Source organism: Nicotiana sylvestris, chromosome 12, assembly GCF_000393655.2.
Source record: "Nicotiana sylvestris chromosome 12, ASM39365v2, whole genome shotgun sequence".
Classification (NCBI taxonomy): domain Eukaryota; kingdom Viridiplantae; phylum Streptophyta; class Magnoliopsida; order Solanales; family Solanaceae; genus Nicotiana; species Nicotiana sylvestris.
The window spans coordinates 99,966,490-100,038,578 of record NC_091068.1 but is presented as its reverse complement, the minus strand read 5'-3'; the positions used below and the strand labels follow the sequence as shown (position 1 = coordinate 100,038,578).

At 39.7% G+C, this 72,089-nt stretch overlaps 1 protein-coding gene and 1 non-coding gene across 2 annotated transcripts; one reads left to right on the top strand and one right to left on the bottom strand.

The window, feature by feature from the left end:
• Positions 1-17,379: 17,379 nt before the first annotated feature.
• LOC138883446 (uncharacterized) lies at positions 17,380-21,843 on the bottom strand. Its single transcript, XM_070164134.1, has 10 exons — positions 21,819-21,843; positions 21,668-21,736; positions 21,516-21,574; positions 20,813-20,941; positions 20,620-20,739; positions 19,328-19,715; positions 18,520-18,686; positions 18,294-18,344; positions 17,945-18,066; positions 17,380-17,818 (listed from the first exon to the last, which is right to left on the bottom strand). The coding sequence occupies exons 1-10, from the start codon at positions 21,841-21,843 to the stop codon at positions 17,380-17,382; spliced, it is 1,569 nt and encodes a 522-aa protein (XP_070020235.1).
• A 16,941-nt stretch (positions 21,844-38,784) lies between these two features.
• On the top strand, positions 38,785-38,856 carry TRNAG-UCC (transfer RNA glycine (anticodon UCC)). Its single transcript has one exon. It is a non-coding gene; the product is annotated as a tRNA-Gly (tRNA).
• The last annotated feature ends 33,233 nt before the right edge of the window (positions 38,857-72,089 follow it).

Sequence of the window (72,089 nt, the reverse complement as noted above, 5' to 3'; positions counted from 1 at the left end):
GAATTATTGACATACTTTATTCTATGTGTCTCTTAAGATAAAACTCACTATCTCACTCGGTGCCTTATTGTTTTAAATGGTTATCTCCCATTTAATATAATTCGGTTCTCAAATTATATTCAACACCCTGTTGATTGGTTACCTTACTTAAAATTGTTATCATGTTTCTCTTTTAATAAATTTTATATTTAATTCGTTAATTTTACTGATGTTTTGCTTTGTTTAAATATGACATTATATTCATTTTTATTGATTTCTAAACTAAACACATATTATTGTCACGCCCCAAACTCGGGGAGGGGGAAGGAAGGGGGCGCAACCGCCGCTCAACCGAGTGAACCCGGTCAAGCAAGCCTGTTGAACACTTTTTACCCAACTCACCCTTGATTTAAAGTGAATGCATAGCTTGAAAATTGACAAACAAGGAGATCATGTAGACAATACCAAATACCTAATCGTTAGTTACTTCACTTAATAAGTATCCAAAATAGTGTGTGTTGTGGGCTATGTGTTGAGCTGTGGGCTATGTGTTGTGGTAACATTGTGTTGTTGAATTTTTGGCAAGTTGCGGCATATGAACACTTGTGGTGCGAGTTGTGATAGTGTTGTTAAATTGATACGCGTGCAGTGGTATAAGGTTGGGGGTTGATACGCATGCACTGATATAAGGTACACTAGATACACGTGCTGCTAGTAGGGAAACTACTTGAAGCCAAGTGGGTGAGATAAGGTGGCTAAAACACGTGTAGCTATTTTGAGAAAAATAATTTTCAAAACATAATGTGATGCTGACGTGGTGATAGAAGGAAAGATTATGATTATGACTTGTGAAATATGATTTTAAGATGATACCTCGGTTGTGATTCTTGTTGTACCCTTAATGTTGGGACAACTTGTTGATTTGAACAGTTATTGTTCTTCCTTTTGTCATTCATTCACATTTTGATTGTGTTTGGTTATTCATTGTTATCTTGGTGTTGGAATGATTGTGGCTTCTTGTGTGAGTCATGCATTCTACGTGATTTGATTGTCAATGTGAATTTTATTATGTAGAGTCATTATATCATATTCTATTGAGTTGTTGGTAATATAACAATTTAAATAATTGAATTATTGACATACTTTATTCTATGTGTCTTTTAAGATAAAACTCACTATCTCACTCGGTGCCTTATTATTTTAAATGGTTATCGCCCTTTTAATATAATTCGATTCTCAAATTATATTCAACACCCTGTTGATTGGTTATCTTACTTAAACTTGTTATCACGTTTCTCTTTTAATAAATTTTATATTTAATTCATTAATTTAACTGAAGTTTTGCTTTGTTTAAATATGACATTATATTCATTTTATTGATTTCTAAACTAAACACATATTATTGTCACGCCCCAGACTCGGGGAGGGGGGAAGGAAGGGGGCGCAAGCACCGCTCAACCAAGTGAACCCTGTCAAGCAAGCCAGTTGAACAACCTTTACCCAACTCACCCTTGATTTAAAGTGAATGCATAGCTTGAAAATTGACCAACAAAGAGATCATGTAGACAATACCAAATACCTAACCCTTAGTTACTTCACTTAATAAGTCTCCAAAATCGTGTGTGTTGTGGGCTACGTGTTGAGCCGTGGGCTATGTGTTGTGGTAACATTGTGTTTTTGAATTTTTGGCAAGTTGTGGCATATGAACACTTGTGGTACGAGTTGTGATAGTGTTGTTAAATTGATACGCGTGCAGTGGTATAAGGTTGGGGGTTGATACGCATGCACTGATACAAGGTACGCTAGATACACGTGCTGCTAGTAGGGGAACTACTTGAAGCCAAGAGGGTGAGATAAAACACGTGTAGCTATTTTGAGAAAAATGATTTTCAAAACTTTATGTGAGGCTCACGCGGTGATAAAAGGAAAGATTATGATTATGACTTATGAAATATGATTTTAAGATGATACCTCGGTTATGATTCTTGTTGATTTGAACAGTTATTATGACTTATGTGATACACCCTTAATGTTGGGACAACTTGTTGATTTGAACAGTTATTGTAATTCCTTCTGTCATTCATCCACATTTTGATTGTGTTTGGTTATTCATTGTTATCTTGGTGTTGGAATGATTGTGGCTCTTGTGTGAGTCATGCATTCTACGTGATTTGATTGTCAATGTGAATTTTCTTACGTAGAGTCATTATATCATATTCTATTGAGTTGTTGGTAATATAAAAATTTAAATAATTTAATTATTGACATACTTTATTCTATGTGTCTCTTAAGATAAAACTCACTATCTCACTCGGTGCCTTATTATTTTAAATGGTTATCGCCCTTTTAATATAATTCGGTTCTCAAATTATATTCAACACCCTGTTGATTAGTTACCTTACTTAAAATTGTTATCACGTTTCTCTTTTAATAAATTTTATATTTAATTCGTTAATTTAACTGATGTTTTGCTTTGTTTAAATATGACATTATATTCATTTTTATTTATTTCTAAACTAAACACCTATTATTGTCATGCCCCAAACTCGGGGAAGGGGAAGGAAGGGGGCGCAACCGCCGCTCAACTGAGTAAACCCGGTCAAGCAAGCCGGTTGAACACTTTTTACCCATCTCTCCCATGATTTAAAGTGAATGCATACCATGAAAATTGACGAACAAGGAGATCATGTAGACAATACCAAATACCTAACCCTTAGTTACTTCACTTAATAAGTCTCCAAAATAGTGTGTTGTGGGCTATGTGTTGAGCCGTGGGCTATGTGTTGTGGTAATATTGTGTTGTTGAATTTTAGGCAAGTTGTGGCATATGAACACTTGTGGTGCGAGTTGTGATAGTGTTGTTAAATTGATACGCGTGCAATGGTATAAGGTTGGAGGTTGATACGCATGCATTGAGATAAGGTACGCTAGATATACGTGCTGCTAGTAGGGGAACTACTTGAAGTCAAGAGGGTGAGATAAGGTGGGCTAAAACACGTGTAGCTATTTTGAGAAAAATGATTTTCAAAACTTAATGTGATGCTCACGCGGTGATAAAAGGAATGATTATGATTATGACTTGTGAAATATGATTTTAAGATGATACCTCGGTTATGATTCTTGTTGTACCCTTAATGTTGGGACAATTTGTTGATTTGAACAGTTATTGTTCTTCCTTCTATCATTCATCCATATTTTGATTGTGTTTGGTTATTCATTGTTATCTTGGTGTTGGAATGATTGTGGCTTTTTGTGTGAGTCATGCATTCTACGTGATTTGATTGTCAATGTGAATTTTCTTACGTAGAGTCATTATATCATATTCTTTTGAGTTGTTTGTAATATAACAATTTAAATAATTGAATTATTGACATACTTTATTCTATGTGTCTCTTAAGATAAAACTCACTATCTCACTCGGTGCCTTATTATTTTTAATGGTTATCGCCCTTTTAATATAATTCGGTTCTCAAATTATATTCAACACCCTGTTGATTGGTTACCTTACTTAAACTTGTTATCACGTTTCTCTTTTAATAATTTTTATATTTAATTCGTTAATTTAACTGAAGTTTTGCTTTATTTAAATATGACATTATATTCATTTTTATTTATTTCTAAACTAAACACATATTATTGTCACGCCCCAGACTCGGGGAGGGAGAAGGAAGGGGGCGCAACCGCCGCTCAACCGAGTGAACCCGGTCAAGCAAGCCTGTTGAACAATTTTTACCCAACTCACCATTGATTTAAAGTGAATGCATATCTTGAAAATTGACCAACAAGGAGATCATGTAGACAATACCAAATACCTAACCCTTAGTTACTTCACTTAATAAGTTTCCAAAATAGTGTGTGTTGTGGGCTATGTGTTGATTCGTGGGCTATGTGTTGTGGTAACATTGTGTTGTTGAATTTTTGGCAAGTTGTGGCATATGAACACTTGTGGTGCGAGTTCTGATAGTGTTGTTAAATTGATACGCGTGCAGTGGTATAAGGTTGGGGGTTGATACGCATGCACTGATATAAGGTACGCTAGATACACGTGTTGCTAGTAGGGGAACTACTTGAAGCCAAGTGGGTGAGATAAGGTAGGCTAAAACACGTGTAGCTATTTTGAGAAAAATGATTTTCAAAACTTAATGTGATGCTCACGCGGTGATAAAAGGAAAGATTATGATTATGACTTTTGAAATGTGATTTTAAGATGATACCTCGGTTGTGATTCTTGTTGTACCCTTAATGTTGGGACAACTTGTTGATTTGAACAGTTATTGTTCTTCCTTCCGTCATTCATCCACATTTTGATTGTGTTTGGTTATTCATTGTTATCTTGGTGTTGGAATAATTGTGTCTTCTTGTGTGAGTCATGCATTCTACGTGATTTGATTGTCAATGTGAATTTTATTACGTAGAGTCATAATATCATATTCTATTGAGTTGTTGGTAATATAAAAATTTAAATAATTGAATTATTGACATACTTTATTCTATGTGTCTCTTAAGATAAAACTCACTATCTCACTCGGTGCCTTATTATTTTAAATGGTTATCGCCCTTTTAATATAATTCGGTTCTCAAATTATATTCAACACCCTGTTGATTGGTTACATTACTTAAACTTGTTATCACATTTCTCTTTTAATAAATTTTATATTTAATTCGTTAATTTAACTGAAGTTTTGCTTTGTTTAAATATGACATTATATTCATTTTTATTGATTTTTAAACTAAACACATATTATTGTCACGCCCCAGACTCGGGGAGGGGGAAGGAAGGGGGCGCAACCGCCGCTCAACCGAGTGAACCCGGTCAAGCAAGCCTGTTGAACAATTTTTACCCAACTCGCCCTTGATTTAAAGTGAATGCATAGATTGAAAATTGACCAACAAGGAGATCATGTAGACAATACCAAATACCTAACCCTTAGTTACTTCACTTAATAAGTTTCCAAAATAGTGTGTGTTGTGCGCTATGTGTTGATTCGTGGGCTATGTGTTGTGGTAACATTGTGTTGTTGAATTTTTGGCAAGTTGTGGCATATGAACACTTGTGGTGCGAGTTGTGATAGTGTTGTTAAATTGATACGCGTGCAGTGGTATAAGGTTGGGGGTTGATACGCATGCACTGATATAAGGTACGCTAGATACACGTGCTGCTAGTAGAGGAACTACTTGAAGCCAAGTGGGTGAGATAAGGTGGGCTAAAACACGTGTATCTATTTTGAGAAAAATGATTTTCAAAACTTAATGTGATGCTCACGTGGTGATAAAAGGAAAGATTATGATTATGACTTGTGAAATATGATTTTAAGATGATACCTCGGTTGTGATTCTTGTTGTACCCTTAATGTTGGGACAACTTGTTGATTTGAACAGTTATTGTTCTTCCTTCTGTCATTCATCCACATTTTGATTGTGTTTGGTTATTCATTGTTATCTTGGTGTTGGAATGATTGTTGCTTCTTGTGTGAGTCATGCATTCTACGTGATTTGATTGTCAATGTGAATTTTATTACGTAGAGTCATTATATCATATTCTATTGAGTTGTTGGTAATATAACAATTTAAATAATTGAATTATTGAAATAATTTATTCTATGTGTCTCTTAAGATAAAACTCATTATATCACTAGGTGCCTTATTATTTTAAATGGTTATCACCCTTTTACTATAATTCGGTTCTCAAATTATATTCAACACCCTGTTGATTGGTTACCTTACTTAAAATTGTTATCAAGTTTCTCTTTTAATAAATTTTATATTTAATTCGTTAATTTAACTGATATTTTGCTTTGTTTAAATATGACATTATATTCATTTTTATTGATTTCTAAACTAAACACATATTATTGTCACTCCCCAAACTCGGGGAGGGGGTGGAAGGGGGCGCAACCGCCGCTCAACCGAGTGAACCTGGTCAAGCAAGCCTGTTGAACGCTTTTTACCCAACTCACCCTTGATTTATAGTGAATGCATAGCTTGAAAATTGACCAACAAGGAGATCATGTAGACAATACCAAATACCTAACCCTTAGTTACTTCACTTAATAAGTCTCCAAAATAGTGTGTGTTGTGGGCTATGTATTGAACCGTGGGCTATGTGTTGTGGTAACATTGTGTTGTTGAATTTTTGGCAAGTTGTGGCATATGAACACGTGTGGTGCGAGTTGTGATAGTGTTGTTAAATTGATATCGTGCAGTGGTATAAGGTTGGGGGTTGATACGCATGCACTGAGATAAGGTACGCTAGATACACGTGTTGCTAGTAGGGGAACTACTTGAAGCCAAGAGGGTGAGATAAGGTGGGCTAAAACACGTGTAGCTATTTTGAGAAAAATGATTTTCAAAACATAATGTGATTCTCACACGGTGATAAAAGTAAAGATTATGATTTTGACTTGTGAAATATGATCTTAAGATGATACCTCGGTTGTGATTCTTGTTGTACCCTTAATGTTTGGACAACTTGTTGATTTGAACAATTATTGTTCTTCCTTCTGTCATTCATGCACATTTTGATTGTGTTTGGTCATTCATTGTTATCTTGGTGTTGGAATGATTGTGGTTTCTTGTGTGAGTCATGCATTCTACGTGATTTGATTGTCAATATGAATTTTATTACGTAGAATCATTATATCATATTCTATTGAGTTGTTGGTAATATAACAATTTAAATAATTGAATTATTGACATACTTTATTCTATGTATCTCTTATGATAAAACTCACTATCTCACTTGGTTCCTTATTATTTTAAATGGTTATCACCCTTTTACTATAATTCGGTTCTCAAATTATATTCAACACCCTGTTGATTGGTTACCTTACTTAAAATTGTTATAAAGTTTGTCTTTTAATAAATTATATATTTAATTCGTTAATTTAACTGATGTTTTGCTTTGTTTAAATATGACATTATATTCATTTTTATTAATTTCTAAACTAAACACATATTATTGTCACGCCCCAGACTCGGGGAGGGGGAAGGAAGGGGGCGCAACCGCCGCTCAACCGAGTGAACCCGGTGAAGCAAGCCTGTTGAACACTTTTTACCCAACTCACCCTTGATTTAAAGTGAATGCATAGCTTGAAAATTGACCAACAAGGAGATCATGTAGACAATACCAAATACCTAAGCCTTAGTTACTTCACTTAATAAGTCTCCAAAATAGTGTGTGTTGTGGGCTATGTATTGAGCTGTGGGCTATGTGTTGTGGTAACATTGTGTTGTTGAATTTTTGGCAAGTTGTGGCATATGAACACTTGTGGTGCGAGTTGTGATAGTGTTATTAAATTGATACGCGTGCAGTGGTATAAGGTTGGGGGTTGATACGCATGCACTGAGATAAGGTACGCTAGATACACGTGTTGCTAGTAGGGGAACTAGTTGAAGCCAAGTGGGTGAGATAAGGTGGGCTAAAACACGTGTAGCTATTTTGAGAAAAAATGATTTTCAAAACTTAATGTGATGCTCACGCGGTGATAAAAGGAAATATTACGATTATGACTTGTGAAATATGATTTTAAGATGATACCTCGGTTGTGATTCTTGTTGTACCCTTAATGTTAGGACAACTTGTAGATTTGAACAGTTATTGTTCTTCCTTCTGTCATTCATCCACATTTTGATTGTGTTTGGTTATTCATTGTTATCTTGGTGTTGGAATGATTGTGGCTTCTTGTGTGAGTCATGCATTCTGCGTGATTTGATTGTCAATGTGAATTTTATTACGTAGAGTCATTATATCATATTCTATTGAGGTGTTGGTAATATACAAATTTAAATAATTGAATTATTGACATACTTTATTCTATGTGTCTCTTAAGATAAAACTCACTATCTCACTCGGTGCCTTGTTATTTTAAATGGTTATCGCCCTTTTAATATAATTCGGTTCTCAAATTATATTCAACACCCTGTTGATTGATTACCTTACTTAAAATTGTTATCTCGTTTCTCTTTTAATAAATTTTATATTTAATTCGTTAATTTAACTGATGTTTTGCTTTGTTTAAATATGACATTATATTCATTTTTATTGATTTCTAAACTAAACACATATTATTGTCACGCCCCAAACTCGGGGAGGGGGGAGGAAGGGGGCGCAACCGCCGCTCAACCGAGCGAACCTGGTCAAGCAAGCCTGTTGAACACTTTTTACCCAACTCACCCTTGATTTAAAGTGAATGCATAGCTTGAAAATTGACCAACAAGGAGATCATGTAGACAATACCAAATACCTAAGCCTTAGTTACTTCACTTAATAACTCTCTAAAATAGTGTGTGTTGTGGGCTATGTATTGAGCCGTGGGCTATGTGTTGTGGTAACATTGTGTTGTTGAATTTTTGGCAAGTTGTGGAATATGAACACTTGTGGTGCGAGTTGTGATAGTGTTATTAAATTGATACCGTGCAGTGGTATAAGGTTGGGGGTTGATACGCATGCACTGAGATAAGGTACGCTAGATACACGTGTTGCTAGTAGGGGAACTACTTGAAGTCAAGAGGGTGAGATAAGGTGGGCTAAAACACGTGTAGCTATTTTGAGAAAAATGATTTTCAAAACTTAATGCGATTCTCACACGGTGATAAAAGGAAAGATTATGATTATGACTTGTGAAATATGATTTTAAGATGATACCTCGGTTGTGATTCTTGTTGTACCCTTAATATTGGGACAACTTGTTGATTTGAACAGTTATTGTTCTTCCTTATGTCATTCATGCACATTTTGATTGTGTTTGGTTATTCATTGTTATCTTGGTGTTGGAATGATTGTGGCTTCTTGTGTGAGCCATGCATTCTACGTGATTTGATTGTCAATATGAATTTTATTACGTAGAGTCATTATATCATATTCTATTAAGTTGTTGGTAATATAACAATTTAAATAATTGAATTATTGACATACTTTATTCTATGTATCTCTTATGATAAAACTCACTATCTTACTCGGTGCCATATTATTTTAAATGGTTATCACCCTTTTACTATAATTCGGTTCTCAAATTATATTCAACACCCTGTTGATTGGTTACCTTACTTAAAATTGTTATCATGTTTCTCTTTTAATAAATTTTATATTTAATTCGTTAATTTAACTGATGTTTTGCTTTGTTTAAAGTGAACTCGGTCAAGCAAGCATATTGAACACTTTCTACCCAACTCACCCATGATTTAAAGTGATTGCATAACTTGAAAATTGACCAACAAGGAGATCATGTAGACAATACCAAATACCTAACCCTTAGTTACTTCACTAAATAAGTCTCCAAAAAAGTGTGTTTCACAACCATAGTTTACAAATAGGAGCATGTGATACAATTAGGACATTTTTAGTTCAACTTTTCCCACACCAATACATGACCCACGCTATGTCTACGGAGCCTCTAAAAATACCAAAGAGTACAATGATAGTGGCAACATTAAGGCTCCGGCTATACCTCAGAACATGATAATAGATACGAAACAAAATATATACAAAACCGAAATGAGATAGGGCTCACCAAGTCAGCTGAGAAGAATGATCACCGCTATCACTGGTTAATATCCTCCGTTGTTGAACCACCTGCATCCATTAAAGATGCAGCACCCCCGTAAAAGGGACGTTAGTACATATCGAATAGTACTAGTATGAAAACCAAAAATCTAATCAACAACTTGAAAATACAACATGAATATGGTGAATCAGGGTGAAAATAGAATAGCATAGATAGCCATTGAAGCCAAAGCAAATTTATCAGGGTGACATGTTCTACGGTCGCATGATGCACCATAGAACCTCCCTTTGAAATATTTCCATGCTGGATCTGCAATCGGTGTATAGCCTGCGAAATCATTTTGCGATCACATAATTGGCCGCGAATGACATCCAAAAGTTGCTTCGTTGTCTGCCTCACTCACCGGCCATTTTGCGGCCCGCAGAGTGATTCTACGGCCGCATAATGGGTCGCAGAAATGTCCTTTTCTGCCAAGCAGCACTAAACCCCGGTTTTTAGGTAAACTTTTATAGGGCCTTATAATGATACTCTATTTTGTATAAATTATATTTTATTTTACTTTAATATATTTCTAAACTAAACTCATTATTTTATTTGACGCCTTACTTTATTCAAGATTGTTATTATACTTTATGGTGTTTAAATATAACTCTCAATTATTTTAATTGATATTTTTTACGATTGCAATGTACATGGTCGCACGTGGACCTTGCCGTGTGAATATAATTGTTATTGTGGGCATGTGGTGTCATACATATAAGATTAAGAACTTATGGTCCATGATACTACCATTATTTATGAGGTGTGGTGCCTCCGAGTAATTCTTATTTTAGGCCCATACGTTGGGAACAATTTGATTATTTGAGTTGTCATTGGTTCACCTTATTTGAGTTCATTCATATCTCATCAGTTTTCTGATTATGTTGCTTCTCTATTACCCGTTTACTACTTGTTGCCATTTGCATTTCTATTATTTCTTTGTTGGTTGTAAATTAATAATCTTTTCGTTGTTAGATTTACATTGAGTTTCTTTCCATTGTTAGATTAATGCATATCTTGTATAGGCTTGTACGTCTAGTAGGTGTCTTGACCTGGACTCGTCACTACTCTACCGAGGTTAGGCTTAATAATTACTGGATACCGTTGTGGTGTACTCATGCTACGCTTCAGCATATTTTTGTGCAAATCCAGGTATTTCTGACCGTGATGCTTTGAGTTGCGTCTACGCGACGGAGATTTCAAGGTATGCTTGCTTGACGTTGCAGGCCTTGGAGTCACCATCCTACTTCCTTATGCTACTATTAAATTGTAAATCAAAACAGTATAGTATTTAGAACTTCTAGTGTATTTCAATAGAACTTATGACTCTTTACTACCGGTTTTGGAAAATGTATAACTATTGACTGTTGCAATTATATATGTCATTTACTAGTTTATGATTTAACGATTAAATAGTTCACTTTTGTTATTACCTCAGCATGTGTTAGGCTTACCTAGTCTCTTACCTAGTCTTAGAGACTAGGTGCCATCACGACATCCTAAGGGGAGAATTTGGGGTCGTGACAACCACCTCTCTAGTTAGGCCATTTGTCTGTGGATCCGATACATTATCTTTTGACTTTATATAGTCGACTGTGTAATTCCACTAGATAGTAGTTGTCTAACAGTATTATGTCTTCGTCGTAGTGACGATATTTTCCGTTATACATAACGCTCCTAGCCCTTCCTATTGTTGTTTGACTGTCGCAATTTATGCATATAGGTGCCAAAGATTTGGGCCAAAATAGAATATCTTCCAAGAAATTACGCAGCCATTCAGCTTCTTCACCGGTTTTATCTAAAGCTATAAACGCATACTCCATTGCAGAACGGGCGATGCATGTCTGTTTGGACGACTTCCAAGACACTGCTCCTCCACCAATGGTAAAAATGTATCCACTTGTGGATTTTGATTCTATTTATCCAGTTGTTTATCCGTAAAATGGTACAGTTGAATTTATACATGGTTTCTAGACAAATGAATTAATTAATCCTGAAACAACAAAATAATTGAAGAAATATGTAGCACTTAGCCTTGATATAAAGACGAAATAGCATAAATAATGATTCTGGTAGTGAGGCCTCGGGGCGCAACAATAATAAGAGCAAAAAGTAAGAAGATAAAATTGTATAGAGCTTTGAATAGATTATAGTATTAGTTATTCAGAAAATTCGTGTCTTTTACAATGATAACAGAGCTCACTCCTTATAGCTATGTCTAGGGAACAAGGTCCCAGGATCATGCCCTTCCATAATTTCAATTATGAGGGCCATTGATGAAGGTGAACATAAATGACAAATTCTTGTAATGGGCAGTGCACTAAATGCTATAGAATATTCTTTATTAAATGCCACCGGGCGGAGGGTATTTATTGCCTCTTTATGAGTGTCATTCCTTCCGGTACCAAATGGGATAGTTGCCATCGGTTCCACATGTTATTCTTTCAAGCGGCCACCTGGCATAACATATTTTACCCTATATAGATAGTCCCTCTACTTTCTAGTGACATAGCTTTGTGTCACTGGGAGTTGGTAGAAACACTCTTTTTGGCGGGAACTTCTATTGTATACGGCTAAAATCAGAGAGTCCCATTTTACGGTCATTACGACATTCCATAGCCCGTCACGTATCTCAAATGATAACTCGATTCTAAAATAAAAGAGACAGAATTTCCCCTGATTTTACTGCTCCCTCAAGCCTACTATAGGTTAGACAACAACACAATACAACCAGTAACTCAAAAACAACCTAACTACAATTCGGGACCTTTAATACAATCAAAAACCCAAACATACAATAACACACCAAATCAACAAGTTATCATTAGCCTAAAATTGCAATTTCAAGAAGGATCGAATCATATCTTGAGGTTCAACCCCGAGGTTTCTCTAGGTCTGACCTCGGGCCAGTGCAAATCGGTGGCTATGGTGGACAAACGTGAAATTCCCAAGGCACGTGGTAAGAGCTGACCAGGTCTACTAGACTAGTACAAGTCCATACCGTGACATTAAATGGATGTACCGGCCGCAAATCTTTGTAATAAATGCACATGTACTATGTTGGGATCCCCCCTCCTATATAAGGGGGACCCTTATCATTTTGTAAGACACATGATATTCAATACAAGAACATTGTCTGCTCTCTAATTTAAACATTCTCCATTATCTTTCCTTTGATTTATTGCTTACATTTATTGTGTTTCATTGATTTTTCCTCATTTATTACTCATCATTGATCATAAAAAGCCATCATTGTGGCCCTTGGAACTATTGGTCCTTCATCGACCATCTCCAGTCGAGCTTATTAGCTCAACCTCGAGGCACAGCTTAGGCCAGTCTGATACCCCGATTCGCAGCCGTTCGGTTTGAATAATAACACTGCCTCTCACTCTTACTTTACTTTCCTAGCTCACACTTAGAATCTATTGTCTAACAACTAGTATAAAAATAAATCATGTATTTTAGAATCGCATAATCAAATATAATTGTAATTACCATTTTTAATTATAATAGTTTGGCACCCACCGTGGGGCTAAAAATAATAGTGATTGTTTTGGTGCTAGTTCTTTGATAACACACGTTACTCTTCACACTTTTTCTTGTCAAAGATTCTTTGATTTCAGGGTTAATCATGTCTAGCACACAAAATGCACCTCTTCACAACAGTGAAGAACTTGGAGAAAATAGCAGCATAGGGCTGGGTGTACCACCTGCAAACCCTGAGGGAGTACCAAACATAAATCCAGATGATAACAGCTCCCACAATGTACTGAACACGGAAGTGGGCGCAGACCCCATAAGGAATGGACGCAGGAAAGACCAGGCCAGAGGCCAAGAAGCACGAGGAGTGGAAGAATGAGGAGTCAGCCTCCAAGTCATTTTTGAAATGTTACAAGCACAACAAATGGCGATTGCTCAACTGAAAAGCCACCAAAAAACTCCAAGAAATGACAACACCGAAAATGGCCCCTCGAGCCGAACAAGTACCAGAAAAATCAAGCAACAACGGGTCAGCAGCTGACCCCGCTATTATAAATATTCTCGAGGACCTCACAAAAAGGATTGAATCGGGAGAGAAGAAGATAAAGGCCAACGACAAATAGGTGGAGACCTACAATTCAAGGGTGGATCAGATCCCGGGCACACCCCTGATTCTAAAGGGTGTAGATTTAAAGAAATTTGTACAGAAGCCATTCCTATCGAGTGCTGGTCAAAATCCCATCCCGGAGAAATTCAGAATGCCCGATCTCTCGAAATACAATGGAACCTCAGACCCCAACGAGCACATCACTACTTACACTTGTGATGTAAAGGGAAATGACCTGAAGGACAATGAGATTGAATCCGTCCTATTGAAAAAATTTGGAGAAACACTTTCAAAAGGGGCCATGATGTGGTATCACAACCTATCCCCGAATTCGATAGACTCATTCGCCATGCTGGTAGATTCTTTTATAAAGGCACATGCCGGTGCAATCAAGGTTTCTACAAGGAAATCCGATGTCTTCAAAATCAAACAAAGAGAAAACGATATGCTACGTGTGTTTGTATCTCGCTTTCAAATGGAGCGAATGGAATTGCCACCAGTCTCCAATGACTGGGCAGTGCAGGCCTTCACCCAAGGTTTGAACGAACGAAACTCGATAGCTTCGAAACAACTAAAGCAGATCTTGGTTGAATATCCCATCGTGACTTGGGCGTATGTCAACAACCGATATCAATCAAAGATTAGGGTCGAGGACGACCAACTAGGAGTCCCCTCGGGCTCAGTATATCCTAGCAGGATCCTGGCAAAGGAACCAAGGCCAAACAAGGAAAGGTACCAACCATACACTGAAGATCAAAGAAATGACCCAAGGCGTAACATACCCCAAAACGACCGAAGGGCAAATCGAGGTCAGAACCCTCGGTGACTCATGAGCATAGTAGGATTCGACAGACACACAGGACCAATGGAGGCACCCCGATTATCTGAATACAACTTCAACATTGATGTTTCGGACATCATATCGGCCATAGGTAAAGTCAAAGACACTAGGTGGCCAAAACCCATACTATCAGATCCGTCGCAAAGGAACCCTTACCCGGCGTGCAAATTTCACGGCACACACGGTCATAGGACCGAAGATTGCAGATATCTCCGAGAAGAAGTAGCCCGACTAATCAACAAAGGGCACCTCCGAGAGTTCCTCAGCGACCGACCCAAAAATCAATTTTGGGAAAGAGAGGCGAACAAGAAAAATGAAACAGAAGAGCCACAACATGTCATCCACATGATCGTTGGAGGAATCGACATCCCACAGGAACCTATTAGCAAACGAACAAAAATATCCATCACCAGAGAAAAGCGAACTCGAGGTTACATACCCGAGGACGCTCTTACATTCAGCGATGAGGACATTGAAGCCCTGTCTAAGCCTCATAACGACACATTGGTAATTTTTTTTCTTGTGAATACATTTCAAATTAAACGTGTGCTTGTGGATCCAGGGAGCTCGGACAACATTATTAGGTCGAGGGTGGTAGATCAGCTTGGATTGCTCGATCAGGTCATGCCCGCCTCTTGAGTCCTCAACAGATTCAACATGGCGAGCGAGATAACGAAAGGGGAAGTCACCCTCCCAGTCAACGTGGCAGGCACAACCTAAATGTCAAGTTTTGTGTCATTGAAGGAGACATGAGGTACAATTCCTTGCTCGAAAAGCCATGGATACACTGCATGAGAGCAGTACCATCAACCCTTCATTAAATGATGAAGTTTCGAATGAAGGACGAAATAAAAACTGTATACAAGGAGCAAAGAGATGTTCGTAGTGCACGATGTGGCACCGGCATCGACACCTTCAACATCGAATGAGCCAAAGGATAAGCAAACAGTGAAGTAGCAATCGCAATCTACATTCTCAGATGCACCCGAGTAAATGAGCAAAGGACCGTACCGCATCCCTGGATCGAGCGGTTGAAGCATATTAAGGCTCGAAGCTCCATCACCACTAAGGTATAACCGTCTCCCTTATTATTTTACATCTTAAACTAATCTGTGTGAAGGTATCTGATTGGAAAAATCGAAGCACTTTCAACCTTGAAGACCATAGGTTTTACAGCATGCGTTGCACTCTTTTCCTTCGATCAGATTTTATCCCAAGAAGGGTTTTACTGGCAAGGTTTTTAATGAGGAAACATCTATATACTACCTAAGGAGAACTTAACAAGTATTCAAGGCTTCTTTTCAATCAACCTCGAATACTGGGGAGCTCACCTCCCCGGAGAAGTCAAGATGAGCCAAAGAGGGTCTCGATAGGAAAATGATGTATCGGACCAAACGGTCAAATGAACTATGTACGCATAGAATAATCGAACCCTTGATGACGAAAACATATATACTTGTACGAAGTAATCAGAGGAGTATATTTTACCATCAAAATGTTTCACACTTCAAAGAAGTTTGCTATTTTTACAAAAAATGGCCCCAGGGCTGGAAATTTCCCGAACACTGGGGAACTGACATCAAAAAACTCGAAGCCGTAAAACCTTGGGGTCATAAACATTCGATGAGGAAACATCAAGTTTATAAAGAACAGCTCCAGAGCCAAAAAAACCTTTGATGTCTCGGGGACTGTGCCGACTGTTACCCCATCGAACTATCGAAAACTCGAGGCCATAAGACCCCAAGTGGGCAACCCCGAGCTCATTAGACTGCCATAAGGAAACACAAAATCTGTAAGACCTCAAGCAAGGCATGAGTTATACTGGTGACAAATAGCCAAAAAATATGTAAGACTTTAAGTAAGGCATGTTAAATTTTATAAGACCTTTCAAAGGGCATAATCTCGATCTTAAAGTCAATGCTATATTTTCTAACTTGTAAGACCCCTAAAAAGGCATACCCTCAATATATATGCCAAGGCTACTTCACTCGGGGACTAAAAGGCTACGACCAAACAAAATGACTACGGTCATAAAGCTTTGGCCAGACTAACTCGACTCGGGGACGCCCGACCGTCGCCATAAAATCACAGGCCTTCAATTTCTTTGAAAATACTTCGAAAAGAACTGGTTAATTAGGCTACCCTCGACATAAGCAAAAGATCATCGATCATGTCAACTCCAATCAATGAAAAGGCTTCGAAACAATTCAGCCATCGAGCAAAACCTCCTGAAGTGCTCATTTATCGTTACATAACGACTCACAATCGAGGTTCTTATCAAACCATCAAAGAGTCAGGAGAACATAAAAAATTCAAAAAGTCTTTAACGAGGGAAAAATAAAGCCTATATTAGAGGTCGTACCGACCCAAAACATAAGAGCCCAAGCGCTAGCCTATATTAGAGGTCGTACCGACCCAACGTGTAAGAGCCCCCAGCCTATATTAGAGGTCGTACCAACCCAACGCATAAGAGCCTAAGAGACATCTTAAAGTTTAAAAACTTAAGGGTCAATTAGCTCGAGTCGAAACCCGACTCGAAGTCTGAGCCCGAAATAGTTAACTAAAAAGCACCTAAGGACAAATGTGTAAGAGCCTATGGGCCAACACAACAAGTCTCAAGGCCAATTTGTAAACCTAGGATTTTACCTTGAAATCCAACTCATCTAGCTAATCATTGACAAACATAAAAATTCAAAACAAAAGAAAGACATACACAGGCAAAGGGAAATTCATGAAAAGTGAAAACCGAAAAGCTTCTTTTTATATATATATGTGAAATAATACAAGGCTTCATTTACAAAGTTCTCTAAGAGCATTTTACGCAGAATTAGAAAGCAAAAGCCTAGTCTACTTTCCCCTCGGGGACTGCGGCTCCATCGACCTCTTCCTCATTATCTTCGACATTAGATACGAGGAACTTGGCGTCGTATTCATCCGCCTTGGCCTGCGCTATCTCTTCTGAGAGATCGAGCCCTTAGTATGAATCTCCTCCTGGATTTGCACTGGGCATATTCATTACTTCTACTCTCTCGATCGGAAGCCCCTCTCAACTCAGCTAGAGCGTAGGCAACGTCTTTCACATAGACGACCACTTTGTTATCAACCTTAGCTCGAATCTCTTCAGCTTCAGCCCAAGCGTCCACGACCTCGGCCTTCATATCCAAAAGGTCATACTTGAGCCTTACAATCTTGCTTGTCTGGACCAAGCTGTTTTCACGAGCATTCCAGAGTTGCACCTCGAGGGTAGAAGCCTTGGCCAAAGCATTCTTCTTGGCCGCAACTTGGGCATCTATCTGAGCCCTTAGCTCCTTACACTCATACTTGGCCTTACCAACTTCACCCCAAAGGCATTCCAAGTTCTCCGTCTTTCTTTACAACTAAATTATCAAAATATTAATCTCCAAGGATAGAAGAAGAAACATGTATCCCCTCGAAATAGAGGTTACCTATCTCTCGACGTAGCCTTTATAGTTCCGGCTTTGAATCATCTCGTACCGAAGGTGTATCAACTCTTTTTCCCTTTTATCACAATTAAGCCTAAGGGATTTCTCCCTGTCCAAGGCTTTCTGCAACCTGGCTTCAGGGCGGAGTAGCTCGAACTTGAGCTTGTCAAAGGCCTATGGAAAAGACGCTCAGTAAGAAAATAAAAATGCGAAGTTGAAAAACTAACAAAGTCAACCAAAGCTCACCACATAATAGAGCCGCTGAGCCTCCTTAAAAGTCAAGCGTACATCTACTAGCCTGGTCCCATCGATCCCAGTAGAACCACTCTTGATGGGGATATGACCGCTCAAGGCCTCGCTTGGTTTAGGTAGCCCCTGGCCTCGAAAATCCCTCGAAGTACCTTCGATGGGAGAGGAAGACGACGACAGGAAGTCTTTATCCCTTGAAGTACCTTCGACCAGGGAAGAAAACGGTGGCAAAAAAGGAGCCACTCCCCCGAGGCTAGAAATCTAGGGAATTGTAGGCTCAGCAGCTCCGAGAGGTCTCTCGGCTCAAGCCATCGATGTGTGGCCCCTCCCTTCTATTGCACCAATGTTCGAACGATGACCGATAGGTACATAATCTACCTCGACAGTTGCATCTCCTTTACGCCTCCGAGCAGACCCTGCTTCACTAAAAATCTCCTCGCCCATCGAGGATTCCTTATGCTTGTTATCACTCTTCGGCCCCGAAGCCGATGATCCTCCCTCCTCTCCGAGAGGGAATGGTCTCATCTCGGAAATATCTCCAACTCCTGCATTAAAGAAGTTAGGAAACACAAAGTATTCTTTAAAGAAAAGAATCATAAGGTATTCACCGTGATGTTTTGCGTCCCATATACCCTTCGACAGGTCTCGCCACTTACGCTCATCGTAGGTCTAGGAAGCTACCAGTTTCAGAGTCCAGTCTGCCAAATCAGGGACCTAGTATGGCAACCACAGGATTGCTGCAGAAAGGGAAATAAAACACCTTTACGGAGTCTGCCTCTGCTATGAACAAAAATGACAAAAGCACAAGTGTACCACTTACGTGTGAAATTCCATTTCTCAAGGAATGGTAGGAACTCTACGAGGATAATGTCAACAGTCCATACTCGGACAAACTGACTCATCCACCCTTGATCCTAGTCTTCTTCATTACTGGCAACAAAGGGCCGGGTAGATTGACGTCGTAGATTAATCATGCCTTGGTAATGCAAGGTCTGGTACAATCTAATAAGATGGCTAAGGGTGAACTCGAGCCCAGCTTTGTCTGCAAAGAACCTTATCAACAACACTATCCTCCAAAATGATAGGTGAACCTGTTCCAGGGTAACCCGATATCTTCTGCAAAACTCGAGCACAACTCTATAGAGAGGGCCCAATGTAAAGGGGTATGTGTATACGTTCAAAAAACCCTCTACATGAGCCACGATGCTCTCTTCTAGGGAAGGTACCTGCAGTACCACCTTTTCTCCCCATTCGCAGTCTCTCCTAACTGTCTCAATGTGTTCCTCTCCTATTGATGAGATGAAACTCGATGCATGCTCCCATTGGCCCTGAACATTGGGAGGTCTCTCCACCGTAAATTCCCTCCTCGAGACAAAGCAGCTCAACGTTAGTTCACCGGATGCCGGTGTTGTACCACCGACCGAGCGGGAAGCAGAGGCGGAACTCTCCTCTTCTTGGTGAATGGATTTGGGCGTAGCAGCCATAACTATGGTGAAACAAGAGAAGGGAGATGAAAAGATAGGTGAAAGCTTTGAATTAAAATGGTGAAAAAGCTGACGCAAGGAAGAAGAGCTCTATAAAAAGGATAGTTGCTCAAAGTATTGGAATCCTCAAATAAGAAGAAAGCAAGTACATATATAGAGAAAGCGGCGACTATTGGCCTATTCTGTAGGCTAATAAATTCTGACCACGCCATTACCATTTTTGTGGAAATGTACCGGTGGGACTACCTCGGTCACTTTGCGGTTATATCATGTGAATGACACTATCATACAACGTTTGATAAGCTATCGAGATCCCTACATCAATCTAGCCTTGAGATGGTGCCCGATCTAGAGGATCTTTGTTATTACAAGCATGGGATCTAAAAGAGCTATCAGCCTAGACTCGAGATAGTACCCGATCTCGAGGATCTCAGTTACTCCAATTATGGGCTCCGAAGAGTCGACATTAAAATTCAAAGGTTAACTTCGCATAAAGCACTAAAATATAAAATTCGAAGACTCAAAGCAAAAGAATCTTTTTGCATTCCCAAAAATACATTTACAAAGAGTGTCTTTACAAAGCCACCCCCACCCCGCCGACAAATCCATATACAAAAAGAAAAGGAGAAAATAATGCGAGTCTATTCTTCACCCTCACTACTGCCTGAGTCACTTCTGGAACCGTCATCCGAAGTAGTTGAAGGTGCAGATACTTCCTCCAAAGCTCTGGCTTTCTCAATCTCAGTAGAGAGGTCACCACCTTCAGCACTTGCTTCCCCGAAGGCCTACCTCCTAGCTTTCAAACGAGCACGGGCAATGGCCCGAGCCAACTTCTGCTCGGCCTTCTAGGATATCTCTTTGGCTCAATTGTTCTTAGTAGCGGCATGTCTCTTGTATGAGGATGCATTTTCATCAGCCTCAAACTTGGACACAAGTAAGCAGCGGCCTCCTTCTAAGCACTTCGGAGAAGATCCTGGGTCGAGGACAACTCTACCCGCAAAAGGTCTTTCTCCGAGGTTACGACCTCATTTTGCCTCTTCAGCTCGAGGATCTTCGTATCCTTTGCTATAACCTCTTCCTGGAGTCGCCCCACCAGGGCATTGTTTTGCCCAATCTGCAAAGGCAAATCAAGATAGTGAGCATTAAGTTATGAGGATAAAAAGATGAACTCATGAATGTCATGTTACCTGATCAGCAAACCTAGTCTGTTCCTGGTACACTTCCTCCAGATTATCTCGAAGCTCACTCAACTCCTTTTCCTTTTGGACAGAGGAAACTTTCGACTCATTTAGCTCCGAGGTGAGCTTCTCGAGCTCCTACTTACGGCATAAAATCTCATTTTAAAGCCTAGAAAAGGTGTGGTCGTACAATTTCTTGACCTACAATAAAGCAGAGAAGTTAGAAAGGCAAGGATAAAACTTTGAAGCGCAAATAGTATGTCAAGAATATCACCTGATTTTGAAGCATCTTTGCTTCCTCAAGAGCGACGGGGGTGTCGAGACTTGAGTCCTCGTCGACACCAACGAAGTAATCCTTGAGCGTATCATCCTCTCCCTAAGAGGTCCCTATATCGGCAGCACCCCCGTCCTGGGCATTCTTTATTTCTCCCAGAGAAAATGAAGGGCCCGATTTAAAGCCACCCATGGAATCAATTTCTATAAAGGTTTCATCTCGACCCCAAAAGTTTTCGGATTCAGGCCCTCCGAAATCACCAGTCGAGGATTTGTCGGCACTGACTGTACCATGTCTTACTTGAAGCTCGGGGACTGCGGCCAAACCCCCCTCGAGGGTCTCCTCAGCACTGGTTTGTTCCTTATCGGCCATTCCCAACTCAGTGGCCTTCTGCCCAACAACTTATGGAGCATCTGCACTCTGTCTTGCCCTTTGTACCAAACGGCGATCACCATCATCATCATCTTCGTCTTCAGTATGGGGATTTGTCACAGTAGCTGAAGTCAAGACTGTGGTTTCAGTCGGAGGCCTATGAACCTTGGATTTCTCTTATTTTGGAGACTCGGTCGACGCCTCCTTCCTCTTCATACCCTCGCCGGGTTTCGAGGTTCTTTCTTCACCATGGGGAGACGGTCTCATCGACACACCTTCCCCGAGGCCTACATAATCATGATGTATCAAACTTACCACCACAAAGAATACTCATAAATAACTTGGTAAAGACGGCAATAAAAAGCATACCATGGTTCATGGCCTGCCACTGCATTTTGGCCAAATCACGCCAAACAAGCTCGATGTAAGGAAAAGTAGATTCTAATTGTTTAATCCATCCCGAAAGGTTGTAAACTGCGCTAGGGTACCAAACGGTGGTTGCATAATCAAAAGAAGATGGCTCCCCAGTTTCAGACTCCAGCAGCTCAGCCAATTAGAGCAGTTCAACCGAGTGTGGTAGCTCAGACCGGTGATAGAGCAGCTATGTCTGTCGATGCTTTGTGAAGATTGGACAGGTTCACCAAGCTCTTCACTACTACTTTCAGCGATTCATCTTTTGAGGATCCCCAGGATTATCTAGATAGTTTTTATGAGGTTCTCATGAACATGGTGATAGTGGAGACAAATGTGATCGATTTTGATACTTTTCGCTTGTCTGGATCCACCAAGAATTAGTAGAGAGATTATTGCTTGGCTAGACTAGCTGGATCGCTAGCTTTGACTTGGGAGCAGTTTACTCAGCTATTTCTGGAGAAGTTTCTCCCCCATCACTCAAAGAGAGGCCTATCGGAGGCAGTTTGAGCATCTCCAGTGGGGTTCTATGATCGTTACTCAATATGAGACCAGATTCATCGACTTGGCTCGTCATGCTCTTATCATACTTCCCACCGAGAGAGAGAGGGTGAGGAGGTTCATTGAGGGACTTATCCAGCCTATTCGACTTCAGATGGCCAAGGAAACAGGGAGTGAGATTTATTTCCAGGAGGCGGCCAATATGGCCAAGAGAGTTGAGATGGTTCTATCACAAGGAGGTGATCAGGGGTAAGACAAGAGCCCTTGTAATTCAGGCCGATTCGGTGGTGGCTCATCTGGAGGTAGAGATTCGTATGATAGAGGCCATCCTCCTATGCCTTTTCAGTCAATGCTTCAGGTTTCTCACGGTGCTTCAGGTTGTCGTGGTTCCTATATGCAGTATTCTGATCAACAGTCCTATAGTGCACCACCAGCTCCTATCAATGCACTACCGCTTCAGAGTTTTCGGGGTGGTCATTCAGGTCGTCAGGGTCAACAGTCTCAGCAGTCGAGGGTTTGTTACACTTGTTGTGATATGGGTCACATTGTTAGGTTTTGTCCTCGAGCATCGAGTAGCTCTCAGCATCAGGGTTCCCATGCCATAGTTCAGGTACCGAGTGTTCCACAGCCCGCCCAGCCAGTTAGAGGTGGGGGTAGAGGTGCTAGAGGTGGAAGTATATGTGTTAGAGGTAGAGCTCAGGCCACTAGACGTGGAGGCCAGCCAGCAGCAGGCCGTCCCAGAGATGTAGTTCAGGGTAATAAAGCCCAGCCCCGATGTTATGCTCTTCTAGCCAGGCCCGAGGCTGAGGCTTCCAATGCGGTTATCACAGGTGTTGTTCTGGTTTGTAGCAGAGATGCTTTAGTTTTATTTGATCTAGGATCTACATACTCCTATATGTCATCTTATTTTACACCGTATATGGTCATGCCTAGTAATTCTTTGAGTGCTCTTATTTATGTATCTACGCTGGTGGGTGATTCTGTTGTGGTATATTGAGTCCATCGTTCATGTGTAGTTGTGATTGGGGGTCTTGATACTCGTGTAGATTTTCTTCTTCTAGCATGGTTGATTTCGATGTCATATTAGGGATGGACTGGTTATCACCTTACCACGCTATATTGGACTGCCATGATAAGACTGTACCCTTAGCCTTGTCGGGTTTACCTCGTTTAGAGTGGAGAGGGACTCCTGGTCATTCTACCTATAGTGTTATCTCATATATGAAGGCTCGACGTATGGTCAAGAAGAGGTGTTTGGTCTATTTGGCCTATGTTCATGATTCTAGTGCTGAGGTTCCTTCTATTGATTTTATGACCATTGTTCGTGCGTTTCCTGAGGTATTCCCTTCAGACCTGTCGAGTATGCCGCCCAAGAAGGATATTGACTTTTGCATTGATTTAGCTTCGGGCACTCAGCCCATTTCTATCCCGCCGTATCATATGGCCCCGCCTGATTTGAAAGAGTTGAAGGAGCAGTTGCAAGACTTACTTGAAAAAGGTTTCATTAGACCTAGTGTTTCGCCTTGGGGTGCGTTGGTGTTGTTTGTTAAGAAGAAGGACGGATCAATGCAAATGTGTATAGAGTATCGGTAGTTGAACAAGGTTACAATCAAGAATAAGTATCCATTGCCAAGGATTGATGATTTGTTTGATCAGCTTCAGAGTGCTAAGATATTTTCGAACATTGACTTGAGATCTGTCTACCATCAGTGGAGGATTAGGGTATCTGATGTCCCTAAGACAGCTTTCCGCACTCGGTATGGGCATTATGAGTTCTTGGTGATGTCATTCGGGTTGACAAATGCTTCAGCAACTTTTATGGATTTGATGAACTGAGTGTTCAGGCCTTACTTGGATTCATTCGTGATAGTCTTCATTGATGATATTTTGATCTACTCCCACAGCCGAGAGGAGCACGAGCAGCATCTTAGAGTGGTTCTTCAGACTTTGAGGGATAGTCACTTGTATGCTAAGTTTTCGAATTGTGAGTTTGGTTGCATTCTTGGGTCATGTTGTATCCGCAGAGGGTATTCAGTCAAGAACTGGCCTAGACCAGCATCAGCTACAAAGATTCGAAGTTTCTTGGGATTGGCAGGCTATTATCGTCAATTTGTGGAGGGGTTCTCATCTATTGCAACCCCGATGACTAATTTGACCCAGAAGGGTGCCCAGTTTAGATGGTCTGATGAGTGTGAGGCGAGCTTTCAGAAGCTCAAGATAGCTCTGAGCACGACACAGGTGTTGGTTTTGCCCACAGGTTCAGGGCCTTATACAGTTTATTGTGATGCATCTCGTATTGGACTTGGTGTAGTGTTGATGTAGGGTGGCAAGGTCATTGCCTAAGCTTCATGGCAGTAGAAGATTCATGAGAAGAACTATCTGGTTCATGATTTGGAGTTGGAAGCCATTATTAATATGTTGAAGATTTGGAGGTATTATCTGTATGGCGTGGCATGTGAGGTGTTCACGGATCACAAGAGTCTGCAGTATTTGTTCAGGCAGAAGGAGCTAAATTTGAGGCAAAGAAGGTGGTTGGAGCTATTAAAGGACTATGATATCACCGTCTTATATCATTCAGGAAAGGCCAATGTGGTGGCCGATGCATTGAGTAGGAAGTTAGCCAGTATGGGCAGTCTTTCTTATATTCCAGTCAGTGAGAGACCGCTTGCTTTGGATGTTCAGGCTTTGGCCAATCAGTTCGTGAGGTTGGATGTTTCTGAGCCTAGCCATTTGTTAGCTTGCACAGTCTAGAACATCGCTTCTAGTCTAGAACATGTTTAAGTGTATTTTTATTTCCGACAAGGTTGTAATTAGTAAGAATGAAATATATGTAGGAAAATATTATCTTACTAAGGGCCTTTTAAAACTCAATGTAATTGGGTGTGGTTATGGTAAGAAATGAGACACTTAGTCTCTTTTAAGAAGGCTTAAGTTGGAAAAGTCAACCGGATGTTGACTTATGAGTTAGAGGGCTCAGATGTGAGTTCTAATTGTTCGGTTAGCTTCGGCAGGTGATTTGTGACTTAGGAGTGTGATCGGAAGTGATTTTGGAGGTCCAGTGTAGAATTAGGTTTGAATTGGCGAAGTTAGTATTTTGGCAATTTTCGGTTGATAGGTGAGATTTTGATCCGGAGGTCGGAATAGAATTCTGAGATTTGCTGTAGCTTCGTTATGTCATTTGGGATGTGTGTGCAAAATTTCAGATCATTCGGACGTGGTTTGGTTGGGTTTTTGATCGAAAACGTATTTCAGAAGTTTTTAGAAAACTTAGGCTTGAATTCGATGTGAATTGATGGAATTGGCATTGTTTGAGGTATTTTGATGATTGGAACAAGTTTGAATGAGGTATTGGGTTGCGTTGGTGCCTTTGGTTTAGGTCCCGGAGGCCTCGGGGTGATTTCGGATGGCTAACGGGAAGTTTTGGAACTTGGGAGATAGAAGATTTTCTATTGCTGCTGGTGTTTTTGCACCTGCAGTTTGGGGACCGCAGGTGCGGTATCGCAGATGCGGGGTTTGGGTAGCAGAAGCAGAAAATTTGAGTAAGTCCGGGGACCGCAGTTACGGAAAGGGGACCGCACTTGCGGTGCCGCAGAAGCGGAGTTGGTCCAGTAAGTGAAATTCCGCAGATGCGGAGAAAGGACCGCAGAAGCGGTACCACAGAAGCGGCTATTAGACTGCAGATGCGGATATGTCTGGGCAGTGAGTTTATTAAACATTTTATTTGGTATTTTGAGCCATTATTCCTCCATAGCTGAGTATTTTGAGAGCTCTTTGAGGGAAATTGAAGGGGGATTCGAGGAGAATTGATTGGAGGTAAGATTTATGAGCATAAAACGTGATTCTATTGTGAAATCAACCTAGAAATTCATGGGAATTTAGCTAAAAATGGAAGAAACTAGGGCTTGGGATTTTGAGATTTTAAATTGGGATTTGAAGTGCCATTTGAGGTCGGATTTGAGAACTTTTGGTATGTATGAACTCGTGGGGTGATAAGGAATCTAATGATGTGAAAATTTCTGATTTTCGAGAAGTGGGTCGGGACTCGGGTTTTGCTAATTTTGGGATTTTTGATATTTTTCGATTGTTTTCGCTTGGGCTTTGTTCCCTTAGCATATTGTGACGTATTCATTATTGTTTTGGTTAGATTCGACGCACGAGGAGACCGATTTGAGAGGCAAAGGCATAGTCCGGTTCGAGGTGAGTAATGAATGTAAATGATGTACTGAGGGTTTGAAACCCGGGATTTGCACATCGTAGTGCTATATTGAGGTGAGACACGCGCTTGATGATGAGCGTGGGATCGTTTACTATTGGGGATTGTGACTTGGTCCATCCCGAGTGATGCTTTTACCACGTATTTGATTAAAGCTTATTTGCTCTCATCATTATTTGGACTGATTGTCATATTTGGGCTTCGTGCCAACTATTTGAACCCTCTCCGGGGAGTTTTATCACTATTTCCTCACTGTTTTGATTTACTACTTGAACTCAGTCATACCGTTTTCCACTGTTCTACAACTCAACCACTTTTACTGGGTTTTGAAACTAAAATGATATATTAATTGATGTTTTGGGCTGAGAACTACTGTTTTACTAATGCCCGAGGGCCTTATATGATTTCTGGACTGAGTACGGCTAAGGGCCAGATGTGAGGATACTATGGGATAGGGCTGCGCGCCACAGCATTGTTATACTGGTATTGATATGAGGCCAAGGGCCCAGATTTGATGCCACTAGATGGCTTGATATTGCGCTTAGACCATAAGGGGCTCCTCCCGGAGTTTGCACACCCCCCAGCGAGCACCGTCGATGAAATATATGGATCAGGCTGCACGCCGCAGCGGGTACTATAGGGTACCGTTGTATGTGTTGATTTTCTTTATATGTCTATTACTTAACTGCTTATTTGTTGTAGCATTACCATATTTCGTTTCCATTGGTTTATTGCTTTCATATTACTTGTTTAAAACTGTCGCATTATAGATTACTCTGTGTTTTTCGTGATTTCTTATTCTCAATCATTATTTATGCTTATTACTCACTGGGTCGGAGTACTCACATTACTCCCTGCACCTTGCATGCAGATCCAGTTGTTCCAGAGGCTGAGTAAGGAGTTTCAGTCGATCATTTTATATACGGGAGCATCGAGGTAGCTGAACGGCGTCCGCAGCCCGGATCTCTCCCTTTTATCCTTTCGTTTTATCCGTATTTTCCTAGACTAATTATGTATTAGGCTGTTAAACTTGTACTAGAGGCTCAAGACTTGTGACACCATATCTGTATGGGCTAGGTAGTAGTATTATCATCTGAATTTCCGCATATATAACTCGTCGTCTTAAACTCTTATTAGGGTAATTTAGCAATTTAACTGTGTTGGCTGATAATGATTTCTATAAGAAAACGGATTGGGGTTGTTAGTTGGTCAGGCTTGCCTAGCAGTGTGTTGGGCGCCATCACGACTGGGGTTGGGGTCGTGACAAGTTGGTATCAGAGCCTATGTTACATAGGTCTCGCAAGTGAAGAGCCGGTTTAGTAGAGTCTTGCGGATTAGTACGGAGACGTCTGTATTTATCCTCGAGAGGCTGCAGAACCTTTAGAAAAAACTTCATACTCTTGAAATCCTGGTCGTGCGAACTTGTTGGTCCGGCTATTAAAACTTCTGTTATTCCATTCTCTCACAGATGGTGAGGGCGCGAGCTACCGGACGAGGTGGACCACCACTAGTGCTACCAGCTGAGACCACCATAGGCCGTGGGCGCGGTCGTGGTCTTGGCAGAGGTAGAGCAATGAGGGCAGCACCTGTAGATCCACCAGCTGCCCTAGATCCGGATCAAGCTCCAGCTACGGATGCTCCAGCAACACCAGTTCAGATGCTAGCTGTACCCATCATGATTTCGGGACTTCAGGAGGCCTTGGCACAGATTTTATCAGTTTGCACTGGCCTGACTCAGGTATTTTCAGCCACTACCGTAGTAGCTACTTCAAAGGTCGGGGGAGGCAATCAGACCCTCGCTGCTCACACACCTAAGCAGGTAGTGAAAGGACTACAGACGCAGGGGGCACCTCCAGCTCAGTCGGTTGCGCTAGTTTAGGAGTTCGTAGTACCAACCATGCCGGATGATGAGCAGCGTTGTCTTGAGAGGTTTGGTAGGCTCCAGACTCCGTCGTTCAGTGGTGCTGAGGGCGAGGTTGACAAGTGTTAGCGGATGCTCCGTACAACAGGTAGTCTTGAGTTTAGTGGTGTGGCATTTACCACCTTTCAGTTCTCGGGGGATGCCTTTACTTGGTGGGAGGATTTTGAGAGGCGTAGGCCTATCGGTGCAGCACCCCTTTCTTGGCAGCAGTTCTTCGCTCTCTTTTTGTAGAAGTATATACCGCAGTCCCACCGAGAGGAGCTGCTTAGGCAGTTTGAGTAGTTGACGCAGGGGGTATGACCGTGACCCAGTATGAGATGAGGTTTTCTAAGTTGGCTCGTCACGCCATTTTGATGATTCCATCAGATTGTGAGAGGATCGGGAGATTTGTGGATGGCCTTAACTACCATCTTCATATTCTGATGACTAGAGAGAGAGTATTGGGTGCTACGTTTGAGGAGGTGGTTGATATTGCTCGTGAGATTGAGATGGTTCGCCGTCGGGAGCGAGAGTATAGGGAGGCCAAGAAGCCTCGAGGATCGAGCAGTTATAGTGGTGCTTCAGGGGGGTATCTTCAGGTCCTGGTCATCATGGGTCTCAGCAGGACCAGCCTTCATTCAGCGCCCTCCCAGCTCAGAGTTCATCTCATGCCCCATCAGCTCAGGGTTATTCTACGTCGAGTCTATTTGCTAATCACTCTGGTGCGAGGGGTGCCCTTCAGTCCCCATCTCCAGCACCGGGTAGTTGTTATAAGTACGGAGAGTTTGGACATATGAGGAGGCAGTTCCCTCGACTTCGTGATGGTCAGTTTCAGCAGAGGGGTCAGTCCTCGACTTCTATTCTAGTTACTTCACCACCCGCCCAGCCAGCTAGGGGTGGAGGTTAGGCAGCCAGGGGTCGCCCCGCAAAGGGAGGTCGATCAGGCGGTGGCCAGGCTCATTTCCATGCTATTCTAGGCAGGGGAGATGTTATTGCTTCAGATGTTGTCATTATAGGTATTGTTTCAGTCTGCCACAGAGATGCCTCTGTATTATTTGATCCCTGTTCCACCTATTCTTATGTGTCCTCATATTTTGCTCATTATTTGGGTACGCCCTGGGAGTTTCTTGCTTTACTTGTTCATGTGTCTACCCCGGTGGTACTATTGTTGTGGACCGTGTGTACCGGTCATGTGTTGTGACTATTGGGCGTTTGGAGACCCGAGTTGATCTATTGCTATTGAGCATGGTGGACTTTGATGTTATTTTAGGCATGGATTAGTTATCTCCGTGTCATGCTATTCTAGATTGTCATGCTAAGACAGTCACTTTGGCTATGCCGGGTGTACCACAGATCGAGTAGCATGGCGTGACTGATTATGTTCCTAGTAGAGTGATCTCTTTCTTGAAGGCCCAGCGTATGGTTGGGAAGGGTTGTCTGTCATATCTAATGTTTGTAAGGGATGTTGGAGCTGAGACTCCTAGCATTGATTCTGTTCCAATTGTGAGGGAGTTTCCCGATGTTTTTCCTACACACTTACCGGGCATGCCATCAGACAGGGATATTTATTTTGGTATTGACCTGGTGCCTGGCACTCACCCCATTTCTATTCTGTCGTATCGTATGGCACCAGCAGAGTTGAAAGAATTGAAGGAGCAGCTTCAGGAACTCCTAGATAAGGGGTTCATTCGGCCTAGTCTGTCACCTTGGGGTGCGCCGGTTCTGTTTGTGGAGAAGAAGGATGGCACAATGAGAATGTGCATTGATTATAGGCAATTGAACAAGGTAACAATTAAGAACAAGTATCATTTGCCTCGCATTGATGATTTATTTGACCAGCTTCAGGGAGCGAGGGTGTTCTCTAAGATTGATCTCCATTTGGGCTATCACCAGTTGAAGATCAGGGATGCTGATATTCTTAAGATTGCTTTTAGGACTAGATATGGTCAATATGAGTTTCTTGTCATGTCTTTCGGGCTGACCAATGCCCCAGCAGCGTTCATGCAATTGATGAACAGTGTATTTCGACCTTATCTAGATTTGTTCGTTATTGTATTCATTGATGATATTCTAGTGTACTCGCGTATTCAAGAGGAGCACGCAGAGCATTTGCAAGTTGTATTGCAGAGATTGAGGGAGGAGAAGTTTTATGCAAAGTTCTCCAAGTGTGAGTTTTGGCTCGTTTTAGTGGCTTTCTTGGGACACGTGGTGTCCAGCGAGGGTATTCAGGTTGATCCGAAGAAGATAAAGGCGGTTCAGAGTTGGCCTAGACCATCCTCAGCCACAGAGATTCGTAGCTTTCTTGGGTTGGCAGGCTATTATCGCCGGTTTGTTCAGGGATTCTCATCCATTGCATCGCCTTGACCAAGTTGACTCAGCAGGGTGCTCTATTTGTATGGTCGGATGAGTGTAAGGAGAGCTTTCGGAAGCTCAAGACAGCTTTGACCACAGCTCCAGTATTGGTTTTGCCATCAGCTTCAGGTTCATATACCGTATATTGTGATGCATCGAGAGTTGGATTGGTTGTATATTGATGAAGGAGGGTAGAGTTATTGTTTATGCTTCTCGTCAGTTGAAGCCTCATGAGAAGAACTACTCTGTTCATGATTTGGAGTTGGTTGCCATAGTTCATGCATTGAAGATTTGGAGGCATTACTTGTATGGCGTATCTTGTGAGGTATTCACCGATCATCGCAGTCTTCAGCATTTGTTCAAACAAAAGGATCTTAATTTGAGGCTGCGGAGATGGCTAGAGTTGCTTAAGGATTAAGATATTACTATCCTGTATCATCCGGGAAAGGCCAATGTAGTGGCCGATGCTTCGAACCGGAAGGCAGTGAGTATGGGGAGTTTGGCGTACATTCCAGTTGGGGAGAGACCCCTTGCAGTTGGTGTGTAGGCCTTAGCCAATCATTTTGTGAGACTAGATATTTCGAAGCCCAGTCGGGTATTGGCTTGTGTGGTTTCTCGGTCTTCCTTATATGATCGCATCAGAGAGCGCCAGTATGATGATCCGCATTTTCTTGTCCTTAAAGATAGGGTTCAGCATGATGATGCCAGAGATGTGACCATCAGTGATGATGGTGTGTTTAGGATGCAAGGCCGGATTTATGTGCCCAATATGGATGGGCTTAGAGAGTTGATTCTGGAGGAGGCCCACAGCTCGCGGTATCCCATTCATCTGGGTGCCGCGAAGATGTATCAGGATTTGAGGCAGCACTATTGGTGGAGAAGAATGAAGAAAGTATTGTGGGATTTGTAGCTCGGTGTCTCAATTGTCAGCAGGTGAAATATGAGCATCAGAGATCGGGTGGCTTGCTTCAGCAAATGGTTATTCCCGAGTGGAAGTGGGAGAGGGTCACTATGGACTTTGTGGTTGGACTTCCTCGGACTTTGAAGAAGTTTGATGCTATTTGGGTGATTGTGGATCGGCTGACCAAGTTCGCGCACTTCATTCCTGTGTGTACTGCCTATTCTTCAGAGCGGTTGGTAGAGATTTATATCCGGGAGATTGTTCAGTTGCATGGTGTTCCGGTTTCCATCATCTCAGATAGAGGTACTCAGTTTACTTCACAGTTTTGGAGAGCCGTGCAGAGAGAGTTGGGTACCCAGGTGGAGTTGAGCACAGCATTTCATCCTCAGACGGATGGACAATCCGAGCGTACTTTTCAGATATTGGAGGACATGTTACGTGCTTGTGTTATTGATTTTGGAGGTTCATGGGATGAGTTTTTACCAATTGCATAGTTTGCCTACAACAACAGCTACCAGTCGAGTATCCAGATGGCTCCGTATGAGGCTTTGTATGGGAGGCGGTGTAGATCTCCAGTTGGTTGGTTCGAGCCCGGTGAGGCTAGGCTATTGGGGACAGATTTGGTTCAGGATGCCTTAGAGAAGGTGAAGGTGAAGGTGATTCAGGAGAGACTTTGTACAGCGCATCGCGTCAGAAGAGTTATGCGGACCGGAAGGCTCGAGATGTATCCTACATGTTTGGTGAGACGGTCTTGCTGAAGGTTTCGCCCATGAGGGGTGTCATGAGATTTGGAAAGAAAGGTAAGTTGAGTCTGCGGTTCATCGGGCCTTTTGAGGTGCTTCGGAAGATTGGGGAGGTGGCTTATAAGCTTGCGTTGCCACCCTGCTTGTCGAGTGTGCATCCGGTATTTCATGTTTCTATGCTCTGAAAGTATATTGGAGATCCATCTCATGTTTTGGACTTCAGCACAGTTCAGTTGGATGATGATTTGACCTTTGATGTGGAGCCAGTAGCTATTGTGGGTCGCCATGTTCGGAAGTTGAGGTCAAAAGATATAGCTTCAGTGAAAGTGTAGTGGAGAGGTCGGCCCGTGGAGGAGGCTACCTGGGAGACCGAGCGGGAGATGCGGAACAGATATCCTCACCTATTTGAGGCTTCAGATACCTTTCTTGACTCATTCAAAGACGAACCTTTGTTTAAGTTGGAGAGGATGTGACGACCTGGCCAGTCATCTCTTGAATTACCACTCCGTTTTCCCTATTTCTGCTTCTTTATGCTTCGTTGTCCGTATTTTATGTGGTCGAGTTGATTGATTTGTGTTTGGTATGGTTTTGGTAAGAAATAAAACACTTAGTCTCTTTTAAGAAGGCTTAAGTTGGAAAAGTCAACCGGATGTTGACTTATGAGTTAGAGGGCTCGGATGTGAGTTCTGAAGGCTCGGTTAGCTTTAGGAGGTGATTTGTGACTTAGGAGTGTGATCGGAAGTGGTTTTGGAGGTTCGGTATAGAATTAGGCTTGAATTGGCAAAGTTAGTATTTTGGCGATTTCCGGTTGATAGGTGAGATTTTGATTCGGGGGTTGGAATGGAATTCCGAGAGTTGTTGTAGTTTCATTATGTAATTTGGGATGTGTGTGCAAAATTTCAGATCATTCGGACGTGGTTTGGTTGTGTTTTTTATCCAAAACGTATTTCAGAAGTTTTTAGAAAACTTAGGCTTGAATTCGATGTGAATTGATGGAATTGGCAATATTTGAGGTGTTTTGATGATTGAAACAAGTTTGAATGAGGTATTGGGTTGTGTTGGTGCCTTTAGTTGAGGTCCCGGAGGCCTCGGGGTGATTTTGGATGGCTAACGGGAAGTTTTGGAACTTGGGAGATAGCAGATTTTTTGCTGCTGGTGGTGTTTTCGCACCTGCGGTTTGGGAACCGCAGGTGCGGTATCGCAGATGCGGGGTTTGGGTCGCAGAAGCGGAAAAACTGAGGAAGGCCTGGGACCGCTGATGCGGAAGGGGGATCGCACCTGCGACGCCGCAGAAGCGGCGCAAAGACCGTAGATGCGGAGTTGGCCCAGTAAGTGAAATTCCGCAAATGCGGAGAAAGGACCGCTGAAGCGGTACCGCAGAAGCAGCTATTGGTCCGCATATGCGGTTATGTCTGGGGCAGTGAGTTTATTAAACATTTCATCAGCGATTTTGAGCCATTATTCCTCCATAGCTGAGTATTTTCAGAGCTCTTTGAGGGAAATTGAAGGGGGATTCGAGGAGGAGTGATTGGAGGTAAGATTTATGAGCATAAAATGTGATTCTATTGTGAAATTAACCTAGAAATTCATGGGAATTTAGCTAAAAATGGAAGAAACTAGGGCTTGGGATTTTGAGATTTTAAATTGGGATTTGAAGGGCCATTTGAGGTCGGATTTGAGAACTTTTGGTATGTATGAACTCGTGGGGTGATAAGGAATCTAATGATGTGAAAATTTCTGAGTTTTGAGAAGTGGGCCTGGGGCTCGGGTTTTGCTAATTCCGGGATTTTTGATACTTTTTTGATTGTTTTCGCTTGGGCTTTGTTCCCTTAGCATATTGTGACGTACTCGTTCTGGTTTTGGTCATATTCGATGCGCAAAGAGGCCGATTTGAGAGGCAAAGAAATAGCGAGCTAGAGTTTTTGCCAGTTCGAGGTGAGTAATGAATGTAAATGATGTCCTGAGGGTTTGGAACCCCGGATTTGCACATCGTAGTTCTATATTGAGTTGAGACACGCGCTTGATGATGAGCGTGGGGTCGTTTACTATTGGAGATTGTGACTTGGTCCATCTTGAGTGATGCTTTTACCGCGTATTGGATTAAAGCTTATTTGTTACTATCATTATTTGGACTGATTGCCATATTTGGGCTTTGTGCCAACTATTTGAACTCTCCGGGGAGTTTTATCACTATTTCTTCATTGTTTTGATTTACTACTTGAACGCAGTCGTACTGTTTTCCACTGTTCTACAACTCAGCCACTTTTACTCGGTTTTGAAACTAAAATGATATATTAATTGATGTTTTGGGCTGAGAACTACTATTTTACTAATGCCCGAGAGGCTTATATGATTTCTGGACTGAGTACGGCCAAGGGCCAGATGTGAGGATACTATGGGATCGGGTTGCGCACCGCAGCAGTGTTATACTGATATTGATATGAGGCTGAGGGCCCAGATTTGATGTCACTACATGGCTTGATATTGCTCTTGGGTCATAAGGGACCCCTTCCAGAGTCTACACACCCCTAGTGAGCGCCGTCGACGAAATAGATGGATCGGGCTACACGCCGTAGCGGGTACTATAGGGTAATGTTCTATGTGTTGATTTTCTTTATATGTCTGTCACTTAACTGCTTATTTGTTGTAGCATTACCATATTTCGTTTCCATTGGTTTATTGCTTTCATATTACTTGTTTAAAACTGTCGCATTATAGATTACTCTGTGTTTTTCGTGATTTCTTATTCTCAATCATTATTTATGCTTATTACTCACTGGGTCGGAGTACTCACATTACTCCCTGCACCTTGCATGCAGATCCAGTTGTTCCAGAGGCTGAGTAAGGAGTTTCAGTCGATCATTTTATATACGGGAGCATCGAGGTAGCTGAACGGCGTCCGCAGCCCGGATCTCTCCCTTTTATCCTTTCGTTTTATCCGTATTTTCCTAGACTAATTATGTATTAGGCTGTTAAACTTGTACTAGAGGCTCGAGACTTGTGACACCAGATCTGTATTGGCTATGTAGTAGTATTATCATCTGAATTTCCGCATATATAACTCGTTGTCTTAAACTCTTATTAGGGTAATTTAGCAATTTAACTGTGTTGGCTGATAATGATTTCTATAAGAAAACTGATTAGGATTGTTAGTTGGTCAGGCTTGCCTAGCAGTGTGTTGGGCGCCATCACGATCGGGGTTGGGGTCGTGACACATAATTAGTACGTCGGTGAAGTTTTTATATCTTCAAACCGAATACAAATAACCGAGTAGAAAATCACAAGGATTTTAATCTCGGATTGAGTAGAAAGTCACAAAGACTTTAATCTGAAACTGGAGTAGAAATTTTGAATATTTTAATCTTCAAAACGGGAGTAGAAAATCGATGGGATTTTATTCTCCAAACCAGAAAGTAAGATGAACACAGAAATAAAATAAATTCCTTAAGCTTGTTAGTATTATGTATCAAAACCAGAAAATTAGAAGATGTTAGCTTAAGAAAACTAAAACAGAAAATTCCGAGCCCACAAGTTTCTTGTGCGTCCTTAAAGAATTTAATCCCCTCACATTTGCCCAAGGTTTCAAATTAATCTTCCCAGGATAGAACTGAATAACTATTCTGTGATAGCGGCACTTCAAATCACAAAACTTCAGCGAACTCAAACGGCAGAGCAAATCACACGAAATGCTTACGTTTTGCTTTGAAAATCAATGTAGAATTCAGAAGAGAGAGGGGAGAGTTTTTCAAATTCGGTGGTGAAAAAACGAGGCCAAGCCACAGAATTTATAGCCAACCAGTTGGATGCCTTCGAATTTAGGTGTCTATTTGGCTAGAAATTTTTTCAAATTTCTGTTGCATTCAATTTCGAAAATCGGATCGTTACCGTTTGGGAATTATTATTTTAACCTGCGAATTTATTAAACTTTCATGCCAAGAAAATAAATAATGGAAAAACATGTCGAAGCCAAAGTCGAGCGAGCGACGACGATAACAACGCGAGACACCACTTCTTCTCGACTCTTTAAGAGCTCGAAGATGTGCTCCTCTATACAAGCACAAAGATTTTCTTTCCTTTTTCCGATGAATGATAAAGTGTCTTAGTAAAAGGAACACTTCAAACTTTTCGTTTCCGTCCAAATCTTTTCCTTTTATTTTCCATTCACACATCTTTATTTAATTAGATTTTAAAAAAAAACTACAGATTATAGCTATGAGGTGAAAATTAACATGGCTTGCATACCTAATCACTACTTTTTGGCTCCCTAAAGAAAAGAAATTCAAAAGCAATTCAACTAAGTAAATGATTTGTACAATCTAATGAGTTGGGTTGATATAAGAGGAAGAAAAAGAGTGAAGGGGGTTTCAGAAAAAGAGGGTTTGGCTTATGTCTACTTAAGGGAAGTAAGAGGAGATGAAAGTTAGGAGAATGACATAAAAACTTCTCTTTTTTCCCCCTCAAAACAGTCAAACTTCTTCACACTTTTTGACTCATGGCTAAGATAGCGGTAATACTTTTATTGTTCTTACTAAATTATTCAACTGTGCGTATGACAATGTTAATGATTATGTATAAGAAGCAAGGGTGTGACAATGGTGTGCAGAAAGATATGTTAGAAATTAATGCATAAGTAGTGGAGTTATAACTAGAAATAGCACCTTTGACTAAGAAATGTATGGAGTCCTTTCTATTTTCATATCCTTTTAAAAGAAATGTTAAAGATTGTACTCTTTCATTTTTGGATTTAAGAGATATCTATCATCTATGATAAGAATATTGAAACTAATTAGTCTAAAGTATCATATCCGCAGCTTGAACCGTGACCAAAAAAGGGCACCCCTTCAAAATAAAGGAAGAAAGCTCTACAAGGAGAAATGCTTCTGCCTGGAGTCCAACCCGGGTCTATTGCTTGGAAGGCAACTATCCTAATCGTTGGACTACAGAGGCAACTTTGTTAGTGCAAATAATACGAGCTTCAAACTTGGTTCTGATAATTACATAAAAATACATCAAGACATATAGTTCAAAGCAGCTGGAAGCTTATCCTGGTTGCTGGGAAGTGGGAACTCCTCTAACTTTAAAATCTTTGGCTCATAGCCAGTAATAGGGGTATGTGTATCAGTGTATGTGTGTGCTCATTTTTTTTTCTTCGGAGAAAGGTCAAAAATGTTCGTGAACTATTAAAAAAGTTTAAAAATAACTTTCATTCACCTATTGGGCTAAAAATAACTCTTCATCTACCTTTTTGGTTCACTTATACCCTTTGACCATTAGGTCAATGCTGAATTTTAAAAATAATTATTTAAATTCCACGTGGCAACTTCTTATTGGTCGAAATTTAAACATCTAACCTATTAGAAAGACCTATTCATATCTACTCGTTTTCCGGGCGAACCTGCCCCAACACTACCTGACCCGAATAAAAAGTTCAAAATAAAAAAATAAAAAGATGCCCCGCGTGAAAACATTACCAATTTGTTCTTCCTAAACGATGTGCTGCTAGTAAAGAGCTTATATGAGTAAGTTCCCAAGGAGGTGCTTCCGGATATTCTTCTTTTCCAAGCATTGAGGAACTGGATCTTAACCTTTTTAGAACACTTGGAGAAAAATATCAATCTTCATGGAGCTCACTTGATGTAGCGACGAGTTTGTAATGATATACTTTTTAGATTTTGGAATCATATAACTTTCTATGTAACGATTTTGGTAGATTTTGGGGCCTCTTTATTTTAGTAGAACTTTTTATTTGGGTCGGGTTAGTATTTGAAGCGGGTTAGTACGAAAAATTAGTAGATATGGGTGGGTCTTTCTACTGTGTTACATGTTTTAATTTTGCTCAATAAGAAGTTGCCATGTGGAATTTAAATAATTATTATTTTTAATTCAACATTGACCTAACGGTCAAAAAGCATAAGTAAACCAAAAAGGTGGATGAAAGGGTATTTTTAGACCAATAGGTGAATGAAGGTTATTTTTAAACATTTTTCAATAGTTCAGGGACATTTTTGACCCTTTTCCGTTTTTTAGTTTATGCTAGCGGGAGGCCGTATAAGAGATAGAGATATGAAGAGTTTAACGAGAGACAAACTTACACATCTAAGATGCAAAGTAGTCATTCTAACACAGAACCATCACTTTTTTCTAGAGAGAGGCACATGTTTGTGTCGGCATTCCTCAAAATAGCTTGTTAGTCGTACTTTCTTGTATAAAAAGTCATGATCCTAAAAGAAATACGGTATAATTTGTGTTGGAAAGATACGTTAGAAGTAGTATTCCAATAATATGTAAAATTATTTTGAGACGCCTGACAGCAAGCGTTTGTAGTCCAACGGTTAGGATAATTGCCTTCCAAGCAATAGACCCGGATTTGACTCCCGGCAGACGCATGTTCTTTTATATTGCGTTTGTAAAATTTTAAATAAATTTTCTTCCTTCATCTATTTCATTCTGCATGCCTCGAAACTGTCCCTTGAGGGAGGCACAGATCATTAGATTTTTTATATTCATGATTCTGGAGGTGGGGTGTATTTACAGGACGCAAAGGAAAAAAAAAAATCTACCAAATGATTTTTATAGTCATGGAAAAAGAAGGCCATTCTTCAAAAGTTCAATATGTGCAGCGGCATGTAAACGCGAAAATAAGGACCTGTTGCTCAATCACTCAGTGTGTATGTCAATATTTATATCAGACGTAATATCAATGAAGATGAATTGATTTCTGCTTGTGTTTACCCTAAAAACGGATAACAATTGAACTTATATTTTGGTTTTAAGGACACGTGATTTTGCTTGGCATAAACTGAGAAAGAACGGAATATTGATATTAAAATTAACTGCAAATAAAAATAAAGCAAACCAAAGGAAATGTATAGCTTTGATTCTCGAGCTAGGTCGCCTTCGAATCAAACGAATATTCCATTGGTAAATAAGAACAAAGTGACAAAGTATTGAGAGCTTAAGAGAAAGATAGTATATTGCTTTATGTAGCGTGAATATGATGATGTTTACAAATGATCATAGACCCCCTTTATATAGTAGGGGAGTCCTACTCTTAATACAATTCTAAATACAGTAAGAAATCCCATGATTGGCTAATTAATTGGCTTTTTCTTGATACGTGCCGGGATTCACGCTGTGATCCTCGCCCGATTGCGTATGTTTCGTCTTTCCGTTATTCGACTCAATAAGCTTCCCTCGATCTCCAGCTTATTCGGTGTCGATCTCGATCTTGATTGATCTTGGTTTTGGTTGGCCTTGATCTTAATCGGTCTCAGGGTCTCGAGCTCGATGATCTATCTTCACACCACGGTCCGATATAGCATGGGGTCGAATCTTGGCCTGTCACGAAAAGGGCAAGCCCGAATTTGACCGTATACAACTTGATATAACAGAGACCTCCAATCAAGACTTCCTTCAGGATAGTCCATTTCCAATTCATCCGGTGGAATGAAAGTGTCAACAGAAAGTCCATAGACACTATATATGCAATCATCATCGATGCTATAAACTTCTTCCATTTGTGTAATTGTAAGCACTGTCCTTAAACTGTCACCAAATTTTGTGACTATCACACTTGAACAACCCGAATGTTCAATTATCACTCCCTCGGCCACGTACCGATAATCCACGTTTCTCGTGCGCATAGTGTTTTCCCAGTATATTGGAGGAGAACCTGGACAGACACTGAAATCTAGTTAAGTATGAGCCTTCTACATAAACAAGCAAATTAAACCACTTCTTTGGTTGAAGCAACATGCTTGAATCTTGATCATCTGTTCAGTATTTTGATATCTTTCAGCCAAGTGTGTGTTGTTTGTGATTGTGGATAATTTTAGATCAAAGCAATCAATTCCCAAAGATTCTTTGACAAGCAGTGAATCAAGCCCTTGTAGATAAAGTTATTATCAAGTCAATGCCATGGTAGATATAATAAAAACTCTTTCTATGTCAGTGTATATAATTTAATGCCATAGAAGTTTTTCCTGATTGGTACTTTATCACTACTTTGTATTATCCTTAGAGGCTAAAACTATAATAAAATTTGGTTCCTTTTTGCAAAATATCAAGCTAATTCACAACATAAGATTTTTGGTACATGTTCTTTAATTTGCCATTTTAGTATGTTTAATATCTAGCTAATTCACAACATAAGATTTTTGGCCAGGCCTTATCTTAGCTTTACACAGAAATGAGAATCAGTCGGTGCAAAAATTACAACCAATAGAGGAACATGCAAAAGACAATAAAATAAAAAGGAATCCATTTTGTCTTTCCTTGCCTGCAACTTTTAAAGGGAACATACCCATTTTCCCTTCAATTTGGGTTATATTTAGCCCAAATCAATCCAACTTTTAAATGGATTAAATTCGGCGCAATATATAAGCCAAAAACGCTTTTTTTTTTGCTCATCTAGCACACTTGAAAGCAGAGAAAAGCAATCACAAAGTACGGAATCCGTCTTTGAGATTGCTACCATGACTATGCGTGAGCAAACTTGTTTATTCTGGGGTTAGGTTTTACATGAATGTTGATATTCGAATATTGATTTGATGAGTTAATTTATCATATTGGGTTGTATATTTATATCCAGAGTTTAATTATTTTACTGTGTAGCTAACAGTGAAATATTATATATGAATCTTGAATTAAACTTGAAAGAGGTAATCTTGATTGCAATAGGATTGAATAGAGCGTGATCTTGAACCTATTCATTGGGTAATTGACTTGCGAATACGGATAGAAATATACCTATTTGCCGTGCTTAGCCAATTGTGCAAGAAATGTGAATGCATTCTTTTTATCTCTAATCTCATAGAAATATAGGGTTCAGAATAAATTGAAGAGGCAAGTAGAAGTTGTCAAATTTCTACGAGTATTATTGTCCTTGCAGGCAGGTTAATAACCCATATAAATTAATAAGTCGAGTTGATTGAAGAATTCAACAGGATTGTTAGCCAGCCATAACCTTGGAATATTATTTCTCATTGAATAAAAATGTGTGTGCTAAATGTGCTAGTTAATTAGTTTTTCTTTTACAGCTTGTTTGGATGGTTGTTAGTCATCGTTTTACAATTTATTGTGTTGTGTTGTATTGTATTGTATTGTATTGTTTTATAAATAAAATATTTGGATAGATTGATTGTTTGCGGTTGTTAAATAACATTTTGCTATTTGGTTTGACTATATCGTACTGTACTGTAACTGATAAGTTTACAAAAATACCCTCAATTGTTTAAATATTAAATTTATCAAGAATTGCGTAAAAAATATAATTTTAGAAAACCTCTTTCTACTAATTTATCACCAAACATGTCTTATAAATAGATTAAGCAATTAAATTCATGCAAATTCTCACAAAGTTAGCAATTCTATGTTGGAGTTGGAAGGGGCAGAAGTTGTGGAAAAAAGGGATGAAGACAAAGTAGATTATAGGTGGGATATCGAGTTTTAAAAAAAAGGTAAATGGTAAAATAGAATTATGAAGTAATAAGTTAGGGCATAATTAGAAAGAAAAATAGGATATAATCCCACTAGACCAAATCGATTGTTTAAAAAAAGGGACTTTTCACTGTTCCGGAATAATAAATTTAACAATACAATACAACCAATTTTAATGAAAAAATCAAAACAAATATTGTTTTGGAATAATAGGACAATATGATACAATGAGTAACAATCATCCAAACAAGCTGTTAATCGCAACTGTAGTTAGTATAATTAATCAAACAAAATATCTCTTGAAATTATTCTTGACTCGATAAATTAGAATTCGCTTGATTTAATTGATAATTAATTACAAATCTTCGTGGAAACGATACCCCACTCACTCTTTATTAATTGATTGATGGTATGTACTTGTGTGCGATTTAGGACAACGAACATCGACCTTGAATCAACCTATTTCTGCGAATGAGCCTTTCATATTAAGTAATCATAAAGTTGAAAGAGCTGTTTATTCATTTTGCTAAGCTTTAGATAACAAAGTAAAATAACATCATGATGTAAATCTGCAATCACTACAAAATTCATTTATTCTTTCTCTAGCTGGTGTAAGTTTTCGATGAGATCCTTAATAATATTCTAGAAAATTCATGATATATTCGAGAAAAAATTCTAAAATAAATAAAATCAGATAAGCTTTACCGTTTGAAACCTCGATTCAAACATTAAAATTCTTGGATAATCACTAGAAATCCGGCTTAACTTATTTCCATATTTTTTGATGCTTTCCTTTCCTGTGAAAGACCTTATTAGGCTCCTCACACTACCTAATTGTAAGGGTGGCAAACGGTCCGGATCCGGGCCTAAACGGGCCTCGTGGGCCGGTCCTAAGTGGACCGGTTCTATGTGGGCCCGGACTTCGTGGGCCGAGCTTAAACGGTTCTGGGCTTCGTGAGCTTTAGGATGTAACTGAACCGGGACCGGGCCCACGAACTAATGGCCCCGGGCTAAGTGGCGGGTCCAGACGGGCCTAAGTGGGCCTGGCCTTTTTTTAAAAAAAAAAAAATTATCTAAGGCAATTTTTTGTAAATTATATAGCTTATATATATATTATATATAATATATATATATATATATATATATATATATATATATATTTTTGTGTGTGTGTGTGGGGGCCTAAGTGGGCCTGGCCAAGCCCACTTAGGCAATTTCTTGTAAATTATATATATATATATATATATATATATATATATATATATATATATATATATATATATATATATATATATATATATATATATATATATGTGTGTGTGTGTGTGTGTGTGTGTGTGTGTGTGTGTGTGTGTGTGTGTGTGTGTGTGTGGCAATTTCTTGTAAATTATATAGCTTATATATAATATCTCTATCTGTAGACAGTTATGTATAGTTAGATAATATATAGCCTTATCGGCTTTCAGTTATGGGTATATAGTTGTCTATAGCGGCCTTGCCGGCTCGCCCACTATATTCTGCATATATATATATATATACCTGTGTGTGTGTGTATCTTTTGGTCAGGTTTCCTTCATGTATGTTATTTTCGTAATTCAACAGATGTTAATCAGGTTTATAACTTAAACACATGCTTAGGGGTATTTGATAGGTAGGAGACAGAATTGGCCGAGCCCACGAGCCTAAGTGTTCCGGACTATTTATTTTTTGAATTTTTTTATCTAAAGCAATTTCTTGTAAATTATATATATATAAGCTATATAATTTATAAGAAATTGTCTTAGATAAAAAAATTTTAAAAAAAATAGTCAAGGCCCGTTTCTATATACACACATATATATATATAAGCAATTTATATAGTATATATAAATTTAAATAGTATATCCCTTTTAAATTTAGATATCCTATCCCTAATTTTGCACCATATTCTTAAATCTCTAATGGTAATAATACTATATAATTTAGATAATTTACAAAAAATTGCCTTATATAGTATATTGTTGTCACGACCCCAAACTGGCCCGGTCGTGATGGCGCCTCTCGTGAAGACAAGGCCAACCGACACAACACCCATATTAACCCTTTAATCATTAAGAGTCATTTTTAAGCCTTTAATTAAATAATATTTTGTAATATAAGTCTGAATGAATAGTGCAGAAATAACATACAAGCCCGACATCGGGGTGTCACTAGTCATGAGCATCTACCAAGGTCTGAATACAGCAAAAACAGTCAAAATGTACTGTGTACATAAATGAAAATGAGAGGAAGGAAGCAGTGCTGCGAACGTCGTGCAACCACCTTGCTAACTCTGATGACTCCGCGTCTGAGCAACCAATACCCGCTATCAGGTTCCGAAATACCTGAATCTGCACACGAGGTGCAGGAAGTAATGTGAGTACTCCAACCCAGTAAGTAATAAGAGTAAATAAAGACTGAGCAGTAGGAAACGATGAATCCACAGTTATGATAAACTCAATAAGCACAACAGGCTTTCAAATCAGAATACGAGTCAATCGTCTCATTTTAAATCCAGTGTTTGGTAAAAATCATTTAAAATACCTTCGAACAGTTTCAGTAGTGGTTCAATACCATTTATAATAAAAGAGATGAAAACCATAATCGGCCCCTCAGGCAAAACACAGTTCGTAAACGGCCCCTCGGGCAAAACAGGTGTCATAAATACCTTATAACAAGAAAATCTCAGTGGAAATAACAGAAGCCACATCGGCTATTAAGTTCTGAACATCTCATAAATCCCAGCTTAAATGAAAGTTGTTTAAAAAAATATTTATTCAACGTTTTGACAGAGGCTCAGTATAAAGATGAGTGAAAGCAGTCAATAAATCAACATATTCGATAGAAACTCACTTAAAGAAGAGTAAAATCAATAAGTTCATAAACAGACCGCTCAGGCAAAGCATCACTCATGTGTATGTATATATCTATCGCCCCTCACACTAGCCTCTCAGTCACTCGTGACTCAACTCTTAGTAAATCAACACTCATACTCAGCACTCACGCTCAATAGGTACCATATAGTAACCGCTGCGACGCGCAGCCCGATCCTTATATCGTTGCGGCGTGCAGCCCGATCCATATATCTCATCGACGACACTTACTGGGCGTGTGTAGACTCCGAAGGGGCTCCTACAGCCCAAGCGCTATATCGCTGCGGCGCACAGCCTGATCCAATATATATATTGTTGCGGCATGCAACCCGATCCATATATATATATATATATGGATCGGTTGTTGCGGCGTGCAGCCCGATCCATAGATATATAATCCTCACAACCAGGTCATCGGCCTCTATCAGTCATTAACCTCACAATCAGACCCTCGGTCTATCTCAGTCATCAACCTCACAATCAGACCCTCGGTCTATCTCAACCCAACCAATTTTCACAATTAGGAGTAGAGTAATAAAACCTGTTTTAAACATTTAAACAGGTAAAACATGACAGAGGATTGACTTCTAGCAAGTAAAGTGAGGAAAATAATCAAAATGCCCCTAAGGGTCTCAATAGGTCGGCACAAGGCCCCAAACATGGCATACCGCCCAAATACAATATCAATCTCTAAAACATGGAATATTATAAGATTTTCAAATCAAATATGCGACTTAGCAGTTGTACGGGATGGACCAAGTCACAATCCCCAACGGTACACGACTTTATGCTCGTCATCTAGCGTGTGTGTCACCTCAAGTAGCACAACAATGCAAAATCCGGGGTTTCAAACCCTCATAACAGCATTTACAATTATTACTTACCTCGATCCGGTCCAAACTCTAGCCCGCGATGCCTTTGAACTTACGAATCGACCTCCGGATGCTCCGAGTCTAGCCACAATCAGTACATAACCATTAGAATATGCTAAAGGAATAAAGCCCACTCGAAAATATCCAATTTGCATAAAAAATCACGAAATTGCTCCAACTCGGCCCTCAGGCCCACGTCTCGGAACTCGATAAAATTAACATCAATGGAATCTTCTTCCTCTCACGAGTCTATACTTACCAAGAACATCAAAATCGGACCTCAAATGGCCCCTCAAATTCCCAATTTAACTCTCCAATTTCAATCCCTAATTTCTCTAATTTTGCTACTAATTTCCCATAGATTTCAAGCTCAAAATGTTAAAAGTCATCATAGAAACAAGTTTAGGGTCCAAAAATCTTACCTCCACGAAATCCTCTTGAATTCCCTCTTCAATTAGCTCTCTCAAGCTTTCTTCCAAATGAAATATGGTGAAAACTCTCTAAAATCACGAAGGAGAAAATATAACATTCTGACCCCAGTCATTTTCGAATCTTCGGTGATTCAGCCGCATCTGCAGTACCACATTTGCGACCAATGAGCCGCTTCTGCGGCTTTCACTTAACTCAGCCAAAATCGCATCTGCGATGCCAATTTCGCATTTGCGCATTCGCAGGTGCAGTCCAAAAACCGCATCTGCGGTTCCTGCGTCCCTGACATTTAGCCGCTTCTGCGATCACCATTTCCGCATCTACGGCACCGCACCTGCGGTCCCCAATCTGCAGGTGCGGAAACACCAGAAGCAGTAAAATCTGCAACTTCTCAAAATCTCAAACTCTTTCGACAACCATCCGAAATCACCCCGAGGCCCCCGGGGCCCCCGGGACCTCAACCAAAAGCACAAACATAACCCAACACCTCATACAAACTTGTACCAACCTTCAAAACACCTCAAACAATATCAAATCAACCAGGACATATCGAATTCAAGCCAAATTTTTCCTAAAATATTCTGAATTCTGTTTTTGATAAAAAAAACCCAACCAAACCATGTCCGAATGACCTGAAACTTTACACAGACATCCCAAATGACACAACAAAGCTACTGCAACTATCAAAATTTCACTCCGACCTATATATCAAAATCTCACCTATCAACCGGAAAACGCCGAAATCTCAATTTCGCCAATTCAAGCATGAACCTTCCACGGACTTCCAAAATGCATTCCGATCACGCTACTAAGTCCCAAATCACCCAACGGAGCTAACCAAATCATAAAAATTCCAATCCGAGATCATATACAAACAAGTTAAATCTTGGCCAAACCTTTCAAATTTCAAGCTACAAACTGAGAACTGTTCTTGCAAAATTTATTCCGATTTCCCTGAAAATCAAAACCAACGATCTACATAAGTTATAATACATCACGCGAGGCAAGTCATGCCCGAGAACTGACGAACAAAGTGCAAAATCCCAAAACGACCGGTCGGATCGTTATAATTGCCTTATATAATATTGTATATATATAGTTGTATAGTATTATAGATATACTAAGTGTATAGTATATAAGCTATATTCGAATTTCGATATAATATTAGCTATATTGAGACGTATATATATATATATATATATATATAAAGTTTAAGATGAACTCGGCATTAAAATTGCAAATTAAAGTTTACATTTAATACTTCAAATTAAAGTTCAATGCCTTCAACATAATACTTCAAATTAATCTAACAAACTAAAACATTAAGCATAATACGTCTAATAATTTTAAAATAACACAATTTGTCTCAAATCAACTTAAAATGTTAAATACAAATGTCTGGTGAACGCGCAAGACAACTCTTTATATGCCTCCTTAAACAGCCTGTGCCCTCCAACTTTGGACGAGGAGTGTAGACTCGACCACAATTCTTGCACTTTATTATGTAAACTTCTTCATTTTATTCTACCACATTAAAGTGTTCCAAAACAAATGGGCGCAATCTAGAATTACCAAGCATGAGTTAAGTAGAATTAAGAATTTGAGTTTGCGAAATGAGAGATGAGTGAAGACTTGAATACTTCAATTTGAGTTTGAGAAATGAGAGAGATTGATGATTTTGTGAGAAAAATGAAAGAATGAGGAGGTATTTATAGTTGAAAATAGGGAAAAAGTGTAATTATAAAAACTTTGAGGTTAAAACAAAGTTGGGGGGGGGGGAGGGGAGTTAAATGGCTATTTTAGAAAGCCCAAACGGCTATTTTTGCAGGCCAACGGCCATTTTTTAAATGTTGCAACGGTTTTTTTTCAAAAAAAGTAGTCGTTGTGCCCGTTTGAGCCCGTTTATGACCGGTTGAACCGGCCCACTTAGGACCCGGTCCCGGGCCTAACGGGTTTCTTCAATGAACCGGCCCACTTGGGCCTCAAGCCCCTGGTCCCGGGCTTAAACGGTTAGGCCTATTTAGGCCCACTATCCATACGGGCTCGCGGGCCTGGATCGGGCCTGGGCCTAACCGGCCCACTTGCCACCCTTACCTAATTGTGTATATAAAAAAGTTTTGGTTAATGGCAAACCCTTAGTATTATTTCTAATCTTATGAAATAAATGCAAAAGCGCAAGCACAGTTTTTAAAATGTCAACATACAAACTTAACATAAGGAAGTTCGATAAAATAATGCCAAACAACAAAAACATGGTGACATAAGGATATATCTTAATCTAATCGTTTAGTTTTGACTCCTATAAGAATAGTCCCTTTTGTCACCATTTGCATTTAACAAGCAATTTAATTTTTGGTTGCTTTTAACAGTCGGTTTCAGAGAATTTTTTAAACTTCTACCAAGTGATCTTTGTTCTTTGGATGATCTTGAAGATGCACACCCATTAAAAAGGAAACGATCAAATTATTGTGGCTAAATGCACTAATATTTGATTATGGAACCGCTGTTTAAGTCATGCCTTAAATTCAAAAAATTTGCATGTCTATTCACTTTGGAATAATTTCAAATCACTAGTTTAAAGTTGTAAAATTTTGTGTCTGAAGTTATAAACTTTGTCTTAAATTAATAGGTCACATACATGATGAGTCCGAAACCCAATTGTGGTCTTTTTGGACTCAAAATACCGAAATAAGTGAAAAAAGAACTTAGTGACCAAACTATATAAAATGCGATTTTAAACCGCGCTTTACCTTAACATCCGTTTGGGACATTAAGGTAAAGCGCGTTTTGTTCATTTCTCCTAGTGACTCCCCTAACTCCTAATTATGTGTATTGATCAGTTAATTAGGAGTTAGTGGAGTCATTAGTTAGTTATAGTTGACAGTTGTACCAATCAGCTAAGTAGTTAAGAAGTTAGTCAGCCGACCTAGTTAGTTAATTAGCTTAGTTGTTCAATTGTATATAGTGGAGGTTCTACTCATTCTTTCTCCTTAATTCAATTGAGAAATTCTGGAAACTTCTCTCATTCCTTTCTCTTCTCTTACTGTGACCTTTCATGGCATGAAGGACACGATTGTCTCACCATTGAAGCTCACCATCGAAGCTCAGCAAAGCTTCGAATTACTGTTCCATTGATCAATTCTAATATGATATCAGAGCAAGGAGCATCAATTTTGGACTCGCCTCACAGAATCTACTGGTTCTACTTCCGTCAGTGACGATTTGAACTAGATTGCACACATGCAATTCATTTCTCCATTAATTTCGAGCAGTAGTCGTGAGGACGGGTTATGATTTACTTCTGAATCTGTAGCTGTTTGTGAATTATTGCTAAATTCTTAATCATCATTTTTCTAGCCCCCAGTTGCTTAGAAATTCTGTAGTGTACGAAATGAGTACTGGTGAAGATGATAATTAATCAATACCGACTATGACTGAGTCTCCTAATCAGTTAGGTTTTGATATAAATAGTCTTTTGTAAATTCATCCATCTGACAATCCTGGAGTAGCTTTGGTTCCTGTTCCATTTGATGGCTTTGGTTATAGATCGTGGAGAAGAGGTGTGGTGCGAGCATTATCTGTGAAGAATAAGTTGGGATTTATCAACAAAGAGTGCAAGAGACTAGATCCAGATTCATCAAAATTTCGCCTATGGGAAAGGTGTGATGATATGGTCACTTCATGGATCCTAAACTCCTTGGCCAAGGAAATTGCAGACAATGTTGAATATGTAGCAGATGCATTCGAATTGTGGAGAGAACTTGAGGATCGATATGACCAAACAAATGGGACAAAGCTGTATCAAATTCAGAAAGAGATCAATGATCTATCTCAAAGAGCCCTTGATGTCACCAGCTATTACACAAAAATGAAAAAGTTTTGGGAGGAACTCAATACCTTGATTGCCAAATCTCATTGCACTTGCAACTGCTCATGTGGAGCTAAGGAGAGCATGCATAAGGCTGAACATGATAGGAAACTGATATAATTCCTTATGGGATTGAATGGGACATACATTATAGTTCGAGGCAGCATATTGATGATAAATCCTCTTCCTTCAACTGCCCAGGTATTTTCTTCGTTGATCCAAGAGGAAAGGCAGAGAGAAATTAAACCAAGTGGCCACTTAGCTCTGGAGTCATCAGCCCTGGATGCTAGCACAATCTGACCTGGGACATTCAGAACAAACTATTCTCCCAGCAACAATCATAACAACAGGACTAGGACCTTCTATGACTATTGTAAGAGACCATGACACACTAAAGAGAAATGTTACAAACTTCATGGATACCCATAGAGCTTTGGCCAGAATCAGAATCCAAACATAAATCAAAGCAGTTTCAACCAAAATGCTAGACAAAATTTCAACTATAACTACAATTCAAGCAACAATCATAGTAACAAATTAAGTAAAGGCAACATAACAGTGGCCAATGCATATATAGCAACTACTGACACTCAACATGCTGAGACTGAGAAGTGTGCTAGTCAAGACAATACTCAGAATGTAAGTCTTACCCAAGAGGCGTATATCCAGTTGGTGAACCTATTACAATAGTTTCAATCAGGAGGAGGAGGAGACTATGCAATTGGAACCAACATTACATCAGGAACAACAAACTTTGCAGGTATGATAGCTTGTACTTCCTCAATTGACTTTGGTAAACTGTCATGTAAATATTTCAAGAAGAGAGCTAATTCATGGATTATAGATTCAGGGGCATCAACCAACATGACCTTTAACAGATCCTTACTAACCAACATAATAAGCTTGCCCTATCCCCTGTTAGGTATACTTCCAAATGGCTACAAGGTAAAGGTGACAGAAATTGGTAGTGTGACTCTCACTTCTAAGATCACTCTAGATATAGTGATGTTTGTTCCTACTTTTAGATACAATTTGATCTCTGTTCATTCTTTGGCCTCTCACCTTAATTGTCTCGTTGCTTTTGTCAAACATCGGTGTATACTGCAGTCCCCTTCAATGAAGAGACCTCTAGTGATTGGTAGAGTGAAAGATGGGATGTACATCATATGCCCAAGCTGTTTGAAGAAGAATAGTATAAGCCCTGCAGTAAAGGACACTCATACACTACCTACCATTTCTATTTGTTGCACTTGTAACATACACTGTCCATTTCATTCTGCTGTAAATATACCATTTCATACCAATAAGTGTGTATCTTCTCCAATTGTAAATAATTCATGTGCAACTATTGAAGAACAAGTTTCTTTTACTAGTCCATCTTCTGAATTCCCTAGCATATTTTCTCATTCTTGTGTTGAAAATAATGTAAATGTATTATGGCATAATAGACTTGGACACGTCCCCTTTGTCAAAATGAAGAACATTGCCTCTATACCTGCCAACTTTTCCCCCAAACAACCCTTCAATTGTACCATTTGTCCAATGGCCAGACAAGAAAGACTACCATTTCCTCAGAAAACTAGCACAACAAATAGAATTTTTTGAACTTTTACATGTTGATTTGTAGGGTCTATATAATGTTCCTACACATGACAAATATAAATACTTTATAACCATGGTGGATGATTATAGCAAGTCCACCTGGACCCACCTCTTATCCAGCAAAAGTAATGCCCTTGAAATACTAAAAAATTTCATGAACCTAGTAGAGAACCAATTTGGTGTAACTGTCAAGTCCATAATATCAGATAATAGACTAGAATTCACCAGTAAAGAAGCAACTATGTTGTTCCAATCTAAAGGGATCATTCATTAGAGAACTTGTCCCTATACACCACAACATAATGGTATGGTAGAGAAAAAGCACAAATACCTTCTTGAAACAGCTAGAGCCTTTATTTTCCAATCCAAGCTACCTCTGAGATATTGGGGTAAGTGTATCCTTTGTGCCACTTATATTATAAACAGACTAACCTCAAGTTCTATCAACAATAAAACCTTATATGAATTACTATACAGAAAAAATCAAAGTACTCTCACCTAAAGAGTTTTGGTTGCCTATATTACCCTACTGTACCAACACCACAAAGGGATAAATTCAATCCCAGAACAATACCTCATGTATTTGTTGGGTATCCTTTCAACACAAAGGGGTACAAGGTCCTAAGTCTAGCCACTAGCAAAATCCATATCTCCAGAGATGTGGTGTTTAATGAATCCATTTTCCCTTTTGGAGTTTATATGAACAAATCTTCTCAATCATTTGTCCCCTATCCAATTCCCTTAATTGAATCTCTATGTGAACAACCTTCTGACAATACAATGCCATACAAACTCCTGAAACCTTGAGTGATCAAGGAAGTACAGACAACACATCTGATCCTATGTCACCTATACATATAGCAAGTCCTTAACCTTATAGAACACCTACCTCTTCACCACCTAATCTATAATCACAACACCATACTAAACAGAACCATGAAGAACAAGTTCAATCAACAAGACAGTCACAAAGAGCTCACAAACTTCCTATCTACCTACAGGACTATGTTCATTCCCTACCTCAACTTAAAACAAATCCTGCTTCCTTAAATGCTGTGTTTTCAGATAGTCAGACTCTTGTGGAAATGTTTGTAATGACAGGGAGCTATCATCTTATGAGGAGGAAGACATTGATCATGTATGGCAAGCTACTATGACACATGAGTTTGATGCATTACATTCCAACCACACTTGGGATTTAGTAATGCTGCCACCTGAAAAACAAGCAATTGGTTGTAAATGGGTGTACAAGGTGAAACACAAAGCAAATTGTAGTATTGAGAGGTTCAAAGCCAGATTGGTTGTCAAAGGCTATACTTAGCAGGCAGGAATAGATTATACAGAAACCTTCTCACTAGTTGTACAGATGACAACAGTTAGGGCCTTAATAGCTACAACAGTTAAGAAGGTATGGTCCATCTCACAATTAGATGTGACTAATGATTTCCTCCATGGGGACCTCAATGAATAAGTGTATATGAAAGTACCACCTTAAATTGGTAATATAAAAACCGGGCTTAGTCTGCAAGCTACAAATCTCTCTATGGTCTGAAGCAAGCAAGTAGACAATGGTATGCAAAACTGACTAAGGCACTATGCTCAAGGGGCTACACACATTCCATGTATGACTATTCACTCTTCTACAAAAGTAATGGAAATACATCAGTATATGTTGTAGTGTATGTGGATGATGTGTTATTGACTGGGATTGATCAACAAGAGATTGCACAGCTCAAGGGATTTCTACATGAAGAGTTCAAGATCAAAGATTTAGGACAATTTCATTATTTCCTGGGATTGGAGATTATGCATAAGGATGACGGGGTCATTATATTACAAAGAAGGTTTGTGTTAGATCTGCTGAAGCAGTACAATTGTTTGGGACACAAGGCTTGCTCTTCACCTTTAGATCCCACTATAAAGTTAAAAGCCAAGGAAGGGACAATACTGCAGGATCCCACTTACTAAGAAAATTAGTAGGCAAGCTAAACTTCTTAACCAACACCAGATTGTACATAGCATACAGTGTTCAACAGTTAACCCAGTTCATGTAGGAGCCCAGGGAACCTCACCTGAAAGCAGCATTTCACTTGGTAAGATACCTAAAAAATGATCCTACCTTGGGAATTTTCATGTCAAAGGATGAGGATCATACAGTTAAGGCATACTGTGACTCTGATTGGGCAGCCTGCCCAGACTTTAGGAGGTCCATCACAAGCTATCTGGTTCTATTGGGTAACAGTCCTATTAGTTAGAAGTCTAAGAAGCAAGAGACCATATCACTATCTTCTGCAGAAGCAAAATATAGAGCTTTGAGGAAAGTTATGGGAGAACTAGTGTGGCTTAGAAAACTGTTTGAAGAATTGACTGTTCCATTTTCGTTGCCCATTTCAGTCTTCTGTGATAGCCAATCTGCCTTGCACATTGCAAAGAATCCAGTATTACACGAGAGGACCAAGCACATAGAGGTAGACTGTCATTTTGTGCGTGATCAAATACAAGCAGGCTTGATTTCTCTCCATCATAACAGAACAGACAACTAGCTCGCAGATATCTTAACTAAAGCCTTGACTGGGATCAAACACAGTGCTACATTAGGCAAGTTGGTTGTGTTCAGTGCACCTCCAACTTGGGGGGGGGGTGTTAAGATTAATTATGTGTATTGATCAGTTAGTGAAGTCATTAGTTAGTTAGAGCTGATAGCTGTACCAATCAGCTAAGTAGTTAGGAAGTTAGTTAGCCAACCTAGTTAGTTAATTAGCTTAGTTGTTCAATTGTATATAGTGGAGGTTCCACTCATTCTTTCTCCTTAATTCAAGTGAGAAATTCCGGAAACTTCTCCCATTCCTTTCTCTTCTCTTATTGTGACCTTTCATGGCGTGAAGGACATGATTGTATCACCATTGAAGCTCACCATCGAAGCTCAGCAAAGCTCCGAATTACTGTTCCATTGATCAATTCTAATACGTTTCAAAACCACATTTTATATAAAACGCCTTTTCAAACCATGCTTTACCTGAAGTTGATAAGACGTTTAACTAAAACGTGGTTTGATAAAGCGCTTTATATAAAATGCTTTACTAAACCACGCTTTACATATTCAAATACTTGTCCCCTTCCCTTCCCCCACGCTCAAACCAGAAAGCACCCCCTCTCATTTTAAAATTAGTTCCTGCGCCCCCCCTAATTAACGACCCAAAAATCTCAAGTGGACATCACCCATCCCACAAAAAGTAAAGAGTGTTGATCCCACATCCTAACTAAGGCCTTCTCTCATTGTGGGTTGCTCGTTTCGGACTCAAATCTTCAATTTTTCAACTTTTCAAAAAACATAAATCGAGGTATTCCGATTTAGTTTTTATTGAAACTCGTATAGAAATTGCATATTAGTTGTTTTACATGTGTTCTATGTTGTTTTGTGTGTTTTTGCGATTAAACTGGTATGCTATTTTTATCCAGACTTAAATATTAGTGTGCTAAAAAAATATGTAAAAATTGAGAAATTATTATTATTTGTTGAAAAAAATGTAAATAAGTTTTTTTACTGTTGTATATGTATTATCGTGAATGTTTTGTGATTAAATGTATTTGTTGTTCTTATCTGATTTATATTATTTATTTGCTTAAAGACTAGTAATATAGTACCCTTTTAGGGTAGTAAAATATATAGTCTTTTAGCGTAATAAAAGATAGTGCCTTTAGCATAGTATCCATGTTGTTTAAGTATCTCTTATACTCAAAAATACGTCAAAATAATTGATAGATCAAATACAAACTCTGTCCAATTATAGTCAACGAGCGTAAGAAAATAACATGAGAAAAGAACAATATTTTCCGGATATCTTGGTGCTACCGGCCGCAAATATGAAGCCTGAAACCCATATGTGAATATTTAATAATTAAATATTGTTAATTATTTAATTTAGAAACAAACATATGAAATAATAAAACTAACACATACAAGAATTCAGGATATCTTGGTGCTACTGACTTCAAATATCGAGTCTGGAACCCATATGTGAATATTAAATAATTAAATATTGTATAATTATAAAAATTAATTATTTACTTTACAAACCAACATATAAAATTATAAAACTAACATGTAAAATAATAAAACTAACACATACAAGAATTCAGGATATCTTGGTACTACTGGGCTGCAAATATCGAGCGTGCAACCCTTATGTGAATACATAATAAATAAATATTGTATAATTATAACCCTAAATTATTTAATTTACAAACAAACATAACAAATTATAAAACAAACATGTAAAATAAGAAAACTAACACATACAAAAATTCAGGATATCTTGGTGCTACTAGGCCTCAAATATCGAGTCTGGAACCCTTATGTGAATACATAATAATTAAATATTGTATAATTATAAAAATTAATTATTTAATTTAGAAACAAACATATAAAATTATAAAACAAACATGTAAAATAAGAAAACTAACACATACAAGAATTCAGGATATCTTGGTGCTACTGGGCCTCAAATATTGAGTCTGGAACCTTATGTGAATACATAATAATTACATATTGTATAATTATAACCCTAAATTATTTAATTTACAAACAAAATTATAAAATTATAAAACTAACATGTAACTAATGTTGTTTAATTTACAGCAGACGACATGGAGGTGCCCCCTATTCATCTCGGACCTTCCACCGATGAGCTATTGTCGTTACAGGGCGATCATAGGTCCGCCCACATATGGGAGGAAGAGTTACTGGCCCAAACTCTACGCATCAGGAGAGTGGATGGCATGTGGGACTTTTTTAAGGACTGCTAGCTCCATCCTCGTATAGTTAGACGCCTGCGGGATACGGGCTTCTACAGGATTTTGGAGATCGGGCGGCTGCAACTCGATTGGTCTTTTGTCACGGCCCTGATAGAGCGGTGGCGATCGGTGACACACATATTCCACTTGCCCATTGGCGAGGCTACCATCACACTGTAGGATGTGGAGGTTATATATGGGTTTCCCATTAATGGACACCCCATTGCTCTGCCGCATGGCATGAGAGAGATGACAGGTGTGCAATACCTAGACATACTGCAGCGGCTCACTGGTTTCTATCCACAGGATGAGAATGTACTGGCTGAGACTAGTCTTTTTTTGTTGACGACTATTCAAGAGTATTTGGAGACATTGCATCCTTACATCGATGATGATACACCAGATTATCATGTTAACCCGTATACGAGGTTGCTGCTACTCCGTATGTTTGGAGGGTCTTGTTCTCGAACACTTCGGGGAACCTAGTCAGCTTGAGATTTCTTCATCATCTTGAGCAGCTAGATGATTTACCCTAGTACAGTTGGAGTGCTGCTATTCTTGCCTACTTGTACAGGTAGATATGCCAGGCGAGCATGGGCACTCAACGTGACGTTGCTGGATTTTTGCTACTACTACAGGTGACAACATATTTGAATACTCTATTCATTTTAACATACCTAGTAAAAATATATCTTAAATTTTACGTCAACTTTTTATGTTAGGTTTGGTCTTGGGAGCGGTTCCTACAGTTGCAACCACCTTTAACACCATTAGATCCGGATGTACCACCTCTATTGCTCCCTCTATCTAGGAAGTGGGTTCTCCAGCGGGGATATACACGTGAGTACGAGGCTCGACATAATCTCTCCTTGTGCAGGGATATCTTGGAATTGCTAAGGGCGCACAGGTAAATGTATAGCTAAGTTTACTTGTCATAGCTTCACATGTGTTGCGTATACTCAAGTTTTTTGTTGTTGCTTAATAGTTCATCTGGACGCCATACACCAACACGTTGATAGCTGGCTTGCTCGATTATTGCTCGGTCGGTTGACTTATGTGGGTCTCTTCCATTCCGTTGATGTGCCTTGATATTGTGGAGCATCATGCCACTGAGTGGGTACTTTGTCAGTTTGGCCGTCCACAGCTCGTACCGACACCGCCCACCTGGCAGACCACACATTTCCAGTGGGATGATTGTTCCAGGGTGGACGACGAATATTTGGCATGGCTAAAGGAGCAGATAGATACTTGGGACCGATGATTTAACCTGATTCTGCTCCCCCCCCACCTCACTGAGTCGGTCGGGTACTGAGCATGATTGTATGGGCTGGTACCGCAGTGTTAACCGACTTTTTGCCAGGAATCCCATTCATCGAGCTGGCGGTCGGTATGTTCCATATGCTGGGAGGCATGAGGCACTGATATGTTATTTAGTATTCTTACTTATAATTGTGATCTAGCGTTCTGTAATTTATATTTTACATGTTGTGCAGGCTATTGGCCTACATTTATTCCACCAGTTTAGACTGCAGATATAGCAACATGCCGGTGAGGGAGTGGCCATTTTGAACGAGTATGGCCGGTAGGTTACAGAGCTAGCTACCCGAACACTGCAGCGAGCCCGAAAGGACGGGCGCTTAGTACACGTCCCTGCTTATGTGGCGCTAGAGCACTACCATCGAGTTAGGGCTGTCTCACGAGGTAGGGGAACATGAGGCAGGGCTGTCCCAGAAGAGAGGGGTGCCCCAAGAGGCAGGGCTGTCCCATGGGGTCATGGGGGCCGGCGAGGAGGTGGTCCCCAGCAAGGGGCATTGAGGCACCTGTTGAGGATGTTGGAGTTGATCTGCCGGGTGACCTCCATCAGCCAAACGAGCATCACAACAGCATGCCGTCATTCAGCCTTCAATTGCAGATCACTCTAGTGACTTCGCAGGTGACCACGTCAGATCCATTGTTGATCACGGGCACGAGCATTACCGGAGATGATTGGGACCAGTACTTTTCACGCCTATCAAACGTTGCTGAGGATCGGCCGACCCAAGATGTGGATGGTGGGTGCCAGCTGAGTTATGGCTCGTCATCGACGGGTGTTAGGGATCTTTCACATTTGCAAGTATATTTGCATTACTATTAAATTTAAATTTGCTTTATCTCATTGATTCTCCATAACAAACTTTATAATTTTCTTATTAAGGCTTCATCTCCCCCACGTCACGGAGGCCACTTTGTGCGATGCTAACCAGGATACGACAGATGCTTATATTCAGGATCCCGATGAGACCATCTATTTCTTAGTTCAAGATCCCTCTTACTAACTGGAATCAAAGAATTAGTAGATCGGTTCCGCCCAAAATGGGAATGGGCTAGGGTTATGAACTTATAATCTGATGATCGAGTCGATTCCATGATATATAAGTTCATTCCATACCGAACCAGGCCGGAATAGGGTTATATACATTCTCATTATGAGAATGGGTCATTCGTGCCTATCTAAATAGATATGATGTTTACATAATCGATTACGATAAATTGGATCAGATTTTGCTATTTTTTTCTGCAGTACCTCGACATGGCATGAGCGTGAAAGGGGTTCAAGAATCAGTTTTCTTTTTATAAGGGTTAAAATCACTTATTTTGGCTTTTTTACCCCATATTGTAGGGTGGATCTCGAAAGATATGAAAGATCTCCCTCCAATTCGTACATACGACTTTCTCTTTGAATAAGATCTCAATTCCAGCGACGGTTTCATTAGATATCTTACAACTAGAATCCCTCTTTTTCTGATCTAGTTCCTCCACTAGCGCAAACCCCAGTTAGATTCAGGCCTGATAAACTTTTAAGTTATTAGGAGAACCCAAGTACTCTCTTTCGGATTCAGGAAACAACTCTCAGAGATCTTTTTTCCTTTGGAAAGATACAGGAACGAAAGAATCAACCTATTGATATTGGAAGACCCAATGGATTCTTCCACGGTATCATTTCTGGTCCAATAGAATTCATAGGTATAGGAAGAAGCCCTATCAAATAGAGATTTTTTTTCCGACCATATTTCGATTGTTAATACGATAAATAAGGACCGCTACTACAAATAGTATTATACCCTTGATCGTGAAATATCGATTTCTTGTTGAACCCTGTGAATTGCATGAAAGTAGAATATTCCACATTTAGGGGTCAAAGAGTTTTAGAAAACGTTCATGGTGGAAACAAATGTGAATGAAGGATCCCACTTAATTGAATTGGATCCATGAATCTAAGAAATGTTGAGAATTCTTTATCTCTCTCAATATCTCTCTCAATTCGAAAATCTAGGATTTGAATTGATGTCCTCTCATTGATTCCTCCTAAATTGCATTGATTTATCCTAACTATTTCATTTCAATTAGAATTTGGTTACTTGTAAGATAATTTATATTTTTTTGACTTAACACGTACATTATTAATATATATTTTCATATACTGAGCTGACTAATTCTTTTGTAGGTTGTTGTTAGATCGACGAGGCCTTCTATCGATCCTGCCAGCATTACTGATGATCATGCTGCAACACATCCTACGATAAAGAGGCGACGTGATGAGGATGATTCTAATAGAGTATCTGGGAGGTATAGGATGCGCCTCAGGCCAGCGGCTGCATTGAAGCACATAGGCTGTGAGACACATGAATTTTTTTGTATTTTATGTAAACAATAACAATAATTTCTTATGTTTACATTATATGCGCATTATATTTTATTTTCCTGTTTCTTCTTTATTTTAGTAGTACAACACAAACACAAGCATAACAGCTTAACATAATTTAAATTCAATACAACTAATGAAAACATATGACACGGAAAACATAAAGCTAAAGTCCTACACTCAACACATACATGTCATTGTTTTGTCACGACTACCTAGTATTCTCTGCTCCAACCACTTAAATTTCTCTTCCAACTTATTTTTTCTTCTTCCACCTCTTTTAGTTTCTCCTTCAACGCCGCAATTTCTCGTTTATACATAATCTCATCATCCCAGTAGCTTTTGGTCAAATCATGATAATACTGCAAAGACTCTTTGTAGCATTCCTGCTTACAGGGTTCATGTCACGACCCGGATTTCCCACCCTCGGGAGTTGTGATGGCGCCTACTAGTAAGAGCTAGGCAAGTTAATCCTTAAATACTTACTTCATTATCAAATTACTTCTTTAACAATTATAAGGCGATAACATGAAAAACTGCGGAACTTTAAATAATTAAGCGGAAGATAACAATTAAACATCTGAAATTTGCATCTATTACAATTACTTAAGTCTCAACCACCTAAAACCTGCTGTCATAGTGTCACAGACTATCTAAGATTACTAAATACAAAGTCTGAAGAAATAACAATACACTATTTTTGAATAAAAGGAAAATGAAACAGGAAATAGAGATAGAGGGAGACGTCAGGGCTTGCGGACGCCTGCAGGTCTACTTTGGGTCTCCGGATGGACTGAAGGAAGCCTCCAACTACTGTTCAAAAGTTACCCCGAGATCTGCACACAGTTCAGAGTGTAGTATCAGCACAACTGACCTCATGTGCTAGTAAGTGCCTAGCCTAACATCGGCAAAGTAGTGACAAGGCTAGGACTAGACTACCAATTGAACCTGTGCAGTTCAAATATATTTACAGCAGAAAAGAAATATAGAGCTAACCAGTCAATATGGGAGGGGGAGTATGCTGTGGGGAAGATAACAATTCCAAATAGAAAGACATCAAGTAACAAAGGAAACAACATAACTCGAATATCAATAAAGAATCAGAGATCAATAAATGCATGACATCACCCTTCGTGCTTTTACTCTCATCCTCACCAAGGCAATTATATAACAAAAATGTGTACGACATCACCCTTTGTGCTTTTACTCTCTTTCCTCACCATATAATCAATAATATCGGCTCGTAATGGTACATCGTGCCTTACACTCTTTCCTCACAAATAAACAATACACAACATCACCCTTCGTGTTTTACACTCTTTCCTCAATAAAACAAGCAATACACGGCATCACCCTTCGTGCTTTAACACTCTTTCTCACCCAAACAACAAACACAAAAAATGGGGCAAAGGAATAAACAAGATTATAATATGAATTCCGGCAAGGGAACAACAATTCAATAATTAAGTGCCGGCAAGGGAGCAACATCAATAATATCAACGTCCTGGCAAGGGGGATAAACAATAAAGCAACAATATCCCGGCAAAGGAACAATTTAATGACTTCTTTATCTTATTCACTTTTACTTCACAACTCACTTTACCACTTGAGACAATGTTCCAAAGGGTTCAATCAACTCATATACTTTCACAATTTGTAATATAACTTGAGCCAATGCTCCTCGATTTTCAAAGGTCACAATTCCTTCCACAAACTTTTCACAACAAATAGAAATCACCTCTAAAGCACGGATAATACAACGAAGTCATGAAAATCACAATATAAGACTCACGGGCATGCTTGACACCAACGTATAAATACTCATCACCATGCCTATACGTCATACTCAACAAGAAGCAAATAGCAAATAGGACACAACTCCTAATCCCTCAAGCTAAGGTTAGACCAAACACTTACCTCGAACTTCCACGACCAACTCAAGCCTCAAACACCACCTTTCCTTTCGAATTTGGCTCCAAGACAATCGTATCTTTACATAATCTACTTAATAACATCAATAAATGCTAAACAATCCAATTCCAATACCTAATTATAGCCTTCTAATCATTCTTCCCAAAAATCCAAAAATTGACCCCGGGCCCGCTTGGTCAAAATACGAGGTTCGGACCAAAACCTGATCACCCATTCACTCACGAGCCCGAATATATAATTAGTTTTGAAATCTGACCCCAAAACGAGGTCTAAATCACAATTAATCAAAAAACCCTAACTCTACCCAAATCCCAAATTTTCTACCCTAAAGAACATGACTTAAGCCTAGAAATCTAACGGGTGTTAATGAAAATTGAAGAAAATGAGTCTAAGATTATATACCTATGAATTGCTGGTGAAATCTCCTTTTCAAAAATCGTCCAATGAGTTAAGGTGAAGAAGTTATGAAATTTTGAATAAATCCCGAAATGGCTACTGTTTTAAGTGTTGGACGACAGTGTTCATCACGTTCGCGAGAACACTGTCGCGATCACGAAGAGCTGCCAGAAGTGGACTTACACGATCGTGAGTTCTCCTATGCGTTCGCGAAGGGTTGGCCCCCTAACCTTCGCGTTCGCGGACCTACGTACGCGTTCGCGTAGAAGAACAACAACATCCCAGTCCACCTCCAATTTACACTACGCGTTCGCATTACACAGGTCGCGTTCGTGATGAGCAATCCCCCAGTGCTCCGCTGTAAGGACCCGACCTGTCGTTTTTAGCGTTTCCATCCCATTTAGCTATTTTAACTCTTGAGTAGCGTTGTTTTGTTATTATGACTTGCGAGAGTGGTCAAGTTTTATTTTCAGATGATTCAAAATTTAATTGAAAGAATTATTCATGTTTTGGAAGCTTAAGTTGAATAAATGGACCGGATGATAAAATATGTGTAAATGATCTCGAAATAGATTTTTGATGATTCCAATAGCTCTGTATGGTAATTTTGGACTTAAGAGCGTGTCCGGAATTCTTTTTGGAAGTCTATAGTTAAATTAGGCTTGAAATGGCGAAAATAGGAAATTTGAGTTTGGAAGTTTAACCGGGGAGTTGACTTTTTGATAGCGGGATCGAAATACAATTCTTAAAATTTGAACAGCTCCGTTATGTCATTTATGACTTGTGTGCAAAATTTGAGGTCAATCAGAATTGATTTGATAGGTTTCGGCATTGAATGTAGAAATTGGAATTGGTTAGTTTTGAATAGGCTTGAATTGGGGTGTGATTCATGTTTTAGTATCGTTCAATGTAATTTGAGATATCAACTAAGTTTGTTCCATATTATGTGACTTGTTAGTACATTTGGTTGGGGTCCTATGTGGCTCGGATGAGTTTTGGAAGAGTTTTTGGAAGAAACTGGTATTTTGAGCATAAACATGTAATGATCCAAAGGTCCATTTTTAGTTCTAGAGATCAAAATTTGATTTCGAGTCTTCCGGAATTTTTATCATGAATTATAGGAGCGATCTGGAAAGTTTGGTCTAATTTCGTCAAGTTGCGATTAAGTTTTTAATGTGAAACATGAGTTAATTGTTTAACGAGCGAAATGGGTATCACACAAAGCAAATGAGCTCCAAATTGAGTTTCAATTGAAGGTCTAGGTTTGTATTATTATTTGTGACTCATAGGAACAAGAATTGTTAAATTCCGAGTTCGTATGATAGAGTTAAAGCATTTTTAGTGAAATTAAAGACTGTTGGTGCAGCAGGATATGGTGCGCACCTTTAGCGACTAGATTTGACACTTTTAGCGACGGGAATTGGGCCTTTAGCGACCAGAATCATGTGTTTAATGTTGTTCTAGTTTTTTAGCCCATTTGACATTTTTGGGATAAAGAACACGGCCTGGGGCGATTTTTGAGCAAGAAATCATGGGAAATCTTGAGGTACGTCACTTGTGATTATTTCTACTCCATAATATTGAATTATCATCGAATAATCTGACTAGATTATATGTTTCTAAGGTGTAAATTGAGGATTTGGACCTAGGGATTTGAAAATAAGATTTGAAGATTTGGAGGTCGAGTTGTTATCGAAATTTAGTAATTTTGGTATGGTTGGACTCGTGGTTGAATGGGTTGTCGGATTTTGTGAGTTTCGTCGGATTCCAAGATGTGGGCCCCACGGGTGATTTTAGTTAAATTTCGGATTTTTGTGAAAAATTAATATTTTTTTACATGGAATTAATTTATATAAATTGTATTGACTGAATCACATTAATTGTGGATAGATTCAAGGCGTTCGGATGCCGATTTACGAGGCAATGTCATAGCGGAGTAAAGAACTTCACGGTTTGAGATAAGTAACTCTTTTAAACTTAGTGCTGAAGGTATAAACCCCGAATTATATGTTATGTGATTGATGTTGAGGTGACGCACATGCTAGGTGACAAGCGTGTGGGCGTGCACCCTGTGAATGATAACTCTGTTCCAGGACACTGTGTAGTGGTCCTACTTTGTTGATATCTGTGTTTTCACCATGTGATAAGTAAATTGAGTTGTACATTATGCTAGATATCATGTCTAGGCTTTATGCCAATATTGTTGAGACCTATAGTGGTCGTTTCTTGCTATCATCTCACTGATTTTATTGATATTTCATACTCAGTCATATTCATGTATTCATATAATATCTCAGTCTCAGTACTTATTATTGATACATTATATCATTATTTTTGGGCTGATTTTCATGACATTGTGAGCCCGTGAGCGACTAGAGAGATTAATGACTGAGTGAGGCTGAGGGCCACATTGTGAGATATTGATACTATAGCACGTGAGTTGTCCGTGCAACACGTAAGTTGTACGTGCAGATACTGATATTGATACTATAGCACGTGAGTTGTCCATGCAGCACGTGAGTTGTCCGTGCATATACTGATATTGATACTATAGCAAGTGAGTTGTCCTTGCAGATACTGATATTGATATTATATCACGTGAGTTGTCCGTGCAGATACTGATATTGATACTATAACACATGAGTTGTCCGTGCAGCACGTGAGTTGTCCATGCAGATTTTAGCGCTTGGGCTGTAGGAGCCCCTCCGGAGTCTGCACACCCCTAGTGAGCGCAGTCGACTATAAATAAATGGATCGGGTTGCATGCCGCAACGAGCCTTTGGGCCATACTAACTCAATGGCATCATACGAACTTATCCATGCGATCAAGTCGCCAAAATAACCTCAATAACAACGAATTAAACCTCAAAATCAAAGAATTTTCTCAAACTTCTAAAAACTTCAATTTTAGCAATTTAGGTCCGAATCACGTCAAATGACATCCATTATTCACCAAATTCCACAGAAACATCTTAAATCATATATAAGACCTGTACCGGGTGCCAGAACCAAAATACGGGCCCAATACCATCATGTTCTAATCAAATTTTATTTTAAATTTCTTTAAACAATTTCAGAAAACAATTTCCTTTAAAAATTCATTTCTCGGGCTTGGGACCTCGGAATTTGATTCCCTGCATACGCCCAAGTCCCATATTTTTCTGTGGACCCTCTGGGACCGTCAAATCACAGGTCCAGGTCTATTTACCTAAAACGTTGACCGAAGTCAAATTAATTCATTTTACAGTCAAAATTTATCATTTTTCACAGATTTTCACATATAGGCTTTTCGGCTACACGCCCGGACTGCGCACGCAAATCGAGGTGATGCTAAAAGAGGTCTTTAAGGCCTCAGAACACATAATTTTGTTTTGTCATCACATTTCATCAAATACCTCCAAATTGCAAAAATGTTTGTTGTTGCCTTCAAACATGTTCACACACATCCAGTATCTGCGCCCAACTTGACTATCATCCCAATAGTCCGCCAACATACAGCGTTTGCCACATTGGCACATTGGTACTTAAATGCATTCAAAAATTTGTTAAATCGAGAAAAAAACCTGCTTTTATTGAAAGTGTTGCTATTTTTTATGGTTAAGAACAGAAAATAACTAGAATGTGCCCGTTATTTATAGGCAAGGCAACACACATAATGTAGTATTTAACCGCGCTATGCTCACATATAACATAGTATTTAACCGCGCTATGCTTCGCGTGTTAAAGATTCTTTCGGATACAAAATAGCCTTTTCGCAGGCGGGCAGCTTTTCAGATCGACAAAACAACACACATAACATAGTATTTAACCATGCTATATATGCTTACACATAACGTAGTATTTAACCGCGCTATGCTTTGCGTGTTAAAGATTCTTTCGGATACAAACCAACTTTTTTGTAGGCGGGCAAATTTCAGATGGACAAGACAACACATATAACCTAGTATTCAACTAGTTTGGAATACAGATGCAACAGCATGCCGGCGAGGGAGTGTCCATTTTGCACGAGTATGGCTGGCAGGTTACAGAGCTGGCTGCCCTGACACTGCAGCGAGCCCGAAAGGATGAGCGCATAGTACATGTCCCTAATTATGTGGTGCTAGAGTACTACCATCATGGTAGGGCTGTCCCACGAGGTAGGGGAGCATGAGGTAGGGTTGTCCCACGAGGGAGGGGTGGGTCACGAGGCAGGGCTATCCCATGGGGTCATGGGGACCGGCGAGGAGGTGGTCTCCAGTAAGGGGGCGTTGAGGCACCTGTTGAGGATGTTGGAGCTGATCTGCCGGGTGACCTCCATCAGCCAAAAGAGCATCACAACAACATACCTTCATTCAGCCTTCAGTTGCAGCTCACTCCAGCGATTTCGCAGCTGAACACGTCAGATCCATTGTTGATCACAGGCTCAAACATTACCAGAGATGATTGGAATCAGTACTTTTCAAGCCCATAGACCACTACCAAGGATCATCCGACCCAAGATTTTGATGGTGGGTGCTGACTGAGTTATGGCTCATCATCGACGGGTGCTGGGTATCTTTCACAAGCGCAAGTATATTTGTATTACTATCAAATATATTTGCTTCATCTCATTGATTCGCCATAAATAAATTTATAATTTTCTTAGTAAGGTTTTATCCCCGCCCATCACAGAGGCCACTTTGTGTGATGCTGATCAGGATGCGACAGATGTTTATATTTAGGAGCCCGACGAGACCGTCTATTTCTTAGTTTAAGATCCCTCTTACTAACTGGAATCATAGAATTAGTAGATCTATTCCTCCTAAAATGGGAATGGGATAGGGTTATGAACTTATAATCTGATGATCGAGTCGATTCCATGATTATAAGTTCATTCCACTAGTTTGGACTGCAGATGCAGCAGCATGCCGGCGAGGGAGTGGCCATTTTGCACGAGTACGGCTGGCAGGTTACAGATCTGGGTGCCCGGACACTACAGTGATCCCGAAAGGACAAGTGCTTAGTACACGTCCTGGCTTATGTGGTGCCAGAGCACTACCAACGAGGTAGGGCTATCCCAGGAGGTAGTGGAGCATGCGGCAGGGCTGTCCCACAAGGGAGGGGTGCCCCACGACACAGGGCTATCCCATGGGGTCGTGGGGGCCGGTGAGGAAGTGTTTTCCAGTAAGGGGGGGTGTTGTGGCACCTGTTGAGGATGTTGGAGCTGATTTGTGGGGTGACCTCCATCAGTCCGAGGAGCATCACAATAGCATGCCTTCATTTAGCCTTCAGTTGCAGCTCACTCCAGTGACTTCACGGGTGACCACATCAGATCCATTGTTGATCACGAGTACGAGCATTACCGGAGATGATTGGGATCAGTACTTTTCAGGCCCATAGACCGCTGCTGAGGATCGGCCGACCTGAGATTTGGATGGTGGGCGCCGACTGAGTAATGGCTCATCATCGACGAGTGCTGGGGATCTTTCACAAACGCAAGTATATTTGTATTACTATTAAATAAATTTGCTTTATCTCATTGATTTGCCATAAATAAGTTTATAATTTTCTTAGTAAGGTTTCATCCCCGCCCGTCACGGAGGCCACTTTGTGCGATGCTGACCAGGATATAACAGATGCTTATATTCAGGAGCCCGACGAGACCCGTCTATTCTTAGTTCAAGATCCCTCTTATTAACTGGAATCAAAGAATTAGTAGATCTGTTCCACCCAAAATGGGAAAGGGCTAGGGTTATGAACTTATAATCTGATGATAGAGTTGATTCCATGATTATAGGTTCATTCCATACCGGACCAGGCCGTAATAGGGTTATATACATTCTCATTATGAGAATGGGTCATTCAGACCTATCTAAATAGATATGATGTTAATCGATTACGAATTGCTATTTTTTTCTACAGTACCTCGTTGTGACATGATCGTAAAATGGGTTCAAGAATCAGTTTTATTTTCATATGGGCTAAAATAACTTATCTTGGATTTTTTACCCCATATTGTAGGGTGGATCTCGAAAGATATGAATGAACTACCTCCACGCCGTACATACGACTTTATCTTCGAATAAGATCTCAATTCAAGCGACGGTTTCATTAGATATCTTACAATTAAAATCCCTTTTTTTTCCGATCCAGTTCCTCCACCAACGCGAACCCCAGTTAGATTCAGGCATGCTACACTTTTTAGTTATTAGGAGAACCCAAGTACTCTCTTTCGGATTCAGGAAATAACTCTCAGATATCTTTTTTCCTTTGGGAAGATACAAGAGCGAAAGAATCAACCTATTGATATTGGAAAACCCAATAAATTCTTCCAATGTATCATTTCTGGTCCAATGGAATTGATAGGTATAAGAAAAAGCTCTGTCAAATAGAGATTTTTTCTTTCGACCATATTTCGATTGTTAATACAATAAATAAGGACCGCTACTACAAATAGTATTACACACTTGATCGTGAAATATCGATTGCTTGTTTAACCTTGTGAATTGTGTGAAAGTAGAATACTCTAAATTCGGGGGTGAAAGAGTTTTAGAAAACATTCTTGGTGGAAAAATGTGAATGAAGGATCCCACTGAACTAAATTGGGTCCATGAATCTAAGAAATGGTGAGAATTCTTGATCTCTCTTAATACCTCTCTCAATTCGAATTGGGTCCTCTCATTAATTCCTCCTAAATTGCATTGATTTATCCTGAAGATTTTATTTCAATTAGAATTTGGTTACTAGTAAGACAATTTAATTTTTTTTACTTAACACGTACATTACTAATATATATTTTCATATACTAAGCTGACTTATTCTTCTGTAGGTTGCTGATGGACCGACTACCCCATCTGTCGATCCTGCCAGCACTACTGACAATCATGCTGCAACGCATCCTGCGATAAAGAGGCGATGTGATGAGGATGATTCTGATAGCGTATCTGGGCGGTATGGGATGCACCTCAGGCCAGCAGCTGCATTGAAGCACACAGGCTGTGGGACACATGGATTTTTTTGTATTTTATGTAAATATTATTTTATGTAAATAATAACAACAATTTTTATGTTTACATTACATGCGCATTATGTTTTTATTTTCCCGTTTCTTCTTTATTTTAACACTACAACACAAACATAAACATAGCAACTTAACATACTTTAAATTCAGTAAAGCTAATGAAAACACATGACAAGGAAAACATAAAGATAAAGTACTACACTCAACACATACATGTCATTCTTTAGTCACGACTACCTAGTATTCTCTGCTCCAACCACTTAAATTTCTCTTCGAGCTTAATTTTTTCTTCTTCCACCTCTTTTAGTTTCTCCTTTAATGCCGAAATTTCTAGTTTATACATAATCTCATCATCCCAGTATCTTTTGGTTAAATCATGATAATACTGCAAAGACTCTTTGTAGCTTTCCTACTTATAGTCTTCATCAAACCATACATCAAAATTGCAAAAATATTTGTTGTTGCCTTCAAACCTGTTCACGCACATCCAGTATCTTCGCCCAACTTGACCATCATCCCAACAATCCACCAACATACAACGTTTTCCACATTGGCACATTGGTACTTTAATGCGTTCAGACATTTATTAAAGCGGAAAAAACACTGCTTTTATTGAAAGTGTTGCTATTTGTTAAGGTTAAGAGCAGAAAATAACTAGAATGCGCCCGTTATTTATAAGCAAGGCAACACACATAACGTAGTATTTAACCGCGCTATGCTCACAAATAAATAGTGTTTAACCGTGGTATGCTTCGCATGTTAAGGATTCTTTCGGATACAAAATAGCTTTTTCGCAGGCGGGCAGCTTTTCAGATCGACAATACAACACACATAACGTAGTATTTAACCGTGCTATATATGCTTACACATAACGTAGTATTTAATCACGCTATGCTTTGTGTGTTAAAGATTTTTTAGGATACAAACCAACTTTTTTGTAGGCGGGCGACTTTTCAGATGGACAAGACAACACACATAACGTAGTATTCCACTAGTTTGGACTGCAGATGCAGCAGCATGCCGGCAAGGGAGTGGCCATTTTGCACGAGTATGGCCGGCAGGTTACAGAGCTGGCTGTCCGGGCACTGCAGCGAGCCCGAAAGGACAAGCGCTTAGTACATGTCCCGGCTTATGTGGTGCCAGAGCACTACCATAAAGGTAGGGATGTCCCACGAGGTAGGGAAGCACGAGGCAGGGCTGTCCCATGAGGGAGGGGTGCCCCACGAGGCAGGGCTATCCCATGGGGTTGTGGGGGCCAGCGAGGAAGTGGTCTTCAATAAGGGGGCATTGTGGCACCTGTTGAGGATATTGGAGCTAATCTGTCGGGTGACCTCCATCAGTCAGAGGAGCATCACAATAGCATGCCTTCATTCAGCCTTCAGTTGCAGCTTACTCCAGTGACTTCATAGGTGACCACATCAGATCCATTGTCGATCACGAGCACAAGCATTACCGAAGATGATTGGGATCGGTACTTTTCATGCCCATAGACCGCTTCTGAGGATCGACCGACCTGAGATTTGGTTGGTGGGCGCCGGTTGAGTTATGGGTCATCATCGACGGGTGCTGGGGATATTTCACAAGCGCAAGTATATTTGTATTACTATAAAATAAATTTGCTTTATCATATTGATTTTCCATAAATAACTTTAAAATTTTCTTAGTAAGGTTTCATCCCCGCTCATCATGGAGGCCACTTTGTGTGATGCTGACCAGAATGCAACGAATGCTTATATTCAAGATCACAATGAGACCGTCTATTTCTTAGTTCAATATCCCTCTTACTAACTGGAATCAAAGAATTAGTAGATCTGTTTCGCCCAAAATGGGAATGGGCTAGGGTTATGAACTTATAATCTAATGATCGAGTCGATTCCATGATTATAAGTTCATTCCATACCGGGCCTGGCCGGAATAGGGTTATATACATTCTCATTATGAGAAAGGGTCATTCGGGCCTATCTAAATAGATATGATGTTTACATAATCGATTACGATAAATTGGATTAGATTTTGCTATTTTTTTTTCTGCAGTACCTCAACATGACATGAGCGTGAAAGGGGTTCAAGAATCAGTTTTCTTTTTATAAGGGATAAAATCACTTATTTTTGGCTTTTTTACCCCATATTGTAGTGCGGATCTCGAAAGATATGAGAGATCTCCCTCCAAGTCGTACATACGGCTTTCTCTTTGAATAAGATCTCAATTCCAGCGACGGTTTCAATAGATATCTTACAATTAGAATCCCTCTTTTTTCCAATTCAGTTCCTCCACCAACGCGAACCCCAGTTAGATTCAGGCATGCTACATTTTTTAGTTATTAGGAGAACCCAAGTACTCTCTTTCGGATTCAGGAAACAACTCTCAGAGATCTTTTTTCCTTTGGGAAGATACATGAGTGAAAGAATCAACCTATTGATATTGGAAGACCCAATAGATTCTTCCAATGTATCATTTTTGTCTAATGGAATTCATAGGTATAAGAAGAAGCCCTATCAATAGAGATTTTTTCTTTCGACCATATTTCGATTGTTAATACAATAAATAAGGACCGCTACTACTAATAGTATTACACTCTTGATCGTGAAATATTGATTGCTTGTTGAATCCTATGAATTGTGTGAAAGTAGAATACTCCAAATTCGGGGGTCAAAGAGTTTTTGAAAACATTCTTGGTGGAAAAAAATATGAATGAAGGATCCCAATGAATTGAATTGGGTCCATGAATCTAATAA

Coding starts and splice junctions, on each gene's coding strand:
- LOC138883446 (XM_070164134.1), bottom strand. CDS start 21,843: ATGCAGTGGCAGGCCATGAACCATG. Junction 21,575..21,667: donor AACCTCGAAACCCGGCGAGG/GTATGAAGAGGA, acceptor TCTTGACTTCAG/CTACTGTGACAAATCCCCAT. Junction 17,819..17,944: donor AAAGAGTTGATACACCTTCG/GTACGAGATGAT, acceptor TTAGTTGTAAAG/AAAGACGGAGAACTTGGAAT.